General features: G+C 34.3%; 4 protein-coding genes and 1 long non-coding RNA gene across 33 annotated transcripts; 4 read left to right on the forward strand and 1 right to left on the reverse strand.

The window, feature by feature from the left end:
- The first annotated feature begins 1,074 nt into the window (after positions 1-1,074).
- Positions 1,075-3,839, forward strand: LOC135148276 (uncharacterized). Of its 2 annotated transcripts, XR_010286257.1 has the most exons (4): positions 1,075-1,885; positions 2,011-2,054; positions 3,458-3,532; positions 3,600-3,839. It is a non-coding gene; the product is annotated as an uncharacterized LOC135148276 (long non-coding RNA). The 2 variants fall into 2 exon arrangements; XR_010286256.1 differs by having other exon boundaries at positions 1,075-2,054.
- A 2,931-nt stretch (positions 3,840-6,770) lies between these two features.
- On the reverse strand, positions 6,771-14,793 carry LOC108197648 (ferric reduction oxidase 7, chloroplastic). Of its 28 annotated transcripts, XR_010286625.1 has the most exons (12): positions 14,299-14,786; positions 13,894-14,018; positions 13,440-13,672; positions 12,406-13,315; positions 12,227-12,315; positions 10,838-11,670; positions 10,144-10,378; positions 8,153-8,324; positions 7,974-8,069; positions 7,680-7,910; positions 7,535-7,588; positions 6,772-7,456 (listed from the first exon to the last, which is right to left on the reverse strand). XR_010286625.1 is itself a non-coding variant. In XM_064083887.1 (10 exons), exons 7-10 carry the CDS (start codon positions 10,453-10,455, stop codon positions 7,307-7,309), a joined length of 546 nt encoding a protein of 181 aa, XP_063939957.1. In that variant the 5' UTR covers positions 10,456-11,670; positions 12,227-12,315; positions 12,406-12,590; positions 13,241-13,303; positions 13,444-13,672; positions 13,894-14,018; positions 14,299-14,789; the 3' UTR covers positions 6,771-7,306. The 28 variants fall into 28 exon arrangements, 21 of the variants coding, with proteins under 21 accessions (XP_063939957.1, XP_063939956.1, XP_063939952.1 ...); XM_064083887.1 differs by lacking the exons at positions 7,974-8,069; positions 8,153-8,324 and having other exon boundaries at positions 6,771-7,456; positions 7,535-7,591; positions 7,680-7,706; ... (3 more) ...; positions 13,444-13,672; positions 14,299-14,789; XM_064083886.1 differs by lacking the exons at positions 7,974-8,069; positions 8,153-8,324 and having other exon boundaries at positions 6,771-7,456; positions 7,535-7,591; positions 7,680-7,706; ... (3 more) ...; positions 13,444-13,672; positions 14,299-14,789.
- A 1,600-nt stretch (positions 14,794-16,393) lies between these two features.
- Positions 16,394-17,579, forward strand: LOC108199073 (peroxidase 41). The gene has a single exon (XM_017366829.2). The coding sequence runs from the start codon at positions 16,496-16,498 to the stop codon at positions 17,480-17,482; it is 987 nt and encodes a 328-aa protein (XP_017222318.1). The 5' UTR covers positions 16,394-16,495; the 3' UTR covers positions 17,483-17,579.
- A 6,074-nt stretch (positions 17,580-23,653) lies between these two features.
- LOC108197317 (auxin-responsive protein IAA27) lies at positions 23,654-26,449 on the forward strand. Its single transcript, XM_017364901.2, has 5 exons — positions 23,654-24,138; positions 24,680-24,909; positions 25,397-25,538; positions 25,784-25,845; positions 26,142-26,449. The coding sequence occupies exons 1-5, from the start codon at positions 23,810-23,812 to the stop codon at positions 26,177-26,179; spliced, it is 801 nt and encodes a 266-aa protein (XP_017220390.1). The 5' UTR covers positions 23,654-23,809; the 3' UTR covers positions 26,180-26,449.
- A 1,355-nt stretch (positions 26,450-27,804) lies between these two features.
- On the forward strand, positions 27,805-31,321 carry LOC108198919 (DNA-directed RNA polymerases II and IV subunit 5A). The gene is made up of 5 exons (XM_017366688.2): positions 27,805-27,917; positions 28,014-28,221; positions 29,337-29,516; positions 29,957-30,070; positions 30,840-31,321. Exons 2-5 carry the CDS (start codon positions 28,021-28,023, stop codon positions 30,963-30,965), a joined length of 621 nt encoding a protein of 206 aa, XP_017222177.1. The 5' UTR covers positions 27,805-27,917; positions 28,014-28,020; the 3' UTR covers positions 30,966-31,321.
- The last annotated feature ends 40,768 nt before the right edge of the window (positions 31,322-72,089 follow it).

Genomic DNA, 72,089 nt, shown 5'->3' on the forward strand with positions numbered 1-72,089 from the left:
AAGGAGGGGGATAAAGGGAGTAATATTTGACGGGATTCATTAAGAGGTTGTAAAATGATTAAACTTTTTATGTTGGGGATGCATTCTGGCGATATATAAAAATATGAGACCGAATCAAAAAATGACAAAAGTTGATGGGAGCAAAGTTGACAGTTAGTTTTTGACGGAAATGAGTCAAACGGGTGCAATCTGATTGAAATTCATAAGTTATGGGATGCACTTTGCTATAATTCAAAGTGGAAGACCAAATTGCAAAAACGACCAAAGTTAATGGGTGCAAAGTGCTATTTACTTTTATGTTTTTATATACAAAATTAACTAAGCAATTATTTATTAAATAATTTCATACAAAATTATTAACATACTTTGCTAATACAAACAACAAAATAAAATCTGTTAACGATTAGTTAATCGTTATTTAAAACATGATCCAAATACTTGATATAACTTTTATTCGGTGTGTAAGTATAGTTTTAGATCTTTAGATTAGAGTTGGTTCAAAGTATTTTTAAATTGTTAGATCATAATGGACCAGATTTGAGATGGCAAATAAGTTGAGTTTGCAAATCATTATTCGAATATGTTATTGGACATATTGATAGATATATTGGCCTTTTTTAGTATTATTTTTATAATATTTTATTAAATTTATATATATAGGTCTCAAGGTCCCTGTCCTTCCTCGGCAGAGTAAAAGTACTGGACAACTTAATTATGAGATTTTTATGTATATACATGAGATGTTACAGTATCATTCAATCAAAATTGTGTAATCTTAAGTTATTTACGTTCTACACTTTTATTACGCTGCATAAATACTTATATGATTCGTATGTTCTAAACCACAATATTTGTGTATAAAACATGTTTATTTAGAAAATTAACAATGAATATATAATTTATCATATTAATTACATGTGTACGATAATTTCGGGATAAAAAAAAGAAAATGAGGAGTAGAAAATATGAACGAATAGGTTGTCAACTTTTAATAACATAATTTTTATTGATAAGCAAACAATCTTTATATTTATATAAAGGAGGATCTTCATAGGCTGACGTGGCGGCTTCCACTCTCTTTTTTATCAGTGCTCTGAAATTTTGAAATTGAACTTCTCCGCTGAAATTGAAAGGTCCCCAACTTAATTACTAAGCTTTATTACTTCGGTTGGGAATTCATAAAATCGGAACTCAAAGTTTTAAGCTCCAGTTCACTTCAAAACTAACATGGCAGTGGCGCCCGGATCTTCTTGGGATTTGAAGAATTCTGACCCTAAAGCTGCGATCACAACGGTGTCCGCTGGCGTTCACTACCCCCATCCATGTCGGTGACAGTTCTCTCACCCTACTTCAACCCTCCCAGATTCCAAATCTTTTATAAAATCTTGGGCAGCTACAGATTTTATTTTTGGAAGTTCTGATCGCGCAAGCAAGTCATGGGGCACCAATGGCTACGGCCAATCGGTGTCCACTAGCGGCAGTGTTGGCTCTCCTACAACCGGGAGTGAGGCGATTCACAACACTCCCCCACTGATAAGACTTCTATTAGGCTTAATCATATAGATGCTCATGCTGATAATGTTGCATCTCAAGCTACTGACATGTGAGTGCTTAATTTGTTGTATTTTTGAGTGTTTTGCTTTTGCAATTGAGACCGGATTATACGGTGATTTGATTTTTTTCATTAGAATTTGGAGCAATTTTGTCATCATTGGATGGTAATTGTTGAATTTGGAAAAGTGGGTGATTTTTCTTTTGGGTTTTTAGACTAATTACTAGCGTTTGAGCATAAATTTTGCTGATTGTGTGTATTAAGCTTTTTACTATATTCTGAGCTGTGTTGTGAGGAGACAGTGCATTGGACTCCGCCAATCGAGCATGAAAGGTTTGTGCATTTGTCATTCTATGTTGCGATAGTAATTTTCTACATATGTTGTTTGATATATAGTTGATGTTTAACCAAGAGCGCTTGTACTGATCAATGGGTGCATTATTTTGTATTGTCGATAGTTTATGAGAAAGTGCAAAGCAAGGGAAGAACTACTTATAACGAGGTCAGTTCATTTTACAGATTGCTTCCTTCTCTTGCAATTATGTTCCATACTTAACTTGTACCTAATACATGACTGAATCCTATCAACTGGTCTATGTCACAACAATGTTATATTTTGGCCTCTAAAGTTCGAGCTGCCTATCGGGAAAATTGTTAGTCTCTACTCAAAAATGAAATTTGATTATATTGTCATGTGATTATGGTTCTTTAGCTACAATGGTTGGTTGTTTGGCGTCAAACTTATTCTCTTTTCCTGATTGTGTTGGTCAATTTTGTTTATTAGTTTTAGGGTTCTGATTATTTTATTGTGTTTGCTTTATAATATGATTTGGGGGTGTGTAAAAATTAGCTTTCTTGAACGTGATGTCCGAGGGTTTTGTTCAATATGATCAAATTGATTGAATTGCTTTGTGATAGGTTGAATTTTTAGCAGATGGGAGATTAGGAATTTGATGAAGTTTTTGTTAACTTTAGCGTGTTGACTTGATTGTTAGGAGCTTGCACGTTCAAGACTTGCAAGTTCAGACCTATTGTGTCCCTGGCCATCTCTAGGCTCTCTGTGGTCAGGAATCAGCGAATTTGATTTGTTGGATTTAGTCTTATAATTTTCTTAATTAAATCTTGAGTAGAAAATAAAATTATAATTTATAAAAAGCTCTGGAAGCCGCCATGTCAGCCTATGAAGACCCTCCTTTGTATAAATATAAAGATATAGAATTGTTGGAACAAGTCTTATAATTCTTAATTAAATTATAATCTAAACATCAGGTTCAAGGATTGTGAAAGGAATAGGATTTTTTTTCAAAGTTAGTCTTACAATCAATATTTTCTTAAATTTCAAATACAGAATATCATCATGAGGTGTTATTTATTTTAATCTTTTGATTTTGGCTATGAATTAATTGTATAAAGTATACTATAGCATATATTCATAAACAGGTCCCCGTGGCCAAATAAGTTAGTTCATATTTCTGTGTGTTTTTTTAGGTGTGCATACATATAGTTCTCGGATCTAGAAAGAAAGGTAAACGGCCATGCTAATAGTGACTGAGGAATTCAAAAGGGTGTTTGATTAATATTGTTTCAATGCGCCTCACTGAAAATTCGAATTGCATTGCTATTTAAATAGAAATACAAAAGGAGATGGGTACAAATATTGAAAAAATAGAGAAGAGATTAAAGTCTTTTCTTCAAAGCTTGAGTTCTTTGTTTCAGTTTATTTTGGAGAAATTGCAGCTATTTAAAAAGTTTGTTTCATGTCTGGTTTTATTATTCGATTATATTGGTGGTGTTAGAACTTAAACACCGGTTTCAAGTGCCACTTTACTTTTGGTTAAGCATAGCATTGTCCTCATTTCATATATTCAAAATTTGAAGTTATAGTAGGAAATTACTGTGCAACAGGTTAAAGAGGAAAAAGTGTGATAAAAAACATAATCTTTTGGAGTGGCTCCTAACAGCTACACGTCTCCTTCACAGGTATTTTTATCTTCTACTTCCTTTGTATATATATATACTCAATTTTTTTTTGGCATGTGTATTACAGGTGAAGATGGCTGAAGAGACTGTTGAGAGAGTTGTTGAGAGAGTTACTGGTTTAAACCCGATGTTCCAAGCTATGCTATCTGAGATATCCACAATAGGCATGCCATCATATTCCCGGAGCCCGTCTGACACATTAGCTGATACTATTCAGGATGTTCTAAAACAACACTTCTATTAGCCTACTCCTATGAGTCACTTGCCTGCTCAAGATCAGAGAGCCCAGAATGGTTTCCTACTGGTTCCACCAGTAGACAATTCACAACAGCATTCTGCATCAGGCCTGTTGAAGGAAACAAGATGGAAAGAACGTCTTCAATGCAGTGAGTGGCTAGCTTGGATCATCTTCAGAAGCGGATCCGTGGAGGTGTAAGCTCATCTGAGGCCCTGGCCAGTGGTAAATAGTAGAAGGTAGGCAAGAGACCTTGAAATGTGAGGATTAGCCAGAGGTGTTGGTGTGCTTCATTTTCAGCGACCTTTGTTGGTTCATAGTAATAGAAATCCTCTTATCTCATCATAAGTTAATGCTCGGTGGTACTGTGGATACAAACCCATTTCCCCAACTTAGACTATGTGGAGTTGCTAATAAGAAATCATCTTGCTCAGATTAATGATTTCAGCTCTTTCTTTGGTATTTCACTCTGTGTGTTACAACAAGCTTTTACCCGGTCCTTTTAATCTGCTTAGTTGGGCAGGCATGCATTTACATAAATTTTACGTTGCTAAAATGTTTTATATTTAGCGCGTTTTTTCCACTTCACAGAATAAAAAGATTTTCTTATATTTCAAGTTTTCAACTAACAATTACAGAATAAAAGGATTCGAAAACTATTGATCATAATTTTTTTAAATGTCTTACATTCTAATTTTTTCTCACTCGCGCGGAGCGCGTTTTTTTCACTAGTTTTATTAATAAACGAGCTCTCCAACAAGAGAGAAGGCATCATTAAAGAAGAAAAGAAAACATGCAAGCTCGACCCAACATTGCTGCTAGAACATCAGAGATAATACAAAAGGACCTAACAATACTAAGACCCGTACTAAGAAACTTAAATTTAGATTATTCCAACTATGGCTTTCAAACCGAAACATATAACTACATTTTCAAGCAAGACCTACTAAACCGGGGCAGACCAATGGAATTTAATCGATGTCTTCGAGAGGAAGGTCTCCGGTGAATAGAAAACCATTTTTTGGTATCATGACATCCATGAAATTCGAAAAATCTTAAAAATAAGTTATAAAATTATACTTTACGGGAGCATTACAGTCCGTGCCGCGTCCCCGTCCCCCAATGTATATACAACTCAGGGGGACGGAGGGAGTACCAATCTAGAAATTTAAGAAAATTTCCTTAGTTAATGGGTCATAAAAACGGATGAGCTCATTTTAGATAGGTGGGCACATTTTATATGCGAACAATTTTTTTTAAAAAAAAACTCAAGATGTTGTGGACTCAGGTGTGGGCTCAAGGTGTGAGAACTCGAACTCGAAATCATCTAAAGACGCTTGACATGCTCAAAACTCGCAATATATTCATAGAGTCTAAAGACATCCATGTATCACACAAGGGTCATAGAGTCTGTAGGCTGTAGTTTAGCTGTAGCATTTGAGGACGACAAAAAAACTGCTAGTAAAATATTCTGCCACTTGTAATTAAATTATACTTATATAATATTACTTAACAGTTCTTATTTAATTTTATATAATTATATATTATTTTCAAAAATAAAGTCATATTCCAAAAAATAAGCGGCTTTTATATGAAAGTTAAATTACATGTAGACATCAACATAATATGATTTCAAATACAAATGAATTTTAAATTTAAATTATTTTTATAATACAAATAATCTCAATTCGAATGTTTAGTTATAATATTTGCAGTACCCCCTTGCCACACAGACACAGTGCCATCCATGACTGGGTACGGGATAAGGAAGCATGATTACGTCACTTGTTTTAGAGGCCGTTTATCTTGGATGAAAGAAATTTTTTGTTTTCAATTTATCAAAATATGAAATATAATTTTTAATTTATGTTTTGTATTTATAATTTATCAGCTATAAAAATTAATATAAAAATAAATTATTATACATTATATTTTAATTTTACTTTTATATTTTTATAAAATCAAAATCTGAAATTAAAAACTAAATCACTAAAAAATGGTATAATTTTAAATTTCATGAATTCTGGCCCGTTTAAAATCGAAAACCCTTATTCCTGATTTCCGATAATATATCATAAAGTCATGTAAGAAAGATTAGTATAGACGGTTGTGTGTGACACGAAGATGAATTGATTTTATATATTCAAAGCTGTGCTGAGCTTCTCCTTTTTAATTGAGAAGCAGAATCAACAAGGAAATATTAAAACATGGTTAAGATTTTTACTTATTTTATGATGTGTCACTAACATTCTCCTTTCATAATTATTCTGTCTGTTGAAATACGAGTGATGATAAATTTTTACGACACCTGATAAATAAAATTTCAGTATCTCAATATTTTTATTTAAAAATTGGATGAATAATATTATGAATAGAAATTAATCAGCTTCATTGAAATTTTGAATATTTATAGTGTTTCATGATATTTTTGCACATTAAGCAGTTAAAAAATAATTATTCATTTAATTCAATTTTGAATATATCTAAATAATAATAGATAAAACGATTTTAACAACTAAATAAAGATAACATATATTTATATACTCCAATAAATGATGGATCGATATCCCTTATTCTCAGAATAATTACATGCTACCATCAATATTATCACTGGGCTTGTTGATGCACACCAATACCATTACACATAGCGCTACACAGGTGATTCTCTTGCTCCCCGTCATTTTGGTGAAATCTGCTTAGTAGTTTTGTTTAGCTAATGATATGATTATACAAATACGTTCTTGTGGTATTTATAATGGTTTGTGACATGATAATGATAGAATTTTAAACAAATTTTATGATAAACTTTCTATACCCAAATCTTGATGATGAAGTTTGTGATTACTAGGGAATTATGCCCGCGCTACGCGAGCTCCCATTAAAATTATTTAATAATTAATAATTAATAAAATAAAGCATTGTGAATTTGTTTAAAAAAAATGCGAATTTATAATATTACTATCAACAATTACATAAGCAAAGATGACCACGATTAGTCTCCTTACGATGAATAATTCACATATATCTATAATGATCTGCTGTAAAAATTGATTCAAAAGAATAAAGATTTATACTTATTCAGACTATTGACATTTCTTGCTCAAGTATCTAATCCAGCAAAAACCTTGTAATAAAAAAATGTTAAACATACTATCAGTTTTAAAGATGCTCCTGTAGTATCACATTAATGCTCCATATTGCATTTGACCTGATATAGCTTGCATCTCGGATTCCATTTAACTATTTGAAATAAGTTCATCTGCTCTAGAGGCAAAATCTCCTGCTCAAGCTCGGACATCAAATTAGTAGAAGTTGCAACTTCGAAGCAGATGGCAGGACCTGAACTTTCAGAAAATTTAGTTTGGAGCAATAAGGACCTTTGCCGTTGTTGATCTTCTTATCTATCTTACCACCGATAGATATGAACTGGAACATGGAGTTGTATGTTCTTATATTATTCAAAAAATGAGTTGTTTTCTCGCCTCCAGATAATAATGAAGCCAAATAAGGAGGAGGTTGCTTCTCAGTATGAAATCTACTTAACCATTTCTACAACAAATCGAAAAGGTAGGATCACTGTGTTGTGCGGCTTTATTATTGCGTTCCTCATTCCACATTACAGTCTCACATTTTGAACAGACTTTGGCGGGCGGAGTGCGGACCAAGATCCATATAACCTTTCCAGAAGTCTGGACAAAAAAAATAAAATTAGTCATGAACAAATAATGCTCTTTAACGGAAATTATTTAATGCAAAACTGTGAAAACCTGGCATCTCCGCTTTGCTATCAGTTTCATCATGTTCTGTATACTGACAGTGACCTGCTGCAATAAAAATTAAAAGGTGTTACATTGATGTTTTCTCATCAATGTTACTGTGATGCTCGATAAACCTTGGAAAAAGTCTACACACCTTCTTGGACTGTAGCAGCAACATCATCTGACGAAAATGTATTGTCAGATTCACCATTAAGCGAGAAAATTAGAGTACTATATGCTACTATGGGAGGTGACAGTGAAACTCATGGGTGTCAAATGTTTCAGAACAGGGAGTATCAAAAATGCCAGGAACATTTCTGTTCACATGTTGTTTTGGTAACATGATGCCGAAGAACTTGACTTCATTGACAATCCTGTGTACGACCTACAAATACAATGATTTAGGCAGATATACACAGTTCATTATGCAATAAAGCATAACAATTACCTGTTTCTTTATGTCCTAATGATCTGTCCTCCCCAACAAAATTGAATGACGCGATCAAGTTTTTCACGCCAGGAACTGATTTCTCCGCATACCAGGCTGTTTGGTAGGAGATTCTATCAAATCATGTTTAAACGGCTATTTCCTCCATAAAACATAATTTTGAAAGGAATAAAAGTTACCTAGACGTGGAACACCAATTTGTTCCAAACCGGCACCAGAATAGTAATGTCTAAATCCGGACCATTCCCTTTTGCACAAACATCCTCAGAATTAGTCCTATTATTGGGAGAAGCATGACTTCCATGATATGTGTGACGGTTTAGCAGACTAACAGTAGCAGCAGGCTTTATTCTGTATCATGTTAAGAAACAATATTGGTGTTGTCAATTGCATGTATATAAGTTTTTCAATCCATTAACTAAATTAGGAGGTGGTTATAATGTCACCAAAGGTTTAATTTTTTATCAGTGGTGTTATTGTCGAGGCTGGTAAATGGAATGGAGTTCCCTTAAATGGACATACCCAGGTCCAAAAAGAATTAAGATCCCCATAGCTTTTGATATTAACTTGAGTCCAACATAAACTTTTTACATTTAAAACTGCAATTGAAAAGGAATAAAATGTGACTTCCGATTCTCTGAATAAGAGGTTATGGTTTAGGCTTACTAAATATATTACATTTGCAGCCCTAAATTTTAAGAGTTTAGTGCCAGCGACAAATCTATGAACTTTATAATAGGAACATACCCAGGTCCACTGTGTCCACTGGCTGACCCTAGTTCATGAGATGAGGTACGGTGCTTATGCTGTAGTTTTAGTTTCTTATATTTAATTATATTATTGTTCAGTTATTTTTTTTGTATTTTTTAAATTTTCACGATAAAGTTAAGTAGTTCTCACGATAAAGTGGAAAAAATAAACCAACCTGCAGTTAACATAATTATACTATCAGAGCAACTTCAGCTGTAGCTTGGGTTTAATAATAGAAGTTAACAATAATATAGAATATAATTGGAGTGCTACAATACATTCACGATTCAAATAAAAAAATTTCCTACAAATAGGCAAGATGATTGATTACATCTGCCTTTGATATGCCTAAATTAAGATCAAATAGCCATTCTTGCCCGAAAGAGTTTAGTCATAAAGAAAAAGGAAAAAGGAAAAATATAAAAGAGGATAGGAGTTAGTCAAGAATAATGTCTAGCAGTCTAGCTCATGTCCATGCCAGCTCCAATTTGACCGGAGATGGGACCAATTTGAGAGAAGGATCTCTCAAAAGGAGAGGGATGAAATTGTGCGCTTCGCCTACGCTTAAAAGTGCAACTATCAGAGGGGGAACTCTCAGCATCAAGCTTTCTACACACACCTTTCACATCCTGTTCCTCAGAATTATGTTTATGAAAAAATATGCCTGCTAACTCTGCATAGGGAGTTATTGTTATCAAAATAAATTCTTTGGTTACAATTTTTGTCACAGATGTGAGTGGTTCCAGTGAGTTTGCAGCGATACATAGTATAAGCGATACATAGTATAATTATGTTAAGAATAAGAAGTTAACTTTGGTTGATGGGAAGATTAAAAATCTTTTGGCTAGTATGTCAGAATTAAAGGTGGGGATGTGCCTAAACACGGTTGTTCAATGCATGGTTTTTGTAATTTGTCGGTGCCAAAAGGTTTGACAAACTACAGGGCATATCGTACTTAATTAAAAATCATTATGAAGTTGTGATTCAGATCTCTGATGATCCCACACTTGAATATAGAAAAGAAGAGAGTGTTTGTGCCACTTGATTTGGTATTGTGAATCAGACTCGTGGTGAAGCTTGGTACCGAAATGATTATGCATGTCAGTCAAATGCATCCTGTACTAAATCAGGCTGGTCTTAGAGCATATATTTGTAGCTGTGCTGAGGTAAATTTTTTAAGTATACGAAATATATTAAATCGATAAAAATACTAATATAAGTATTTTACAAACTAAGCTGAATTTCGGATTTAAGAGCTTCTAGTCTAGTACCTTGGATCAAACTCAAGCTAATATATTAGTTCAAAGGATATTAGGGAATATGATGCTAATCCGTTTTGCTAGTTATTGAACTTTATAGGTATTTCACACATAAGCAGAGCTCTATATGCAAACGGAAATGAAATCTGAGCAAGACTTACTTCTTGTATGACAGTCCCCTTCATTGTCCAAGCAATCACATAAAATAGGCCATGAAGACTGAATATCACCATAGTTAAATGTCCCAACCATACATGGTACCGGTCTGCATGCTGAAAAGGGATGTCTATAAGTCTGAGAAGTATCGATCCTCTTGAAACTGGCAGAAACAAAAATGCCAGGCAGAATAATCCAATCAATCCAAAGCGGAGTCCTGTGATTTCCAGCATCAATACACTACAGAAATCAAATAACAACTTTATTAGTCGAGACACAAAAAGTCGCTTATATGAAAAAGAGAGTAGTACATTCATTCATAGGCATCTAGAGTTCCAGATTATAACTAAAAGAAATTAATAGAAACTGGTAAATCATGTTTGATGCAAATGCTCAACGTAGAGGAAAAAAAGAGTCATCTATAAAACAGGTTTATCGAACCAGTTTGAAGGAATGCTTCACCTAAATCATTGTATTAACAATAATATAAAAATATCTCAATTTCGAAATATTCAACAATCATACAAAAATCACAGATACTTGCTTCTAAACAACTCATATAGATAGCATGATGATTGCAGAGCATCAAGAGCAAACAAATGTTTAATATGATTGCAGATGATAGTTCCTCCTATATTTAATGGAAAATAACCATGCCATATGCTTCAAAGAGTCACAATATATAAGGTGTAAATTAACCTTTTCTCCCACAAAGACTGCATCGCAGATACTGCGCTGCTGTTGATGTCTTTTATGATAAAAACAGAAGCAATCCAGATAAAAAACACAGAAAATGCAAGAATTCCAATATAAACAAAGTTAGAAATTTAAAGTGCTTGAACTAAAAATACAACTTCCTGTGCTTTTTCTCCTCCCGCTTCCAGGATATCATGTTAAATGATCACTAAGAATGTTATGGTCAAAGAATTTTGAAGTTCCAACCTGTAGGTACCTACTACCTTGCCCACTTCCTACAGATTACAGACTTTAACGCCACAGGTCAAATGGACAATAAGGAGCCCGTCTCAACAATTACATCCTTAATTTGTAGAGAAGAAATCCAAGAAAATACCTCATTTATCCTGAATGTTATTTTGCTTCAAACACTGAGATTGTTTTCTTTTGAACTGTATGAATTTTTCCTCACATAAATGTTCCATCTTTATCTCTTAGTAGCATAACAACCAAAAAATAAAAAAACTTTAAGCATACGGAGGCGTCAACATTTATTCTTCTGAGCTTGCCATGTGGAAGTGCTTGCCACCTTTGGTTGTTAACTTGAGGATCAGAGTTGTGTCCCGAAATGTTTTTCGAAATCTTTGCTCTTGCCTTTTGGCATTTCTGAGTTAGATTTGGGCTTCAACTCATCACCACCCTTGTATTAACATTTCTTGAGTTCCAGTTCATCGCCACCCCTGAATTAACACTCCTGCAGTCTGTACTAACATGCCTCTAGTTATACCATTGAATTTGTCTAATAGCCAAGATGACGCGTCCTACACCATTCTCATGTCATAAGAAAGCCATGCAGCCTGCTTAAAAAAATTATAATTCAACTTAACAAAACAATACACTCTATAATTTATTTCTTATCTAAACACATGCTGAAGGGGTTTCTCAAGATTTTATAATATGCCCTAATTTTAAACACTAATAAATTTTATTAATAAAAAAGTACAAAGATTCGAACCAATTAAGCTTGGCAATCCACTTATAACTAAACAACCAAAAATTACTGGAAAACCGGATATGTTAATACAAAATCATCTTACTACTTAACTGTCATAACTAAAACATATTAGACCTAAAGAGCCAAATAGACAAAATACTTAGCCCATTCTGTTAAGAACTAAAATCAGTTGCCAGAGTATTTTACTTTCAATTTGAATCTCTATTTGAACACCTATATCAGATGACATAGTTATGTTAATTCTGTTGGATGATGATATAGTTTTGATATTTCTATTATATATGTCTAAGAAACTTGAGGAAAAAATTATATTTTTCAGACATAAATTATTGCACTCTTCAACCATAAATTACTGCATTCTTCTAGTTAGTATTATATATTAGAGAATATAACTTAACCTTCAAGTTGATAACTGCAAGAGGCTTCATAAGTTCATTTTCCTGACTCGCCGTGTCCCATGTCATGGTTTAAATCTGGGCAAAGTACTCTGTTATGAATCAAGATCAGGGTTTATCCAAACTCAGTGCATTGAGTACTTAAGGCTTGATAGAAATATTTTCAAAAGATCGCAACTTACCTGTACTTTCTTTCTGAATATCTTCCCGCCACTCACTGTGGAACTTTTGCAAAAGAAGTGTAATATTCTCATCAAATACATTTACTTTCTTCTTGCTAACTGCTTTAAAGAAGACATCTTTAGTGCTTCCTTTCTGATTATACCTTGCTTTTTCAGCTTCTTCCACGACTGATCCAAAGCCTCTCCTGACATATTTCTTAATAAAGTTCCCGTAAGCCATCAAGTTTTGCATTCATGAGCTCCGTTATCATATAAAATTGAAGTTTTCTCGGCATATTTAAACTGAGCTCCAAGCTCACACCCAAAATTCTTGGTTGTGTATAAGCAGCAGGCCTGCCTTGGACAGGCCTTAGCAATATCAACCATTTTAACAACATTAATTTGATGCATTTCCATGTCTGACAGCAACACATTGTACATTCCCATGTCCACATTATTAGGTACAAAATCTTGACCTATGACAGACTGAATATCATGAACTGCAATATAGAAATCGTTGAAATTGTGTAGATGTATTAAAAAAAAAAGACCATTTGCAGATAGCAATGGACCTTGATGCAATTCAAAATTTTGTAATAGCTTCCACTCATCTGATCTTTAATCTTTAACTGCAAGTTCAAAAATTTTATGGGCTACACTATAGAAATGGCTTGGTCTGGATATATTTTTTAACATAAAACCTGCTTGTAATGATGTAATATCAACAAAATTGGATAAAATAAACATGTGTTCTAGTGATGGACAGAAAGGCCAAAAAAGTGTTCGGGAATGCTGCAAAATAATATATATGTTTCCTATAGAAACATTTAAAACTAAAGGAGAGTTCAGTACTCACCAAGCCAGATCCATGCTTTTATGTCGACTTGGATGAAAGAAAATGCAGGCCAGCCTCGACAAACTGCAACCAAAGCTTAACACATACTTCAAGTCACCAAGAATGCATGCTGTATTTTTTGCCTTAAGTCCAATTTAATTACATGAACATACTTTCAAACGGTAAAAGAGTGTCTAATAAATAAATTAGAATATATTACCTACATTGGCCGTCCATATGTCTTTGCAAGACATGTGGTAGGTCGTTTTGGATTAGATCATGCCCATACTCCTGCTTTAGTAGACTTAGTAAAGCCACGTAGATGTATCAGAAGAATCATCCACGTAAAACCCTTTTCATTTAGGCCCCTCAGTATTGCCCATCATCATCATCATATAATAGGCTCTAAAAACTGGCCACGTCAAGGAATCAATCAAACTCCATTCAATTATACTGTACACAGCAAAGGGTGTTAGTTTTAAGATTTCAATCAGTAAAACTAAAATAAAAGTAAGACTCGGAAACAATGATATAATGGAATGTGTTCCTACTCTCAAATAAAACAATTAATGAAAGGCGTTACCCATCTTTCAAATATAAGCCACTCCTAGGACAAAAAATGTACAATCACCAAGTTTACAAATAAAAATAAGAAAGTGCCTATATTTCTCTACCTTTGAGGCAAACTTGCTTATCCAGTTGCAACTGCTTGAAGTTCCGGTTTCCCATCATTTAACACGGCACATTACAAAATTTACACTTTCACCAAATTTGAGTTTAGGAATCCACTTTGCAATATCTGCAATCTCACTGTCTTAAATTAGTCTTGCCAGGTAGTATAGATATAAAGCCAAATGAACGTAAATATAGATATCAACACTTATTGGACAACGAAACCACTTAGCACAATGAAGTACATCTGTTGTAAACATATATACATGGTAAAAGAGGGTGAAAATAATTAAACAAAATCACAGAGAATATAAATCAAACACCTTGAATGCATTCATCACAATCTAACTTATCAGCCTAACCTATACACAATACAGGAGCGTATATATGGGTACAGATTAACCTACTTGTCGACGGGGGAAGAATACGTGGTGGAGAGGGTGGCTTGTCCGTCGTTGGCCACGCAAAAACGAACACAGCCATAACTGATCCACTGCAACCTGTCTTCCCCGGTGACTAATCTCTGATATCCTGGAGATCGAAAGTGATTTTGGAATAATAAATGGAGGGGAGAGAATGTAACAGCCCGCGTGAGTGTAGGCAGATGGAGCACGGAGCAATTCAGAAAACACATGTGTTCAATTCTTAGCAGGGGACAGGCAGAGGAGATCGAAGCCATGAGAACACCAGAGAAATTCGAAGAGCGGATAAGGAAACAGGTATAAACTATGCCTACTACGAAGCACACATGCCTGAGGAATGATTGGTGAGATGATCCATCATAAAGCTTGAAGATGGTTTTGCAAGATCTGGAATTCAAAATTTTGAATTCAACGTGGGAGATAAAAGGTAACGGAAGCAGAAGAAAAAAACCGAAGTGGGCAGATGGGTTAACGGGCTTACGGGTCGGTGGATCAGGCAAAAAATATGGGTAAAATTTGGAGTATTTTTGGGGCCTTCACTAGCATGCATTAAGATTATATAGATAAGATGACACGTTATTTTTTGTATTCGGATAATTTTAAGGATGGTAATACTTTAGATATAATTAGCAAAGAAAATAAAGTAGAATATATAGTGTGATATAATTTGGATAATAAAAATCCATACACGCCTAAGATTCAAATTAGATTTAAAATTAATTTTGTACAGGGATAACGTTAGTTATAATACTTCTGCATTTTGTATTACTCATCTGTTTATTTAAATAATTTTAGTGATAATGTGATAATGTTGCCTTTTACACGGTTTAAAGAAGAAAAGGGAAAATAGAGGTCCCTAATATTTGAAGTAATTTCGTGAAATTATTTTTTAAGTATTTTCTATAATTAGTCATGAGCAGATTTAATGATCAATCATAACATAGTGTCAGTCTGACCAGTTTCAGCAAGTATGATTTAAGCTGCACTTTTTATGTCATATTCAGATTCTATTCTGTTTGAACTTTAAACATTTAGGGGCGTTTGGATTAAGGTTGGAATGAGAATCGGGAATGGGAATGGGGGTTAATGGGAATGGGAATGCTATGATAACCGAGGGACGGGAAGGGTATGATTTAACCACCTAAAAGGATTGGGATTCCCATTCCATAGCACCAAATAACTAATCTAAACACTTATCATGGGATTAAGGTTCCGATTCCTGTTAACCGGGCTCATTAACCATGAACCAAACAACCCCTAGACTTTGGAGTAAAAACTTTAACTTGTTTTATAATGCTGACATAGCTAAAAAGCATTATAGCTCATTTGTTAGGATTGCTTAACACTGCTGATATAAATTATATGAATTGGCACTCAATAGGTTAAAAAAAAGGAAGCGTTTGTATAGTATAGGACTATAGTCAATAGGTACATATAGTATTTGTAGGAAGTCTGATATGATATTATGGTGCTATTGCAGGTTCACTTTCAAATTTTTTTATTAACCGGATCGGATAGGGCTTCTCTCTTTTTGCAATGGATTTGCAGAAGACTTTTTCTCCAGGCCATTTAGTATAATCTGTTGTTTATGTTATTTTGTGAAAGACTATTTTGATTCTCATTTGTAGAAGTTTAAAAAGAATGCACTCTTGTTATTTGGTGCTAGACACTTCAAATTCACTTCTGTATTAATGTTTATCTCTTGATTACGCGCATAAAAATTTGTCTCATATATTAATTTTTAATTTTTAATTTTATAGTTGTTGGTTTCGTAATCGAAACCGAGCTGCCTATAATTGAACCGCGATTTTTAAACCGAAACCGATTACGAACCGACGGTTGCGATTTTCGATTTTAAAAACCGAAGATATTTGAGTGCGGTTCCGATTTTATTCCGAAACCGAGCCAAACCGGACATGCTCGGCCTTTGGAGTTGCTCTAACGTAAGTTATGCTGACAAATGACAGATATATCAACCCCATGTGTATGAATTCACCATCCTCGAATATAGGCTTCCCATAACTTTCCATAAAACTCTCCTAGCCACAAAGCCAATGTCTCCTCTTTACTTATTGTGCCTTTGTTCCACATTCAAAACTCACCTGCTTCCTCTCATTCTCTCCGCATCCTTACCGGAAGCCAACTTCCGAGTGAGGAAGTAGGGCAATCTAAAGGCCTAATCATGGCTCTCCCATTACTTTTCCTCCTGATGTTCTCCTCCATCTCCGTCTCGCAATCTCACCGCCACCTTTCCCTCGACCACTACGCGAAAACCTGCCCTGATTTCGACAGAATCATGCAAGAAGTCGTGACACCTAAACAAATCTCGAATCCCACCACGGCCGCAGCCACTCTCCGCGTCTTTTTCCACGATTGCATGGTGGATGGCTGTGACGGATCCATCCTCATTGACCCTGGCACCAGCAATAACACTGAAAGAAGCCAGGAGATCAACCATTCTCTCTCGGGGGATGCTTTCGATGTCGTTGTACGTGCCAAGACCGCGTTAGAGCTGGCCTGCCCTAACGTGGTCTCGTGCTCGGATATTCTAGCCACAGCCACAAGGAACCTCATTAAGCAAGTGGGAGGCCCCTACTACCCAGTCTTGTTAGGAAGAAAAGATAGCTTCGTTTCAATGTCGTCTCACGTCGAGCATGGCCTAACCAGAGCAAACTCTTCGATGGACAAAATAATTGCTATTTTCGCACAAAAAGGCTTTACAGTTCGAGAAATGGTGGCATTGCTTGGTGGAGGCCATACCATTGGTTTTGTTCATTGCAGTGAATTTGCAAGCCGGATATTCAACTTCAGCGCGACCTCTGAGGTCGATCCGAGCTTGAACCCTAACTTCGCTAATCGACTAAGGACATTGTGTGCTAATTACAAGACAAGTCCTGACATGGCTGCATTCATGGATCCAATTTCACCTGGCAAGTTCGATAACAACTTGTACCAGAACTTGATGAGGGGTTTGGATGTGTTGCCATCTGATCATTTGCTGATAACTGACCCGAGAACGAGGGCATTGGTTGCAGAATATGCAAGGGATCAGAACTTGTTCTTCACAGATTTCGCGAGAGCTATGGAGAAGGTGAGCGTGACTGGAGTCAAGACAGGCAGGCGCGGAGAAATCAGAACCAATTGTAACGCCTTCAACACCAAGGCATAAGTAAACGTGTATAGAGGTAGATCTTGCAGGGATGGGAGAATGTATCATTTGGTGATCGGAGGGAAATAATCAGGACAAAAAAGTAATGTTACTAGTATGACTTAATTCAATTGCACCAGCCATCGAAAAATGACTAATATATATGATATCTGAAAAATAAGATAAGCCAAACGGTTCCATATTGTCGATTAGCTGATCGCCTAACAAAACCAAAATAGGCCTGCATTTAATTCTAACAGGGCTTCCTAACCAAGGTACGATTTTCATATGTTTTGAAACAAGATGATCATTAGATTTGCATCCTAGTGTGTGCTGTTCTAGTCTTTGTAACAAAAAGTCGAGAGTTCGAACCTAGATCACGTTCCCTGCAATCTATGGTATACAGCAATCCTGACATAATTCGGTTGCAAAAGGTAGCCCTGTTTCTTGTAGTGTATATTTCTCCCACTTTTCTGGATCTCCCAAATTCCAGAAACTATAATTGAAGTTGAAAGGCCTCTTACCATAAACTTTTCCAGAGCAAATACGAACAGAAATTACGGAGTGATAATTTCAGGTACATATCATGTGTCAGTGGAGTAGCCGAAGTAACATGACTAGTGAAATAGAGTAGCCTCTTTCTTGAAATGTGCAAGTGCAGTTCCTCTATGCCAGAAACTAATTGCTTATTGTCAGGGACGGAACCAGAAATATTTTTCGGGGGGGCGAAATTTTACTAAAAAAATTTTAAAGACAAGATACTGCAAAATTATGAGTTTTGGGGGGACTAAATACTACAAATTTTGAGTTTTGGGGGACTAAATACTACAAATTATGAGTTTTGGGGGGACTATATGCTACAAATTATGAGTTTCAATCATATAAATTGATTATATATAAGGGCTTGGGGAAGGTTTTGGGGGGGCCAAGGCCACCCTTCCCTCCGTCCCTGCTTATTGTTGCCTCTACTTCTAACGCTTAAGTGCAACAAGTACCAGAGATATTAAAGTATCACTGTAAGTAATTTTTTCACAACCAACAAGGAAATCTAGTTTTATGGATTAGTCATTAGCGATCTACCTCGACGGGTCACAAAAGCCTAGTTCATACTTCTTCATCAAATCTCTGTGATCTTTTTTGCTTCTTTTTGTTGGGAAAGATAATCCCGCAAAGGAATTTATATCTTCTCAATATAGCCAATTGTGTGAACTATTTGCTGCAAAGGAAAGAGTTTAAATATTGATAATGAACTAAAAAAAGGGCTGGCAAGAGGATACACCTCCAAACGTTCTGGATTCGAATAAGATATCCCCTAAACTCTTTGTAAGCTCTCCCATCTTTGTTCCTGCGCCAATAGGTTAATGCGGCCTGAAATTTACAATGCATAAATACCAAAAGAACCTATCACGTAGCCAGTTCCATTGTCACACAGAGTCTCACCTTCAAACAAGAAAATGCCTTGACAAAACCGTTTTAGGTATATGTGGTCTGAGACTCTGAGGCATAAATCCACTAGCAGAACATATCTTTATACTGTAACAACTTCATTCTCAGGTAGATTATTGATGATATCAACCTGGTACAATAATGTGGACAATTTGAGAGAATCAAAAGCATGCATAAGAATATTATTAAGATATTGTAGATAATGTTACTGACCTTAAATTTATTTTCAATAAATATATCTAGCGCCTGCTTCCTTGAAACTTTGATTCGCTCAAAAGGTGGCTCATCCTGCGGGCAATAACAAGAAAAAGAGGAATATATCATAACAGAAAAAAAATCATCTTCCTCATAACAGGAAACCTGATCAACACGATGCATATCAAGCTAACACAAATATTCCTCAATCAAATTGAAAACATCCCACCTTAAACATAATATTCGACGAATTATGCAACATACCAACAGTAAACAAAATCTAAAGTTACAACAAACATAACTTTAGAGATGATAAAATGAAGTATACTGCTACAGCTTTCTTTAGAGCAAGTCCAATGGTGATGTTATAATAGATGTAGCTATTTTCATAATTTGAAACCAAAAAGTGATTTTTGATGCTAAAATAGAACTTAAGTAAATGTAAAATAGAACCAAACATATCCAAATAAAGCTATATTCTCATTACATAATCTTAAAGTACATAACTATATTTGTCACTATTACTTTATTAATGTATTTTGTTACTTGCATGCTTATGTGGCAATTATAGCATCATCTATACTTGGTTCTATATTTAGAACCAAGTATAGCATTTTGCTATTTTACATTCAAGTTTAGCATCTCATTGGAGTTGAGTTTTGTGCTTGGGTGCTATATTATAGCAATAACACCTACTTTAACACCTCCATTGGACTTGTTACTAAAAAGATGATTACCATATATTAAAAACTCGACTCAATCTGATCAAAACGATCTCCATTCAAGGTCACGTCTCCAGAATATGCATCATGATAGAAGCCCTTAGCCTGCAAAAAGCACAGATTCATCAAATTACCATAAAAATAACTAAAACTCTGCTCAAATTGCTAAATATTATCAGCGACTAATATGGCAAAATATTATAAGTTTATTGATTATACTTTTCAGCTCTTCTCTTTTAGTACATGGCCCAATGCTCAGTTTGCATTTTCTTATACCTGCCCTAAGATGTGAGCACTCAAATGCCAAAAAGTATCTCGGGTCATCTGTCTCTAAAATCAAATAGAATGAGCTCAAAGTTACCTTCAAGTGGCCTAGTAGACATATCCCGAAGTAATCCATTCACTTTAGCAACAAATGAATTCAAAACCAAGTCCTTAAATACCTCCTCTGCAATATTAAAGGGAGTAACCGTCAAGAGGTGGCCTGCCGATTGTGGAGATTGTTTGAAAAAGTTGTGATTAGGGGTTCAACCCGTGAGCGGCATACATTTCTTGGGGCACCTGCCATTACATAAACACTCGATTTACCTAGTGTTGGGTCTAGTAGGGTGGTCCGCACGAGAGTTGCCATCACTACCCCATCGCAAAAAACACCCTAGCAATCAAGTATTGGACTTTCCTTTTCAAGTACGAATAGTTTGTCTTGCCCAGATTTCTCCCCTTAAAATAGTCACTAGTATTCTTGAAGTACAAGCAAATTTTTTTTTTTAAACACAATCTTTTTCTTGATAAAAAAATATGAAAAAGGATTGGAAGCATTATTGGAATACCTAATTTGAAATCAACTAAATTAACTAATTTTAGCAAGGTTGTATCTAGGCCTGAACAAAGGTCTAAAACGCAGACTAGTACAAACCTCAATTCGTGGACTATGCTCAGGTTTTATTTAATGCCGTAAGGGGACTACCCTTTTATGGACTAATTATATGAATAAATTTATCTTCTTTTTATAATTTATTTGACTTTTGGATTCATAAAAATTGTAAATGTCTAAAAAATATATCGTCTAATTTACAGTTCACACAGGCCTAGTAAATTTTGAAAAAATATGATGGTTTTTCAAATTTCTACTCAGAAAGAAGCTCTAGACTCAATGATTTGGTTGCAGACTGGTTAAAGATTTGGAAGGCAATGCTTCTGCATGAGATCGGTGTGTCAAATCTGAATATGTGTTATCTGTGTTTTGCGCACTTGAAAGAGCTTCTCTCTAAGAAAAATGTGGAAATTGATTTGATGATCATGAAAGAATGCAAGATATGATGTTGAATCGGTGACCAAATATGTTTAACTATGAAAGAAGTTCATATCTGAAAAGATTAGTTGATGTGCCAAAAATTCAAGGACACCCAGCTAATATCAAGCCAGCTACATGTTGCAGTAAATATTTTCAAATATAATTTCAAGTTTTAGCATTTTTGCAAGATTTTCAATTCTGACAGTATTTAATCAGAACGAGAAAAACATCCAAATATTTTGAAAAACACTGGTACATCTAAAATGTAATAGGTCATTAATATAATATTACACCATCTACTACTGTGACAACACCCTTAACCACTTAGGTTATCCAATTGTTCTAGACGATTTTTTTTTTTGACGAACAATAAGATTTTATTGATTATAAAACATAAGAACACAGTCGGGACAAACCCCCAAACTGACAACTACCACCCGATTGTGAAACAAAAACCGAGCAAAACAAATATGCACTTTGTTTTCAGATTGCTTAACAGACAGAATATAAATATTCTTGATAGAGTAATAAAAATGATTACAAAAGTTTCTCGAGTAATCCAGTCGACACCAACCTGCACGCATAAAGATTCTATGTTCCGGAAGTATTCAAAACTTTCCAGATTTGAGAACATATTTGAAAAAAAAACTTAGTACCAAGAAACATTCGAGATGAGTGAAAACTGAATTCAGAACCTGAACAACAAAGCATAACTTTCGGCACGGGGATTATCCCATCTTGCTCCGAAATTTTTAACAAATCATTCCAGGACTAAAATGTCGGCAGTTTCACAATGTTTTAAAGGAAAAAAAAAAAACACAGAAGCTCCCAGTAAAAGTGGCGGAAAACATGTTAGCTACAGACACACATACAGTTGTAATTGTTCTGCAGTTTCATCTGATGAAGCTGCAGAGACAGCAATCGTCCAATCCCTTTCTTTGAATCCGTGCTCTTGTCCCACTCTGTCTCTTTCTTTATTTTTTTGATCCTGCTTCCCAATATCACTGTCCCTCTGCACTCTTTCTGTTCTTCAAACAAAAGCTCTTTTCCCTTTTTCATACTCCACTGTTTTTTATGGTGTGTCCCGAACAGACGTTAAATACTAAATTTTATATATTTAATTCCTTTTAATTGATTTTTTACTTCGACTCCGTACATATACAAAAATTACACCTATCAAAATGAGTCTATCAAAATGAGTCAGATACATAAAATTTAGTTTTTAGCATGTGACCAAGAACAAATATGAGATTGTGTGGATAGACGCATGTTATAAGGTTCAACCATCCACAAAAAAGATATATATTCAAATATATTGAAGTATCGATTATTTATAAATTTATAGTAAGGTTAGTGACTAAATATATTTCAATATTTACTGTTTTCAAGAACAATCAACAATGAACATTGTAGTTTGTGAGGCATATATTAGTGCAGACAAAAGGGTCCGTACTGTATTACTTCCATCGATCTCTTGCACTCAACTCTCAGTCAAACGTTCGGATTAAGTGTTAGAAGTGTTAACTAAAATCTTACAAGTTTAAGTTGCAATTAGAATTTTTAAAGTGCTGTGTACTATGTGCTCAGTGATAAGACTGAAACGAATCCTCTTTTAAGATAGCCCATTATTCTTTTTCTGAGCTGCATTTCACTTCTTTCGATTATTACAAAATGGATTAGCAAGATGTAAAATGTGATGTGCACAATTCATGAGTTCAGTAGCACTGCTATGGAGATATCAAATCTTGTGGTGCTCCCACCCAACCTCTTCTCCTTGTTTACCAACAGTGTCTCTGATGCATGCTCATTTTGTTACGGTGCGGTTCAAACATAGATATAGTCGTACATAATATATTAAAATGAGGGCCGATCCTAGAGATTTAAGTGCGTAGGCGAATTTGAAAATGGTATTACTATTTTTCAAGATTGTAAAGGAAAAATTAACATAAATTCATATTATACAATGACATGATCAAAAATATTGTTTTAAGATTAATAACACAATCAATTCAAATGCATATAGATATAAAATGCATAAAATTATCATTATATACTATATTTGTAAAATTTTTTGGTGTCGCTAAGATAGCGACGCCCTATGCGTTCGTCTTGGTCACCTTACCTAGGAGCCGGTCCTGATTAAGATCGAAAGTTGATAATTCAAATAATCTCTAGTAAACTATCCTCGTAATCATCTATCCAATGTTCGTTAAGTTTTTGAGTTTTTAAATATGATATTCTCATTTCTTCTTTGGTTTCAAGAACCAGAACCAAAATGTATATTTTAGTTACAATTTTTTGATTTATAAAATTGAACAATTCTGGTTCCGGTTACGATTTGATCTAAAATTCGTGTTAAAGAGATCCAGCCACTTGAAACAACCCAAAACATGCTCATAATTTCTTTCCCAAACATGTATATAAACCAAAACGGTACAGTCAAAATGGGCCCTTTTCCATATGTGACAGACTTGGGAACACAAGTGGCCAATGCCCCAACATTATATACTGGACTAGTTAAAACATGGTATAAAGAACACACAAAGTCCTAGTGAGCTTTCTACTGCTTTATGTACACATCTCAAGTGTGTTCACAAGTTAAATAATACACATAATTTCATTTCTTTAAGCTCTACAAAACCACCCTTTTAAATTCCACCAGTCTTTTTGTGCTGCATTTTGTGATTCTTGATGTCTTTGCCTTTACAAGAACATGATTACATAGGCTTATCAGAGGTTTCTCCAAAAGGAAACTCTGATATTAATGAAAGGAGCATAAGTAAAGGTCTTAACTTGAAGGCCACTGAGCTAAGACTTGGCTTACCTGGTTCTGAATCACCTGAGAGAGAAGATGTTAATTTGTATGGACTAAATAGCTTGGTTTCATCTGGAGCTAAAAGGGTGTTCTCTGATACTCTTAATGGTGGATCTGAGGTTGATTTGGTTAAAAATGGGGGATTGTTTTCTCCAAGAAGTGCTGAGAAAGTGGTGGAGAAGAAGCCTCAGAGTTCAGCTGCCAAGTAATTTTCTTGAATCTTTTTTTCTTTCAAGTAAAGTTTATAAGCTTATAAATGAGTATATGTGCTTTGTTAATTCTCGAGTGAGTGAGAATCGAACCTAGGACATTTGGAACTTGGAAGTGTTGTCATGGTTATTTACTTCTTTTCGGTGAATTTATGTGCTTATTTGTTAATTCAGCTTCCTGATGAAACTGCTATTTTGGTTACTTTCTTGAACTTCCTAGTGTTCATTTGTTGGAGGTAACTTAGGTAAGACTGCATTGTTGAAGTGGCAACAAAAAGTTAAGAATATTTAGAGAGAAAATTTGGGATACTCGTGTTTTGGTAGTCTTTTTCAGATGTAGCATGTCGCACAAGTATAATTTTGTACTCTATTGCAACGAAGCAAAGATGCAGAGCTTTTTGTTTATGTGGTTTACTGATCTTCGTGGTTATAAATTATCAGCTTATATTAATAAAAATCCCAAGCGAACTAATGATAGCAATATGTTACCATTGTGGAGAGTAAATCAGGAACAACTCTTAACTTTTGATTGAACAGGGCACAAGTTGTAGGATGGCCTCCAATTCGGTCATTCCGAAAGAATACTATGGCCATTAGCCCTCCTAAGAATGACAACAATGCGGATGCAAAGTCGGGATCATCTTGTATTTATGTGAAAGTCAGCATGGATGGTGCTCCCTACCTGAGAAAAATTGATCTCACAATGTATGACAGCTATTCGGAACTATCCTTGGGTCTGAAAAAGATGTTTAGTTGTTTCACCATTGGTAAATCTCTCTGTTTTTATCCTCAAGATCAATATAGGTTCAGTTGTTCAATTTCTTAGAAACTAACTTCAGGGGTTCCTCACTTCCTCTTCCTCTTGCATTTTGTGCTGTTTACTTTTCCTCATCACATGAAAAAGTAATAAATTTAGTTTTTATGTATAGTATTCTGCACTATCTTGTATAAGTTTAATATCTTACAACCTTAAATATATCTCCAATTATAAATATTGCTTCTATTGATGGACGGTGTAGTAGTAGATGTTATGCTTGCCATTCTTAAGTTGGAGCACGTACATTATTTCTTCAGCGTGCTACTCAGCAATTGTTTACTTTTCCGTGAATTACCATGTTCTTTATCCCTGAAACGCTATAAATCAAACATTCAAGATCATCAGCACACACATAAAGCTCAAATGTTCGTATACCTTGTCTTAAGTTATAAATCTACCTTCTGGAGCCAGCTTATCACTTGATGTCTCTTGTTCAGGCCAATGTGGTTCTCATGTGATTCCAGCCCGAGATAAGCAGAGTGAGGGTCTGTTAATGGATTTTCTTTCCGGTTCTGAATTTGTACTTACCTATGAAGACAAGGATGGTGACTGGATGCTTGTTGGTGATGTTCCATGGGAGTAAGTTATACTGTAACCCCTAGCTTTAGTAAGTTTTTTAGTAGCTCTACATATAGTCATGCTGATTTTAATCTGAAGTGCATAAGTGCCACACTTGTGTCAAATGCTGCTGCTTAGGAGGTCCAAATAGCTTGTTGTGGAGTCGTATTTTACAGTAGGTAGCCTTTGCTCGAATAAATGTAAGTGCTAGCTTCTGAAGATGAAATATTCCAACCTAATCTGGTACATTTATTTTGCTGATACAGTATGTTCATCGAGACTTGCAAGAGGATACGGATCATGAAAAGTTCAGATGCCGTTGGACTAGGTATGTAATCTATAAAAAAACATTCTAATTACTATATGATCTTCACAATTAAAGCTTACCCTCCTTACAAAAAAAAAAGAAAGAAAGAAAGAAAAAAAAACTTACCCTCATGTCCCAAGGCAGATTGTCCAACTGATTATGATTTCGTTTCCTATGTGTGCTGGTGATTTCTATATCATTAATGAAGTTCAGGAATTAACTTTAGTTTTAGACTACTTATTAGTCATCAGATGTTCTAGATCTTTATAAGAATTAGTCGAATCGCCTAGTAACCTTTTTCCTTTATTTTTTTGTAGCTCCGAAAGGCATAGAAAAGTGCAGAGACGGTAACTAATGCTGTTTTGCTCAGTAATTCTAAGAATCTAGAGAGCCTACCTCAATGCTCAAAGCCGTAATTTTGGATCAATGCACTTGATCTGCAATCTGCAGCACTGACAACTGTTTTGAGTAAGGAGGATCGTTTTCGATGTGTTAGTTAAGTAGCAAAACTCAAATAACCCGCCAAGTATTTTGAATGTCTTAAGATCATATTCCGTGATTGTCTATCCCCACCTGTACTCCGAATACTTGGATGCTAAAAATTGTATATGGCTTTGTTTGTTGAGTTCTCTGTTTTCATTTCTCTGAAACTAATGCTCCATTCCCGTACATTTCATACTGTTCGGTGACTAATTCTCCTAAAACGTTACGTTAAACCTCATTATTTACCAGGATCATATTGTATAATCTACTAGGGACTATTACTTTTTGTGGCATGTACATTATATCTTCGTGATCTATGGTACTTTTAGTGAAGATATACATAGCTGGTTTCTGAATATGATGGGATATTTGGATGGAACTAAACAGACAGTATCTTGGACATGGTTTGCTATTCCACTGCTCTACTCTCCCCACCACCACCACCATTATTTGCATTTTTACACGCAGAGAATCTTCTGCAAAATCACCACTTAAATCAACACTCTATACGCTGTTGTTGCTGAATCATATCATGTATGTATTGGAAAAATGTGATTATATATTAATCCCAAAGATAATAATAAAAATAATTTTTTTTAAAGAAGTGCTCATATATATTTTTTATTCAGAAAATTATAAAAAAAATATTAATTTTAATTATGAAACCAAAATTAGTGAAATTGAGTCAAAAAATTCAATAGATGGATTGGAAAAAGTATTTAATAGGTTTATAAGATGAACATTATCTTTTTCTTGTATAAATTAATTTTTAACATAATTCCGAGATAATAGGATTTCTCATTGAGGTTTAAATAATATATGTATGGAAAAATAGATTTTTTTGCCACTAAACTAATTGTATTTTTAGAAACTTACCACCCAACTAAATTGTTTTTCCTTTTACTCACCGATGTTAGATTTGGATTTCTTTTTAGCCACCAACTTAGGTTCGGATTTGATTACCAGCATTATGATAATTTTTGTAGCATCATTTATACATAGTGATAGTATGTAATATTTTGATGATGCGTCGTATGTTTATATCTTTATATATAGCAATAATAACATAAAATGAGCTGATGAAAAATTAAAATTACGCAAAATCAGAATTAGAATTCTTTTGTGTGAAAATTCAAACACTAAATTTTTATTCGGAAGAAAAAAAATAAAATTATTTATGAAGGCACATCTTCTAAAAAACCATAAAATGAAATTATTATCATAATGCTAGTAATCAAATCCGAAACTAAGTTGGTTGCTAAAAAAAAACCAAACCTAACCTTAGTCATTAAAAGAAAAATAAATTTAGTTTGATAGTAAATTTCTAAAAACATAATAAGTTGAGTGGTAAAAAAATCTATTTTTCCTATGTGTATTACTTGTAAAATAATACCTCCAGAAATATTTTCAAATATTTCTGTAAAACTAGTAAACGGGCCAATAAGAATAAAAATATAACACTCCCATTTATCAGCTAATTGGGCATTCCTGAACACGAGCCACAGGCTTTATTCAAACCAGCCCACTAGAAACACAAACAGAAGTAAAAGCCCCAATTAACTAACCCCTCTTTCTTCTCTTCTCAACTTGCAGTAGAATTCTAGGGCTCGGTAAGAAATGTTTCTCACTGTATCTCTACATAATACATACAACTATGCAAGCCTCTGAATTACATGCATACATGGTTTGATAAATTTGTGGTGCAGAGAGAAGATGACGATGACAGAGGAGGAAGTGGGAAGGTTGTATAGGATTCGAAGGACGGTGATGCAAATGTTGGAGGATAGGGGCTATTTGGTGGTCGAAGCTGAGAAAGAGATGAGTAAGACTCAGTTTTTGCAAAAGTTTGGGGAGAATTTCAAGAGAGAAGACCTTGTTATTTGTAAGTCTAAGAAGAATAATCCTTCTGATCAGGTTTGTTTCGTCTCTCTCTCTCTCTCTCTCTCTCTCTCTCTCTCTCTCTCTCTCTCTCTCTCTCTCTCTCTCTCTCTCTCTCTCTCCCCCTCCCCCTCCCTCTCCCTTCTCTCTCTCTCTCTCTCTCTCTCTCTCTCTCTCTCTCTCTCTCTCTCTCCCTCCCCCTCCTTCTCCCTCCCCCCCTCTCTCTCCCTCCCTCCCTCTCCCTTCTCTCTATCTCTATCTCCCTTCCTCTCTCTCTATCTCTATCTCTCCCTCCCCCCTCCCACTCTCTCTCTCTCTCTCTCCCCCCCCCCTCCCTCCCCCTCCCGGTATGCAGATTATTGGTTGCTCTGTAATGTATATGTGTATGTGTGTATTATGGCAGATAAGCACTTGTTTTGTTAAAGTTAAATTGTCATTGTGTATATGTAAATTATTGATCTTTATGTTATTAGCAAACTCCAATTTATTTATGTATATGTATCATGCGACTTTGGAAGAGAAGGTTTTGAAGGACATTAAGTACAAATAAATTTTCTGTACATCAGGGAAGTAGTAGGTGACTGTAATTCTGTAAAGAATACTCAGGCGAGGTGTAATACAAGAATGGTACTCTACTACTCTCAAATACAACCCGTTGTCTTCAGCCAGCAATTTTCTTTACCCTGTACTACGAACAGGGTTCAGTGGTATTAGCGCTAGACCGGGCAGTGCCCTATATTTGAAAAAGTATGTGTCGCATATGGAAAGTATTTCTTGGTGTCTAAATTAAAGTTACAACAAATTTGTTTTAGTACTTTATTTGGGCCATAGGACAACAAGGTCTTTGGTAAAATATATGGTAAAAAATGTGGATGACTTAATTTTTACTTGGACCTGGGTTATGAAGTTATTCCAAGGTTCTGTCTCTCTTTTTGTGGTTTTTTTGGCATTCAAATATATACTTACATGAATGGTGTCAATAAGATTGTTTATATGGGTTTAGTTACCTTGTTGCACATCTGGGTTTTCTTATCTAGGAGTCACATTATTTGTTGTTACCTTTTTCCTCATATTTGCTCGCATGCCAATCTATTCTCAAGGTTGTAGGACATCATCTATTTGCTAATAACAAGTGGTTTCATTTGGATCAGATTTATGTTTTCTATCCGGAAGAAGCAAAGGTTGGTGTAAAGACTATGAAGACGTACACCAACCGAATGAAATCAGAGAATGTTTTTCGAGCTATCTTGGTTGTCCAGCAAAGCCTGACTCCCTTTGCTCGTTCATGCCAAGCTGAAATATCATCAAAGTTCCAGTTAGAGGTTTTCCAGGTAATGACTATATATTCTGCTGGCGAACAAATAATCACTAGATCTCTGTGTATGCATGTGTTTTATATATCTCATACATGTCATTGCTGTTTAGCGTTGAGAGTTCTTTATTTATTTATTTAATTTATTTTTAAATGGATGCAATACAGAGTCTGTTTAAATGAAAATAAAAGGTAATTTTCTATAATATACCTTGTTTTTACTTTCTAGTATTTTATTAGGTGCAATAGAAGTGTTTATCTGCGAGTAGCTATCTGTTTTCAGTGTTACAGTACTGCTCAAGTTTATCTTGGGTGTTCTTGTTCGATAATTGAGTAACTTTTTATATATTTCTGACACTAATAAAGGGATGAAGTTTTTGCTGGCTAGGGTATTTTCTTCACTAAGTTATATATGGATTATGATAACTGGTGCCTGATCTGTTGACTTGATACACTCAGGAACATGAGTTGTTGGTCAATATCAAAGAGCATGTACTTGTTCCTGAGCACCAGGTGCTTACACCAGAAGAAAAGAAGGAATTACTGGATAGATATACTGTAAGAGAAACACAGGTTCGTTTTCATTTCTGTCGGTGCATAACCTCTGAAATTAGCTTATATCATGTGTTTTGAAACATAGATGTGGCATCTGGTGGGCATGTAGCTAGTGGGTCTAATCTAAACATGCGCTGGCCTGTCTAAACTTGAGCTCTTGTCTTTGTAAAATATTGATGAAGCTGATCATATATAATGAGAAACAATATGTTCAACTTTGTACAAGTATGAAGTTAAATTATTTGTTAATTAATTATTGATTAATTTGATTGGATTTCACAAGACAAGCTTAGGATATTGAGAATTACTGTGGATTATAGTCAGTGACTCAGCCTAGTTGCGCTTGATATATTTGCCTTGTGGATGCTATGTATTATTTCTTTTAAAAAGTCAGTTGAGGTTTATTTTCCTTCTTTATGGTATCAACTAGGACATATGACTCGGGATAACCTTTGTCGAAGAAGAATGTAGCTTGGCGAGCTTCTATCCAATGTGTTTGTTCCACATAATCAGCAAAAAACTACTTTTGCACCTGCATTTTAAAATCCACTTTCTGCACTTGGGGAATTAAAATCATTGTACTTGTGAAATTTCTTTTGAATTACTTTGGCATCTATTTGATTATCTGAACCCCCAATGTTATTGTTATAGAGTCTTTGAGCGATTTACTATATTTTTTTTGGCGTTACTAAAATATTGGTACATTTTTCTTGTGTTATTCCACTTAGTTCTTGTGTTATTCCACCTAGTATCTTGAATTTCATTTGTTTAATGAATGTCTTTTCAGCTTCCCCGTATCCAGCTTACTGATCCAGTTGCCAGATACTATGGGCTTACACGAGGGCAAGTTGTAAAAATCATCCGTCCAAGTGAAACTGCTGGACGCTATGTCACTTATAGATATGTTGTTTGAACTTTCATATTTTCAAGTATTCCGGCATATTTGTTTTAAAAATTGAGCCTGGAACTGTAACTGGGATGAATCTGCTTTATTAATCTATAAAACTAGTAAATGGGGTGAATTGTTCTCGACATTTGGTATGGAAAAGGATTCCCTGCTTTCAAGTGACCGGAAAGGGAGAAGAACATTTTATTCTCCTATCTGTCAGGAATGGTTGCCTCATAGTTATTATGCAGCAATTTTTCTTGTATGCTTTTGAGAAAATTCCCTAAAGCACTGTTTGAAAACATATCATTTTTACTTCTCCCTTTGTTTGATGGAATATGGTACAGTTTTGAAGTCAAAGTGATTAAATTTTGGGCAGTATTACTATGATTTTATATGTTAGAGATATAATTCCTCTGAATTCCCATGCAAATATAACTCAGCGAAAAAAGTTGTGCACAATGTACTGCCATATCTTCTTCTTCCCTTTTCTTTTGTACTGCAATTTGATAGAACTGGTTTTTGTGTGCATTTTCTGGATGTGTGATGTCTGCTGCCTTCCTCTCTTAGCTTCTGTGTTGGTGCTATCGTCTCGCCTCATGTATCGTGTATATTAGTTTATAACCCGTGCAAATGTACGGGTTTTTTAAAATTATTTTATAAATTTTTATATTTAATATGATTAAAAGATTTATTCCTCAAAATTAAATTATAATTTTTAATAAAATAAAATATGAAAATATATTTTGTTTACAAGTTAAAACTATTAGAAAAAATAATTTTAATTTTAATTTAAAAAATATCAACTCTTATTAGCAATTGATGTTGATGTTACGGTATTTATCATCTTTTTTTGTATTTTTTTTGTTGATATGTTTATATATATGTGATGCAAAATTTTGTTAGACTATTAGATTAATTTATGAATGTGATTCATATTAGAATTATGATATGTAATGTAATTTGCATTTTTAAAATTGAGGGTGTATAATATAATTTTCATTTTCATATATTCCCTTTCAAACATTTGATGAAAATAATTATGTGATATTACGTACATATTGCGATATAATTGTTCTATGAATGTGATTCATACTAGAATTATGATATGTAATGTAATTTGCATTTCTAAAATTGAGGGTGTATAATATAATTTTCATTTTCATATATTTCCTTTCAAACATTTGATGAAAATAATTATGTGATATTACGTACATATTGTGATATAATTGTCTAGTTTTTTTCAACATGTTATTTTTGATTTTTTTAGTACAATACTTTTAAACAGCAACCGTGGTCTATATGATAAGATTGATCATAACACAATCTCAAGTGGAGATATATTACCATCAGAGTCAATTTTATCAGTTGCGATTTCACCCATTCTTTCTATGCACGCTAGTCAACAACATCAGCAACAACAATGTTTACATGCAGACAGATCTTGTAGCTTTTCAAGAACATACACGACTCAAACAAATCTTTCCACTATGATTTATTAAGCTCAATTTCCTGAACATTGACATAACATAAGTAAAGCGTAGTACAAGTATGCTACAATACCCAAACATGTAAAAGAAAGCGGCAGCCCCGACTATAGAGGAGTGCAAACAACCCAACTGAACAGAGTCTCATTATTTTTAGGCCCCCAAATATTCCTGACCCATTTATAGATATATAATATATCAACCAAAATTAAAAACAAAGCTCATATCAAAATTAAAATATATCATCTGCGTGTATGTATGTATTGCATTTTATACTTTTATTACTTGAATCAATTTAATATTATTATTAAAAAAATTGAGTTTTCAATATTATATTATGGGTCCAATTTTTTTATATAACACAGAGCCCCTAAAATATTTAGGGAAATTCCAAATAGTACCATTGTACTATTGGCTTTTCCAGTTGATACCACAAGACATTTTGGTCTTCCATGCGGCACCACTGAGCTATTGACAACAAAGCTAACATAACACTCTGTTAACACAAACGTTAGTTGCACTGTTAAATAGCAGAAAAAGGCATCTCCCTCCAAAAAATATCCAACAACAAATGTTTCAGAAGTAAATGTTTCAGCAACAAAAAATATCCAAAAGTAATCAGTCATACATACATTTCAGCAGCAAATGTTTCAAAACAAATTCAACAAAGACAAATATCCAAAATAATTTAGTAACATAGGAACTTAGGCTTGAGATTGTGATTGAGACATTGGGAACTGGGAATCAGTAAATTCAGCTGGCTGAGATGTCGTAGCTGCTGCCTTGGCAGCTTTGGCAGCATTGGATTGATCCCTAACTCTGGGATGCCTAACCAGCACTGGCTCACCTCCTGCAGCTCTCTTTTCCTTCTCAGTCAGACCTCCCTTGCAAGTCCTTGAATTGTGGCCAAGACATCCACATTTTTTGCATTTCACAGTCTGAGTTCTTTTGCCCTTTTTGTCTTCTCCTTCTTCCCTTAGAAGGTCTTGCTACTCCCCTCTTTAGTGTTGGTGGCATGATGGTAGGCAAATCAGCATATGCAGGCCACTGCTCCTTGTCTGGTATAGGGTTAATGTGGAAGCTATAGGCCTGTTTGTATGTCCTTACAGAATACTAGGCTGAAACCACAGTGTGAGGGTCAATTTTTGCATGCACCATAGCTCTTATGGCATGCCTGCAAGGTATACCTGAAATCTGCCAAGCACCACATGAGCATATTTTATTATTGAGAGATAAGGGAAAATGGGATTTTCCCTCATGAATTTCATACTCTCCAGGCTTTGACATATAGGCCTTGCTCACCAGCCTCCCCCACCACTTGATCATCACCATGCACACTATTATTTTGTTCCTTCAACCTCCTAAAATTCAAAACCAACTTATATAATTCTGTTGGTTTTAAAACAGTCCCAACAGTAATGGGTATAATCTCCCTATCACTCAGCCTACTAAACATCCTGATCAAATGTGCATCATTCAGTAATGGTTGAGTTTCCATTTTAAAAGGGTAGTAAAAAGTCGGGAAATGGTAATCCAATTTCAGCCCTTGTTTCTTGCCCTCTTCCTCATAATCTAATACAATATCCAACATTGATGTCTTATCTGGATCAACCCTAATGTCAACACGTGTAGCCCTCCAGACAAACCTCAACACTTTCTCAACTTCACCCATCTGTAAATACACACACACACACATACATTGAAGCACACATACATTGAAGCACACAAACACACCAATATATACACAGTCACACCAATATATACACAATCACACCAATACACAAACATAACACAGATATTGATATTTACACTGATCATCGCATTCTTATATCAAACAGTTACCATGCATACACTTAATACATTATTGGACTGTTTCGAATGGATTAAAAAACGTACCTTGAGTATGTCGAGATTGCTAGATGAGATGATTCCAGCTGATTGTAGTGGATTGAGCAGATTCCCAAATCACCGTGCTTAAACCCTAGTCGCTTTCTCCTCGCCGCTGCGTTCTTATGTTTTATATGTTTTTAACGGCTAAGTAACGTTTCAACTAACAGAGGGGCATTTACGGTACATTTAAATAGCTCAGTGGTGCCGCATGGAAGACCAAAATGTCTTGTGGTATCAACTGGAAAAGCCAATAGTACAATGGTACTATTTGGAATTTCCCAAATATTTAAGACGGGCCTGGAAAGAGGTTACTACTCGCAAATCTTGTTGCCAGATTGAAATTGCTCCCTCATCGTCTAAATAGTACTGGTTGAGGCATTGAAGCTGGAATTCATGACCGTGGAGCTATCAAAGTTCAAAATAGTATTAACGCAAAACTGAGAATCTTACAAACTGATCTAAGCAATACAAAACGTCAAGAGAAACATATTCCAGAGAAATGTTAAGATTAACGAACGAAAACCCATATAACCAGAAAAAGATGTAAGCAAAGGAGAGTTTGTGTTAGTTACATATATGATCATATGGAAAGCAAAAGGTCATGTACAATGAAAAATAACAAGTCTTTAACTGTAACTAGTGCTCGCCAAATAAGCGGTTTAAACTGCTCGTTCGGAACTGGACGGCCAAATTATTCGCTAATATTCGAGTCGAAGCGGGTTTGGATCGAACCAGCAAGAACCGCTAAGAACAACGAATCGAATACGAGTTGCTTTTTAGAAATTGGGACTCGATCGGACCGGCCCGGCGAATCAACAAATAAAACACTTTGTGATTCGGCTCGAACTGACTGGTGCGGTTCGAACCGGCCACTTGTTTCTTTAGTTTGAAATATGTTTAGATACTGTAGGTGAAAAAAAGCTCTGTTTATTTTTAATATGAAAAAAAATGGTTCTTGTTGTCATATGATAATGTCAAACACCATTGCTCGACGAATGAATGAACGAATTAGATTAATTTACTTTTGTAATTTTAAAACTTGTTTTATTTATATTTTTTAATGTATCGATGCGGTTTGTTTCATTTTCTTACAAAGGAGTCCTCTCAAATTATTTGTAAAATATTCTTTTAATTAATAAAATTTATATGAGGTACCGTCTTTTTTTATTTAGAAAATAAAAAATTAAGTCACCTACGTTAAATCTAAAGAGTATTATTAATTTTCTTTTGACTTCTTTTACTTGCAAAATAAAAAATTTATTTAGAGAATGAAATATTTTATTAAATTGAATTGAAACATAAAATTAAAGTTAAAAATAAATTTTAAAAAAAACCCACCCCAACCCGCGAACCCGCGAATCGGTCTCGGGCTCACTTGCTGAGGACCATCCCGGAACCGGACTGGTCCGTCTAAACAGACCGGCCGATTACGAATCATTTTCCAGCTATTCGAACCATTGCCAACTCGATCGGTCCGGATCGATTCCGACCGCCACCAGTACTAATTGTAATAGATAACAATTAATAGGCTCGAAAAATAAATAGCTAATTAACTTTAACCAAAATAAATTCAACAAAATATGAAAATGCTAGAAAAATAAGAAGATTAGTAGCAACTTTGAGAGATGCCATGTCATCCTCTCATGAACCTCTTTTCCGGCAAAAACAGTAACACAAAACTGGCCATTCAGGGAGGAATCAAAAAGTTAGTGTTAAATTGAAAATTTCATGTCATCTACAGCAGTACCATATATAATATCAATCGATCACATGAAATTAGGAAGAATGATATAGTAGAAGAATGAAATTAATCTCAATACCATATATAGTATCAATCGATCACATGAAATTAGGAAGAATGATATAGCAGAAGAATGAAATTAGGAAGAATGATATAGTAGAAGAGTGAAATTAGTAAATTCTGCTACGAGAACGGAGACTTATCACCTAATAGTCTGAAATTCAAATAAAGAAGCAAACAAAATTAGATCTACATAGTAATTCATAGTAAAAGGACACGTGAAATAAAAAGCAAAAATGTCGTAACTCATAGTAATTAATAAGCTATAAAAATAGAGAATTAATTAATTTTAAATAAATATAAAAAAACAAAAAAACAAACAATTGCTAGAAAAACAGGAATATCAGATGAAGGATTTTGGGAGATGCCACGTCATCCTTCTAGAATCCTCTTTTATATAGATACTAGGGAAAAAAACGCGCTCCGCACGAGTGAGAAATTGTAGGATATAATTTTTTTTAAAGACATGTATGATTTATAATTTCTGAGACCTTTTATTTTGCATTTGTTATTAGAATATAAGAGAATTTTTTTTTATAAAGAGTGCAAGGTTGAATCAAACATTTAATTATATTTCAATTTAGTTATTCTTTTAGTATAATAGTGCAACATCTCGTATAATTTTAAGAGGGGGGAAAATTTACACAAATGTTAGAGAGCACATCCCATAAATCGAAACAAATCAAACACGCTGGTACTTCCAAAAAGCACCAGAGCACGTTGCATTAGTTGAATATGAAAATTTGTGACCTCAGAACCTTTACCAAGGCAACAAAGAGTTCTTCAATGTTTAATAGCTAACACAGTACATATACTATCAAGGTTATGTAATAAGAGAATAAACTTCCACTAAATAACCCCTCAAAAGCATAATAAGAATCTTAGCCATATCATACGCATGTAGCTTGATTTATGTTTGTGCTTGTTTATTCATTGCAGATTAATCCCGAGATGCATTCTACTAAACTCAGGGATTTATAACGCTTTTTAACTAAGGGCAATGGCTTAGCTTTAAGAGGAGAGCAAAATCAGTTTTCGTGATTTAGTCGATGATTACCCTTAATATCCTTATAATCATAGTCTAAAGAAGAATCAATCACCGAATCCAATTTTTGGATATCTATACATTAGATTTGCGATAACATTTGGTTTTCTTAAAGCTAAAACTCTTCAAATATTTTTTTACAACTGAGCTCAATGTCACTTTATAAAAGCATCAATGCTCCGAAATGTTTGGGTTTTTGGGTATGTGAACTGTGAAGTAAACCCAAACATGGCCAACGTACACTCGCTATACAGAACATATTTGGATCCCTAAGTGTCGGGCCAAAAATATTTGCTATGCTACTCTTAAAACTGCTGCTATTAAAGCTACAGTAGACATGAGAATTTAAACACGCAAGTAAAAAAGAGTAGACACAAGGAGACCACTTAAAACCACAACTACACAAATCATTAAGTTACAATCAATAAAACAGAGCAGGAAATCATATAAAAATCCTACACACAAACAACCTCGATTGCCTCAAAAATTTTCTTTGAACCACAGTAGAAACATTCTTGTTATCCCCGAAACACGCAGACAGGAAAAATATAATCTTTCCACTAACAAAAGCATCATTAGCTCGTAATCATCAAGCATCAATTCCAATCAGCTTAATTAACAAAACTCACGGACAACTAATCACCAAACTGACAATTACACGTACAGCTCCAAAACAAACCCAGATCCAAAAAATTCACCACAAATAAACTACTTGGTACTTACCACATCTCTCCCCACAAAAGCAGTAAGACAATTGCTATTTGCTAGAATGAAATTACTTGTGACAATCTTCCCAATTTTACCGAACATAATTAAATATATTCAAACTGGATTCATATACTGGATTTAAGTTTTAAAATAATACTTAAAGGTATCTAAGCATATGTACCACGCAACACAGACTAAGCACTAAATTATACAGTCATGAACTAACACTAACATTGTAGTAACAAAGTCAATATGTTTTTTCCACCATCTTTTGATCAAATCCACTAACACCAATACACAAATAGGCATATCAAGATATACATGTACAGAGATATAAAGACATAAAGACATGTACCTCCCTGACATTGCCTCGTCGAGCACCAATATGAAGCATAGTTCACCCCTATCATCCCTATTACCACCTCCACCCCTCGAAGCTCGTCTACTCCCACATCTCGGAATCAAACCCCTAGAACCACTCAAAACACATAACCAACAAACCCTTTTCAAATCTTTTTTCTTTAACCGAGATAAATCACTACAAACACTAAAGATGCAACCTTTAAGCTAAATAGCAACAAACAAAATTGCTTTTCAAATTAAACATACCTTCTTCGAATTCTTCCTTCTTTAACCTAAAAAAATTAACATAAGCAATAAAGATGCAATCTTTAATCTAGAACACAATCAAGAGAGCACACTGAACAATATAAAGACACAATTTTTATAGCAAAATTAGCGAGAAAAAGAGTGGTGACAAGTGGGATTCAAGCCAGGGCCAAGAACACGAAGATTTGCGAGGTGATTTGAGCCCGCTGCTGATCAAATTGTGGGAAAAGAAGAGATATTATAATAATATATACTGGGTTTCTCCATTCATCAAGAAACTTACACAGCCATCAAAATCAGATATAAAGATATAGATGTATTTGATACTCTTGTTATATACTTGTTATATATATTGATGATCACACTAACAGAAAGGTGATAACATAAAACTAAACTGTGTTAGCTAGTTGCAGTGGCGGAACCAGAGAGGGGCTAGAGGATGCTAGAGCCCCCCCAACCTCGAAAAAACTGTATATATTTTTTTTTTCAGCCCCCGCTGAATTATCCATGTCAATATAATTTAGGGTACTCATAGCTAGAGATGTCTTATAACATGTCCTAAGTCATAATTTAGGACATTTGATAAAAAATGTTGATCCAACAATGTCCTAGTGATGCCTTATGATATTAGGACAACCTCTTGAAGTCTTATTTATAACCTAGTGATGCCTTATGATATTAGGACAACCTCTTGAAGTCTTATTTATAAGCCACCTCCCTCTTCTTGCTGTATCCTATACATTATAATAAATTCTTATACATACTCTTTTTCTCTCTTTACTTTGGACTTGCTCTTAATCTGCAAAGAGTCTGATTAACAAATACATTCAAACATATACATTCATAAGTCATACGCACACACTTGACACTACCTGTAACTTGGCTTCTCACTGCGATAAATTCATTTAGCCGCGAATTCGCGACAACCTGCTCAGTGGCGCTCTCCCTCCTGGAAGCCGGCTCCCGGTGCCCACAACCCACAACCCACAACCCACAGGCCTGCAACCTGCTCTCTCCGACTCTTTCTGCCTTTAACAGGCTTAATATTTTCGGCAATGGGGTTCTTGCGGGAAGAAGGACAAACCGGCCCCTTAGTGGTACTTATCTTATCACGCCACACATGGAGATGGAGACATCTTCGAAAGGAATAGTGAATAGCCATGTCACTTGAAACTGGTTGTTTACGCTTTTTCGGAGATCTACAACCATTATGTGGCGTAAATCGCTATTTTATAAGTCAACTTTTTTTTTGACGTCGTTGTATTTATGCTAATGCACTCTGAACAACAACGTTTTCTTTAAGGGTTTTTAACCAGTCAATACCTGCAACCTAGAAAGATGGCCGTCTCTCTTTTATGAATGTGGTATCGAGGTTTGGTATTCAAATTTCAATCGGTCCTTTACAATCTCACTTTCAAATTTGAGCCCCCCCTAAATCTCAGTCCTGGTTCCGCCCCTGGCTAGTTGTGAACATATTTACATCCTGTGCTAACAGCTAATACGATTTGAGTTTAACATCACTCTCTCCACGAGCTTACAGGGATATTAAGAGGCTTATAGAACACATAGTGATCTTAAGGTAACAATCAAGAAGAAAACCTCATCAAACATTGCCTGGTGTTCACAACTTGTTCAAGCACGCAAAAGAAGTTTATCATCTCTAGTATATTTGCAACTTGTGTTGCAGACTTTAGGTTAGCTATGAAGCTTAGGTTATTATTGGAGAGCCTATGTTCAGGAAGAGAGATTTATGTAAGTAGTGATGTGAGCATGCATCAAATGTCTGTAACACAGAAATTAATTTCATACGATTCAATTCTTTTTGCAACATACTCCCTCCGTTCCATTTTATGTGACCTCATTTCCTTTTTGGGACGTTCCAAAAAGAATGAACCCATAATACTTACTATTTTTGAACACTACTTTTCACTATTACACCCACTACCTCTATATTTGATACTCTCTTTTTATTAAATAAACACTATTACACTCACTACTTCCCTCCACTATCTCAAATCTATTATTAAATATTGATAGGTCCCACCAGTTTAACCACTTTTCAACTACATTTACTACTTTTTTCTTAATCTCCATGTAAGTCAAACCATCTCACATAAAATGGGACGGAGGTAGTAGTATATAGTCAAACATACTTTTATGAGATCTACAAAGAAGTACCTTAAAGGGTAAATGTATAACTAAATAGGTGTATGAACCTACATAGTGTCTATTCAATTTTAATGCTTTTGCTAGTGTAAAGTTGACAACTAGCATATTATGACAAGAAGATAAATTGTAATTTTAAATCAAAATTAATTACGTACCCAATGTTCAAATATCTATATGAACTAGCATAAAAGCCCGTGCGAGGCACGGAACTCTAGTTTTTGTTGTGTTTTAAATAATATTCGCGTGTCATCATATTATTTCGAGCATAACTATTACATCTTATTTTTTAACAGAATATGTAAATATGAAATGTAACATTTGCAATCTAATAGCATTGATAGTAATATGTACTATATTTTAAAAAAAAATATGGATCAAAAACAACATTTGAACCGATTTTTCTATATTCAAATTCGTTATGATATAGAGGCCACTACCATATTATCTACATGTTCAAAATTATATTCGAAATTAATACTGAAACTTTTAGAATTTAAATATATTACACCTCATTAAAAAGATCTGTAATTTATTGTTGAAAATTATTAAATTATTTCATCAAATATGAAAACTTGTTCTTAATATGTGAATTGCAATATCCTTAATCATGATTAATGAAGATGTGTGGTCCGCGTTGTTTTATATTTATTTTTCTTTTTTTTAGCGTACGTTTGTATAATAGTTGACTGATATATGATGGACAGACCATCAACACATTCTTTTTTATCATATGTTGCACACACCTTGTATAAATAATAATTAAAACATATATTGTATGTAAAAGACCCTACCTTACTTTATTATAAAAGCATCAATTGAACTACTAACCTTATAATTGTACCCGAAAAATTCCGACACGTTTGATGTGGCTTACCCTTTTAATTTTCATATCAATTATATAGTACTTCAATGTCTTATTTTTTTTTTGTTAATTTCAAATATTAGATGATTATTACTTTGGTACCGCGTGTTATAATATTGTCTTTGTTAAAAAATATTAAATTTTTATCATTAGTTTTCTGAGCTTGTTGATTAAGACTTTTAATGATTTTTCATGTAATTGTTATAAACCAGATCTCAAATAGCAAAAATAGAGTAGATGTCAGTTAGGCACCATGAGGTTCATAAAAATAAGAAATATTTAGTTTAATTAGTCGTATAGTTATGCAAACTCACATTTTTAAATATTCTGATACTCTTATTTCATAGGGGTGAGCAATGTAGCATATCATGTTCAACTATTAAAGATCAAATCAGGTGTTCGATATTCTGAATTATGGAAAACTATTCTTGTTCTATTCCTATTTAATCAGATATTAGTTTTCACCTTATCGCGTCGGTTTATCCATTTCAGAATTAATTATATTTTATTAGCTTAATTTGTAAATGATTAATTAATTTAATTATAGTTTGAATCATTTTATTTAACTCGTATGTTATACATTGATGGATGGCATATTATAATTATAGTTTTAAGACTTTAATACATATATATATATATATATATAACTTATTTCTCTGTGTTATTTTATTTTAAGCAAGTAAAATTTATAACTCAATTCTTTTTAGTAGGTCTCGTAAACACGTTTTATTATTATTTGGTTGACTTTTGATTAACAACATAAAATTTTCCTAAATTCACCTTTGTATCACATATTATAATATTTTAAATTCATATACCACCAAACTCACATCATTAAGACATATTTTCTAACACCAAATTTGATGTCTTTGTCACTATTCTTATATCTATAATTTTTTTTTTGAAAAGATTTGGTTACACTTTGAATTCTGAATTCATAAGTTTAAAATAAAAAGTAATGTAAATAAAAATATTCTTTCAGTTATCTTATTTCATGTTCTCCAAAATATTGTAATCTTTTTATAAGTTACCTTTTATAATTAAAAAAAATATTATGACAAAGTTCATGTTGAAAGTTCATCAATTTAAATTTATTACGTAAGTAATTAATTTATGGATATTAATCTATCATGTAAAAAACATATGAAACTTACCTGAAATAATAAGTTATCTCAAATAAATAAGATATTGAAAAGAATATAAATACAACAGTTTTAATGTATGAGTTTAATGCTTTTGAATAAAAAAATTAATTGCATGTGTAGTTCAAGTGGTTTGAGTGGTGTAATTGTAATGAAGATGACTTGGGTTCGAGTCCGGAGAGGAGGAGTTAGGTTCGGAGTATAAGTAGATTTAGATTTGCACTAAAATTAAAAATTCTAACAAATTACTCTATCTACTACCGTGGAAAATTTTGTATAATATTGATTGCACTTTGGTGAGAGGAATGTTCCTCATACTTTATTCCCAAACACAATGTATATTACTCATTGTATTGACTTGCTTGCTTCTTCATTTCAGTTGTCACTTCTTCTTACAGTTCCCTTTTATACTACCCTAGTGGCAGTAGGGGACTTCATCACAATTATCATGGTACAAAGAGCTAGCCTCTTTCCACTGACATTAAGATTCTCTACCCTAGCACTTATTTTTTTCTCCTTTTTGTTGCTCCCTAACACCATCCTTTTACCCTACACAAAGAGTGAGTAATAGTATGACCTTTACTCTTCATGTCCAAAGAGTCCATTTTCTTACAACAACATGGATCATAGTGAAGATCCCAAGACATACCCTCCTGACACTGCCAAACGGAAACACTTAGATATAGTTGTTCAGATATATTGGACAATTTTTTAAGACCACATGCTTACCATTATATAACGCCGAGCAACCTCTCAGATGCATGCCTTCATACAAAACTCTCTTCCATTTAATGAGTGTTTAGCCTTCGAATTTTAAATCAATTCAATTACACAAATCTCAAGAATTATCCTATTGTGACTGCATATTTCAAGAAACTTAAAGATCTCATCTCACGTTTGACGGTCATAAGCATGTAGGCATGAGAAGATGTGTTGTACTCGCTCTTCAGGGTTTAGGGTTTACCGTGTTTATGAAGATGGCATGGGAAGATGGGTTGTAATCGCTCTTGAGGGTCCACTATGTTGAGTGTATTTTATAAACTCCCTTGCTGCTATTACCCAATATTCACTTAAATTCAAAGGTAAGAGTGGGGGATGAAACTCACGTGGAAAGAATAATATTAAACTACACCGCAACCCAAATAAATAGTGGCGGTCAACAACAACAAATTAAAAGGCTTCCTCCTAGCCTATTCAGACTGGGAACTTTCTAGCCCTCCTCTCTATCTATGCTCTCCAGCAGTGGCGGAACCAGGACTGAGTTAGGGGGGGCTGAACTATTTCCACTACACCAAATATAGGCTTTTCTGACAGCCATTTTCTGACAGAGCGCTCTTTGGTGTTTAATATCTGACGGGGGCTAGCATCTGACGGACAAGTGAGCTAACATCTGACAGAGCTCTGTTTGGTCGTCGGAAATTGAATATTTTATTTATATAATTTGGTGGCAAAAAAAATTTTTCCCGCTAAATGGACCTTCTGACAGCCGAACCCAGTTCTGTTAGAAGATGTCATAAAATATATCAATTTTCCTTATAAAAAAATAAAAAACATTTTTTTTATTAAAAGAAAATTAAATTCTGAAATGTTTTCTTGCCATTAGATACTTCTGACCGATAACCAGTCAGAGGTACTTGGACAAAAGAAACATTTTTAACACATAGCTACTTCTGACGGACAACCGGTCAGAAGTATTCAAAACAATTATTTTTATCAATTAGATACTTCTGACGGATATCCCGTCAGAAGTACCTCTGTTCCTACTGTCCACACACTTTCTTATCACTTCTCATCTAACTTTTTTCATTCCAAGCCACATTCACTCTTCACTCTTCACTCTTTAAACATAGATGTATATTGACTAATGAATCAAGGCCAACATTTTGAGTTCATATCTTCCTTTCATCGATGTGAGTATTTAAAATTCTTGATAAATAACTTGTTGATGTTTTTATGTTTAAATTAAATTTATGTTGTGTGCATATGTGATTCATATACTTGTGTGCAAGTGTAGGTATATATGATATGTTTAAACTTTCATGAGCATTCATTAAAATTGAATAATAAACATAAACATTATTTTGAATATTTATAATTCAATATTGGTGTAAATTTTATCTTTGATTTATATGTCATTTTTTGCATTGTTTAGATGTCTATGGATCGTACTTGGATTGGTAGAAGATCCAATCCGAATGGTTATGGTTTTACAGACGAGTATTTTGCCGGAGTGGATGAATTTCTAGTATTTGCGCAAAGAAATTGTAGAGAGCCAAATGGTCTTATCTTATGTCCATGTAAGGTGTGCAAAAATCAGCACTTAAAGAGTGTAATGGAAGTCAAGTACGAGGGTGGTGGCGATAGTGATGACAATGACAATGATGGCGATGGCGATGTTGGTTCCTGTAAGAGATCTGATGGTGCAATTAGAATCACAGGGTAGCTTACTTGGTTTTCATTTTAAGTAAGAGATATTTTGGTATTCTCTACAAGCTTTTGTACTCTTCAAATGTAGTGGACAAGTAGCTAGCTCTTTATGTTGTATGATATCCACGAAACTTTGCTACTGTTGGTTTTGCTTTGTATCTAAGTTTAACTTAAACTCGTGACTTTATGGTATTGTAAATTAGTAGCTTTTCTTTCAATTTCGGTTGTGTTGATGGTTTAATGCTATAGCGGCTAGTTTATTATACAGAGGATATGTTTTAATGTTTGGAAGTCTATTTGGTATTGCTGTTGTTTGTTGTTGATTAGAGCCAATTTGGCTGGGAAATGAAAAAACAGGGTAAAGATCTCTTTGGCAGGGCAAACTTCCAACAACATGTCTGTCAAAAATTCGCAAAAGAAGCTGTCAAAAGTTTATACATGTGACAGCCATAATCGTCGGAATAACATACTTTTGACCGCAGGGAGGTTACACAACATTTGTTGGAAATTAATTCTTCTTACATACGAATTTTGTAAGGAGATAATATTTCTGACAAACAATTACAGTCAGTAGGAAGTTCACAACTTATGACAAGTTTTATCTGTCAAAAGGTTGGTGTTATTTTTTAATGTAAAATTATTTTTATTTAATTTTCTTTTTTATTTAATTGTGAACTTCCGACAGATAGGTTGTAAGAATTTTGTTTTTGATTTCTATTATTATTTAATTGAAATTCATTTAAATATGAATAAATTATATTTCTGACAATGATGTCCGTCAGATGTTAAGTTTAATACTATAATATGCATGAAGTAGGCCCCACATTTATCTTCCGACAAAACTGAAATTTCCAACGAGTTTCAGAACTTTTGACTACAAGTTTTCCGACAAACGTATCCTGTCGGAAGAAAGCATTCTTCTGACAGAATGCAGGCTAAAATGGCTGTCGGAAATACCTGTATTTGGTGTAGTGTTTGTTACCCACACTTTGATAAATAGCTTTCTCGACATATATCATCATACTATCATTCAGTCATGCATCTCTCATCATACTTTGAAGTCCATATTAATCTTTATCCGCTTCTTATCATTTGAAATAGAGTGCCAAATCATTCTGATTCTTTGTTGTAAAGCTTATGACAAATCATTAGTAATTGTCAAGATAACTTTCATCAAAAGAACTCCATTGAGTTAGGGTACGTAGTGTTGTGCGTATGACTTATGAGAGTATGTCCAAAAGCTTTTTCATATGAGATCTTTAGCCAAAATTTGAAGAATACGGAGATGAAATGAACTCCAACAAGCTCCTAGCACCTCTTCAAAAACTTAAGAGCTCTATTTGCTTCCTCAACAATTAGGAGCACACTCTCCCTGTTAACTATATTTTATATTATTTTAACTATGTTCAAAGTACTCAGAATGTATTTGTTAATAAGATTTTCTTTAGACTAAGAGCCTTCTTTTTTCTTTTTTTACAATAAGTCCCTCTTTATGACATTTATAATTCAGCAGGGGCTAAAAAACATTATATTGACATCATTAATTCAGCGGGGGCTGGAAAAAAAATTTACACTATTTTTTCGAGGTAGAGGGGCTATAGAATCCCCTAGCCCCCTCTGGTTCCACCACTGCTCTCCAGCCTGTTGTGATTGAATACAATACTTAGGCTGACACTAAAAGATGAAACTCCCCTCAAACAAAACAATTGGATCAGATAATTAATAATCCACTCAATTACTAGTATAAAGAAAAAAATAATATATACTATATCTAGACAGATCTACAAAACAAACATTAAAATCGAGGAAACTAAGTGGAAAAATAACACCTCAATTACCTTTAGTTTTGGGATGCCTAGTAAGGGATGTAAGAATTCGTTGCGCCTCAAAGTTTATGCTGCCCCTTCATGTCTAAATCGCTGGTCTCCACACTAAGGGAGCGTTGGGATTGAGGTTGGGAATGGGAATGGAGGGTATGGGAATGGGGGTTAACGGGAATGGAAATGGTATGGTAAACCAAGAGGTGGGAATGGTATGATTTAACCACCTAAAAAGATTGGGGTTCCATTCCATAACACCAAATAACTAATCCAAACACCTGTTATGGGATTAAAGTTCCCATTCCCGTTAACCGGGCTGATTAACCATGAACCAAACACCCGCTATGTTGTGCCTGATTTCTTTCAACCCTGCAGAAGATGGTGGCAGTCTCCTAATAACTGGTCTAGGGATTTGGGTTTTCTTATCTATAAACTTCTACTTCATGAAAATGTCATTAATATCCTCCACAAGTTACAAACTCAAATATAAAATTACTCTATTACATAAAACTTCTTATATGTATAAATTAAACATTCTTTTTTTATTAAATATATGAAACTTTAATTTATTTAAAATTAAAAATATAATATTAGTATTGTTCTTCAGATTTGTTATTTGCAAACAAAAGTGATTTTTCAATTATTTTATATGTGACTAATATATTAATTTGATTCCCATCATTAAAAAGTGATCAGAATCAAACCATACTATAAGATATATTGGGTCTCATTATTTTTCTGAAAAGTATTATAAATAAATACTAAAAAATTTGTGTACGAAAAATAAAAAAATATTTACACAACTGTATCAAAAAAACTAAATTTTTAGGTCCTGAAATAACGTAGCAAGGAATTAATAATGTTATTAGCAGATCTAGTGATAAAACTTGAGAGTGGGGGTACAATATCTAGTCAATGGATTGGCTACAAATGATTTCCTTTGTAACTTTCTATTACAAAATAAAATAATAAAAGCAATGTATATAACACTAATCGTATTTTTTTTTCCACCTGAGGATTTTCTATTCAATAACCTCCCAATGCTTACAAAAAATTGGAAGAGCAAACTTTAAAAATCTTACTTTTTATTCTATCTAAGTTGTTCTTTAGTTCTTGATGTTTTTGCTACAATGAAATGAAACAATAAATTTTCTTTATATACCAATACAAACAAGACATATCTATGAAAAACATACATTTACTCCATTCTTTGCAAATAAAGAAATTCAATTTCTTGATATTTGACAGAAGATATGGCAGATGAACTTCTTGTTACTTTGCTTCAAATGAAAAAATTGGAGGTTGTCAAAATTTGACTAAACCTTTTATAGTTTAGCTTCTAAAACTGGTGCAACACCATTCATATCAACCCATGTGACTTTTTTTCTTTTTCTTGACTTGTAGTTGTCACTTTCTAATTTGTAGAACCATCAACCCATACCTGAGATGTAGTTATTCTTCATCCATTGATGTTTCTAAATAGATTATTCAATTCACTTGTAGTTTACATGACTTTGAATATTTACAATTAATCACCTTAGGTATACATCCATTAACAGAACAATTGCTACATCAATTGATCAAATAAAACCTATCTCATCATTGGATATTGCAATTAAGTATGCCATCGGTTGATCAGCTACAATTTTGATGACAAAATACAAGATTTAAATGAATTCAATATTTCTACATCATCAAGTATTACATATTCCTAACAATGTTCTTTTTAAACAAAATATACCTAACGTCAAACTATGTTTATTCATATTTTATTTTATATTGAACAAGACAAAAATATAAAATTGGAAATATGCAAGTAAATACGCGTTAGACTTATTCAAGAGTTTATTTCACGCTCAAGCATCACCTCGTGTAAAGCTTCCAATAAGCTGCTTAAATTAGTAAATAAGTTTTCCAAAAGATATTGAGATGTATTTTCTTATATACATGTAATCCCCCAAAACAATGGAAAATATAAAGGCTAGGTACCAAACCACAACATAAATTAGAAAAAATGGTAAGGTAAGTGTAACTCTTTTGGATTAACTGCCGCAATTACTTGTAAGATACCCTCTTGCTTCATACTTTGCATTGTTTTCTCTTTACAATAGAAGATGCATGATACGAACTTGTCAGAATATTCATAAATTTCACGGAAACAAAGTCTTATCCAATATCTTACTTAGCCAAAGATTATTGCAGACGAGCGATCTTTTATTTTAACACGTGCATCTCCTCTTCCAGATCATGAGTATAAGCCTAGCCACCAAAAAAGTTTAAAAGTAAACAAACTTTAAACCATGGTATTAATCTGAAATATTTACGTAGGCATACTTTGTTCTCTTGGGGAACATTTCTTTTTCAATAGATTTAAACTAAATTAAATCGCCCTCTGATTTAATTTGTAGTCTCATTAGACACATACCTGCCTCCTCGCCTTAGAACTAGCAGCGGATTTTCTTTTTTTTTTTTTTTTTTTAACATAGGGGCTGTTTTTTTATATGTATAAATTTAACATTCTTTTTTTTATTAAATATATGAATTTTTAATTTATTTAAGATTAAAAATATACTATTAGTATTGTTCTTGAGATTTGTGATTGGCAAACAAAAGTGATTTTTCAATTATTTTATAAGTGACTAATATATTAATTAGATTCCCATCATTAAAAAGTGAGAATCAAACCATACTATAAGATATCTTGGGTCTCATTATTTTTCTGAAAAGTATTATAAATAAATACTAAACAATTTGTGTACTAAAAATAAAAAATATTTACACAACTGTATCAAAATAAAGTTATTAGCAGATTTAGTGATAAAACTTGAGAGCGGGGATACAATATTAGTTCAATGGATTAGGTACAAATGATTTCCTTTGTAACTTTCTATTTATATAGAAAATATAAATATATACTTGGGAACATCTGTTTAAATCTCAATCCATTTCTCAACTTAAATCCGAATTCAAATAATAAAATGAATATAACTTCGGACAACACTTACCTTGAAATAGAGTAATCCTAATATTCTAACAACCAACTCAATTTCTATTTACAATAATCAAATTCTCGCGTCTAGTCCGCCAAGCTTTATAACTAAGCACGTTACCAACATTAATAAACCGATACAATGATTAAGGACAATAGATTACAATTATTAATCACGTCATACTATATAATAATAATACACCTTGCAATTAAATATAACAATCAAAATTATACATTAATTTTATTAATATTATTAATATTATTGTTATCATTTATTAACAATAACAATAATAAAAATAATAAAAACAAAATTAATATTTTTGTTTTTCTTCTGGAAAACTCTCACCTGGCAGCCTGGGGACTGCTGCCAGGCTTCGCCGGATTCCAGACAACCTCACAGCCACAGCCAGCCCCCCTCTCTCTCTCTCTCTCATTGCCCACTCTTATTTCTTTGCTTTGTTGTGTGATTAAGCATTTTATGTGAGATGTATGAAAATATTTAGTGATAAAAGATTTTCTTTGAGGGGCAGTCTCCAATACTGGCAAAAGGAGAGGTAGTTCTGAATTGCATCCTTCTTGTTGAATCTTACTACTAGTTACTACTCTTCACAGTAATACTTTTAGGACTCTCTGTGAGAAGTGATGGGATCACTTATAAAAAATAGAGAGACTTAGGATAATTGGTTCTTTAGTGTGGTATAGGCACTCAGGCTACAACTTCTAAATCTCATGTTGATTCAAAGCAAAAAGCCACAATTTTTGATATTGATTGTGTCAACACACATCATATCCTTCTCCTGAGGCAGATCCTGATTTGGCTGAAGTTCTAGTCATTCCATGGAGGATCGCATGTCATTTGACAATCCTATGCGCAAGGAAGGAATGGAATTCTGACTAGGATAGTCACTACGATTCCATCAGTTTTCTCAACTCTCTTTCTCATGCCACAAAAGCATTCAGAAGCATTCACAATCCAGATCTTCAGACCGCTCAAAAATCAAATACCATTCTTCAAAAGGGACTGCAATCTGAGATCACAAAGGTTAGGGAAGATGTCTTCAAACTGAAGACAACTGTTGATTGTGCAACTTCTTATTTTCCTGCTACAGCTGTGAACAAAAGAATGGATGTCCTGGAAGAAAAAGTGTCTTCTTGAGTTCAAGCTTGACTTTCTACTTGCTCTCTTAGGGGCTGATGTCAAAAAGGGGGAGAAAGTTCTAAGGCACAAGCTGCAAGGTTCCTGAGTCAGTTACCTCAACACCAAAATAGGGATGTCATCATTGATAATCTTGATGAAGCTTCCAAGTACTTCATGAATTTTATAACAGGTTTTGGAACATTTGTTGATTGATATATAAACAGTGAGGAAGTTGTTGAGGTGTTTGCTAGAAGAGTAGTTAAAAATGCTCTGGAAATAGAAGTTCCAGATCTCAGTAAGAAAGAATTGATCAAGCTTCAAGAAGAAAGATTGAATGAGTTGTCAAAGCAAAAGTAAACTGATCAATCTGTTCCTAAAAGGAAAAGTAATAGAAAATAATCAAAGACCCAACAAATGAAGAAAGCTGAAGTTGAAATGTCTGCAACTCAAAGCTCAGTTGTTCATATTCAGGAAACTGATGTGCGTGAAATTGAGAAAGTGGGTGAAGAAGAAGAAGCCAACTTGATACCGGAAACAACAAATAAATGGAGAATTGGATTAACACTCGCCACTCTAAGGAATCCACCTTAGAGATAAGAGTAAACTCGCCACCCAAGGGAATCCAACCAAGGGATAAGAGTATGAGATCAATATTCTTTCTACTCAAAGAAATATTGGATTTTGTATTTTCAACTTCAGAATGTCAGTTACATAATTGGAACAGTCTTTATATACTTGGCCAGAAACATCCCTTCTGCCATAGGTAGATGCATTGTACTTGAAATAAATACCAATCTTTTGACATTCTAGACTTGGAATACTAAAAGATATAACTGATATCATTTTCTAGGGACTTGCCAATACATGAACTAGTCTTGGAAATAATTAGGAACACAAGAAACTAACCTGAATGCAAATACTTTAACTCAGAATGAGATAACTTCTTGTAGGAAATGTATTTTTTAGATCCGTAAAATTTTCTGAAAACTAGACTCTTATACCTTTTCAACGGTATATCACAATGCATCCAGAACTTCCTAGATTAAATCACTTTATATATTCATCAAAGCGGACTCAAAATATTCTCAGAATTCTGATTTTTCTGCGTCATTCTCCCCGGGTTGAAAAGGACTCGTCCTCGAGTCTTTATTGTTCTCATCTATGTAACGTGAGAGATCAGACACATTAAACGTAGCAGACACACCATAGTTACCAGGAAGTTCAATCTTGTAAGCATTTTCACCAATTCTTTGAAGTACTTTGAATGGTCCATCAGCTCTAGGACTTAACTTTCCGGATCTTCCTCTAGGAAAACGTTCCTTACGCAAATGAATCCATACCAGATCACCCTCTTTGTAGACAGCTGGCTTTCTAAACTTGTTTGCTTGCTTCTTGTATTTCTCATTTTGCTTTACTATTTTTAATCTGACCTGCTCATATAGTTTCTTGATATGATCAGCTCTATCAGCTGCATCTCCGCTGAAATTATTAGTAGCTGGTAGGGGAGCCAAGTCTAATGGACTAGAAGGATTCTGACCATATACAACTTCAAAAGGACTTTTCCCCGTTGTCTGGCTTGTTGATCGATTGTATGCAAACTCAGCTTGAGCTAATGTCAGATCCCATTGGCGAAGATTGTTACCAACTAAACTTCTCAATAGATTTCCGAGGCTTCCATTAACAACTTCAGTTTGTCCGTCAGTTTGTGGATGATGCGACGAACTAAATTGCAGATGAGTTCCCAACTTCTTCCATAATGTACGCCAAAAGTGACCTGTAAATTTTGTGTCACGATCTGAAGTTATTGTCTTTGGAACACCATGGAGTTTCACAGTCTCTCTGAAATATAAATCAGCCACATGAGAAGCATCTAGTGTTTTAGAACATGGCGCAAAGTGAGCCATTTTTGAAAATCGATCAACTACTACCATTATAGCATCTTTGCTTCATTGGGTTCTTGGTAATCCCACAACAAAATCTAAACTCACGTCTTCCCAAGGCGCAAGAGGAACATGAAGTGGGGTGTATAATCCAGTATTTTGAGAATGGCTTTTTGCAATATGGCAAGTTCGACATCGTTCAACATGGCGTTTTACATCACGTTCCATCCTTGGCCAATAAAATTTTTTTTGCACAAGGGCAAAAGTTTTATCTCTACCAAAATGTCCAGCAAGTCCTCCTTCACGAGCTTCAAAGATTACAGCTTCCCTCAAAGAACAAGTCGGAATGCAAAGACGGTTATTTTTGAAAAGAAAACCATTTTGAATAACAAAGTCACGAATTGGCCTATTGGCAGGATGTTCCCAAATATGACCAAAACTAGAATCATCTTTGTACAACTCCTTTAGAATATCGAATCCCAGCACCTTTACTTGCATGATGGATAGCAATGATCTTCTTCGACTTAAAGCATCAGCTACTTTGTTCTGAACACCAGATTTGTGTTTAATAGCAAAGGTAAATGACTGAAGAAATTCAACCCATTTGGCATGTCGAGCACTTAGCTTCTGCTGGGAGTTGATATACTTCAGGGCCTCATGATCAGAAAAGAGAATGAACTCTTTATGCAAAAGATAATGTTGCCAATGATCCAATGCTCTAACAATAGCATAGAATTCTTTGTCATAAGTTGAATAATTTTTACGATCATTATTCAACTTTTCACTAAAGTAGGCAATATGTTGTCCTTCTTGGCTAAGAACAGCACCAATTCCCATATTCGAGGCATCACAATCCACTTCAAAAAACTTATTAAAATCTGGTAGTATAAGAATAGGAGCTGCGGATACCTTTTTCTTTAGAAGTTCAAAGCTCTTTTGTGCTTCTTCGGTCCAATTAAAACTCCCACCTTTCATACATTCAGTGATAGGTGCCATAATAGTGCTGAAATTTTTTATGAATCGTCGATAAAAAGATGCTAGGCCATGAAAACTTCGGATGTCATGAAGAGAGGCTGGTGTAGGCCAACTAGTTATTGCTTCAACCTTGTTATTATCCATTTTCAATCCATCAGCTGATATGACAAATCCAAGGAACACAAGGCTTTTTGCAAAGAAGTGGCACTTCTTTAGATTTGCATATAATTTTTGCTCTCTTAGTACCTGGAAAATGGCACGAAGATGTTCCAAATATTGTTTTTCATCACGGCTATAGATCAAAATGTCGTCAAAATAAACTACCACAAATTTCCCAATGAATGGTTTAAATATGTCGTTCATGAGTCTCATGAATGTTGAAGGAGCATTAGACATTCCAAAAGGCATAACCATCCATTCATACAACCCATCTCTTGTCTTGAAAGCCGTCTTCCATTCATCTCCTGGCCTTATACGAATTTGGTGATAACCGCTGCGTAACTCGATTTTGCTATGCACTTTAGAACCAGAAAGTTGGTCAATCAGATCATCAAAACGTGGAGTGGGAAAATGATATTTGATAGTAATTTTATTGACTGCTCTACTAGCAACACACATTCGCCACGAGCCATCTTTATTGGGCACCAGGAGGGCAGGGACTGCACAAGGACTCTTACTTTCTTTCACGACTCCTTTATTCAAAAGATCTTCAACTTGCCTATGTAATTCTTCATGTTGTTGTGGACTCATTCTATAGGCTGCCTTGTTAGGCAATGAAGCTCCAGGAACCAGATCAATGCAATGTTGTATATCTCTCATCGGAGGCAGCTCAGGTGGTATTTCTTCAAGAACTACATCTGAAAATTCAAGAAGCAGAGGTTGCACTGGTGTTGGAATATCATATACCTCTTCATTTTCTTCTAAGACAACCAAGGCATAAGGTTCCTCAGACTCATGAATAGCCCTGCAAATTTCTGCTCTTGACAGTAGATTGTTTCCTTCCCCTTTACAAGGTTTAGGAATGTTCATTTTTGAAGGGCCCAAAATAACCTTAACACCATCTTTAACAAAAGTATAGGTATTTTTAAATCCATCATGTTGAGTCCTTCTATCATACTGCCAAGGTCTACCAAGAAGTAAATGACATGCATCCATAGGAACAACATCACATAATACTTCATCTTTATACTTACTACCAATAGAGAATTGTACCAAACATTGTTTATCAACTTTTACCTCATTGCCTTTGCGAAACCATGATACCTTATACGGACATGGATGCTTTTCCGTCTTCAAATTTAATTTTTGAACCATATCATTGGACACCACATTTTCACAGCTTCCTCCATCTATGATGACATTACACACCTTTCCTTGTGAAGTGCATCTCGTGTGGAAAATGTTACTACGAAGCCAAGAATCGTCTTGAGCTTGCATACTATTCAAACTTCTTCGAATTACCAAAGATTCTCCCTGATCTTCATAAGTAATGTCCTCATCCTCTGGGCCACTTTCTTCAGCTTTCCATGGAGTCTTTTCTTCCATTTCTTCCTCAAAAATGGTGATGACTTTACGGTTTGGACATTCAGAGGCTATGTGTCCATAACCCTGACATTTAAAACACTTTATTGAAGCTTTGGTGCTACTTCCTCGACTAGTATTGGCTGTGCTTTCATTCTTTTTGGATGCTGACCCCTTATCAGTAGGAGGAGATTTTCTTGTGACACTTGAATGAGTAGTACCAGAAGCTTGATTCGAGAACCGATTATTGCGTCCCTTTGTCTTTTGTTGTTTCTCCACTTTAAGAGCAAGTTTGCAAACATCTTGATAAGTCCAGAAAGGTTGCAGATTGACGACATCACTGATTTCCTCCTTTAGTCCACCAAGAAAACGAGCAATGGTTTGTTCCTCTAGTTCTACCACCTCGCAACGCATCATGAGATTTTCAAATTCTGTCATATAATCTTCCACGGGCAGACTTCCTTGTTTAAAATTATGGAATTTGAGAAAAACATCTTGCTTATAATTGTCTGGTAAAAATTTTCTTCGGAGCTCTTTCTTCATCTTTTCCCAAGTGCAGATCTTAGTTTTTCCATCACGGACTCGTTGCTTCTTAAGATGTTCCCACCATAAAGAGGCATATTTCTTCAACTTCACAGCCACTAGCTTAACTTTTTGTTGATCATGCACATCATTGTATTCAAAAACTCTTTCCACCGTATTAAGCCAATCAATGAATTCATCTGGATGGTTTCTTCCTTCAAAATCCGGAATTGTGATTTTAACATTGTAAGCACCGTGAAAATTGTTGAATTCCCTACGACGTCGTCTAGGAGCAGATGCATGACTTGAGTGATCATCTGATTCTTCATGGAATGAATTTTCGTCCTCATCATCTGGTGTTGATGAGCCATTTTCTAAGTTATGGTTGTCTGCGTTATGCCTTCTTCCTTCTCTCTGGGCAAGTTGCTCCTGTAGTTGCTCTACCTGTCTTCTTAACTCTTCCAAATCAATATCACGCACATTCCTTCGACGTGGAGGCATGGCTCTGATACCAACTTGATACCGGAAACAACAAATAAATGGAGAATTGGATTAACACTCGCCACTCTAAGGAATCCACCTTAGAGATAAGAGTAAACTCGCCACCCAAGGGAATCCAACCAAGGGATAAGAGTATGAGATCAATATTCTTTCTACTCAAAGAAATATTGGATTTTGTATTTTCAACTTCAGAATGTCAGTTACATAATTGGAACAGTCTTTATATACTTGGCCAGAAACATCCCTTCTGCCATAGGTAGATGCATTGTACTTGAAATAAATACCAATCTTTTGACATTCTAGACTTGGAATACTAAAAGATATAACTGATATCATTTTATAGGGACTTGACAATACATGAACTAGTCTTGGAAATAATTAAGAGCACAAGAAACTAACCTGAATGCAAATACTTTAACTCAGAATGTACCATTCTGGGCAGTCTGACCACCTCTGACTAAAAATGGGATAACTTCTTGTAGGAAATATATTTTTTAGATCCGTAAAATTTTCTGAAAACTAGACTCTTATACCTTTCCAACGGTATATCACAATGCATCCAGAACTTCCTAGATTAAATCACTTTATTCATCAAAGCGGACTCAAAATATTCTCAGAATTCTGATTTTTCTGCGTCACAACTTAATTCCAAGGAAAAGAGCAAGAGAGTTAGTTCAAGGAAATCGTGACAAATCAATTTCAAGTGTGCCATCAGTAACTGAGAATGTGTTGTCTGATAAGTTGACAATTTCAGACAAAATTTAGTATTCCTGGCTTTGTAATAGCAGGAAATATTACTTCATTGCAATCAGAAGGAGTGACCAATTCGAAAGAGAAGCTCAAACTGGATGATTTGAGATTGATTGAACATCACAACAAGGGAGGCATTGGATCAAGGCAAATTCGATTTGGAAAATTGGCTTTCATAGATCCATGTCCTTTAACTGAGAATCTTGAAGAAGTTCTTACATCAGTCCATCTTAACAAAGTTGAGTTTGTGGAAGTTGTTAATGACACCCAAGATGGAGATGAAAAGAAGCAAAATATAATTTGTTTTCTTGATGATGCATGGAACCACCAGAGTTTTATCTATGGAGGTTTTGTTGATCAAAACTACAAAGGAATTGAAATACATTCATTATCTTCTCAAGTTTACTAACAAAGTAACATAGATATGGTCAAACATAATTCTCCCAAACATTAGAAAGAGAATAAGGATGGGAAAGCTCTTATTCGGGTGAGTACATTCCTACATATATTAATGCTGATGGTAAAGAAATTCAAATGAAGAAAAAGTCTGCCAAGATCTTTGAGTTTAGGGGAATTAGATATACATCATTTTAAAAGAATTAGAAAAAAAAAGTGATTATTTTATGTAATTTTCATTATTTTTGATTTATGTCATTCTAAAGGTTAATGAAACTCTTATTTAATCATAGAACTATAATTTGTGTATATACAATATTACTTATTTAATTCATTGACCGAATTGGATCAGAAGTAAATATAAAGTCACATTAGTAATTGAAAAAAAAACAGTAAACATTTATATGGATATGGGTAGAATTTCCAATCAACCAAAAGACAGTAACAATTTGGCAAATAAAAAAAACAAGCAGAAATAACGGTACAAGTAAAGACTCTTCCCCTAGAGCTTAAGATCCAAATCCACACCATTCTCTTCTTCATGCCCTATAGCAGGACCGCTGCTTGCTCCACCGGGTAGAGGAGCAACAGATGGCCTGCTTGCTCCCTCACATGTAGGAGCAGTCGGTTCAACAGATGGCCCCAATAGATCACGCACTTCAAAAAACCTGGAACTTCTGATGGCATGACCCTGTTGAGAGGCTGGTGGAGAAAGATTCAGGGAGGATCTTGCAGCAGGTCTAAGAGGTGTCAGAGCAGCTGATGCGGTAGATGCCTGAGTGGTATACTCCTCTCTTCTCCTCTTCTTCTGAGGATTGATGCCCGGGTAGTGGGTCTCAGCCTGCCGCTTTTCAGTTTGACACTGCTCCTTGTGGGCCTTTTGGTGCAACCATAAGTTGTTGCACTGGCCGGTGCTATGTTGCTGGTGATATTCAGTGACGTTGAAGAATCGTGTTGTGTCCTTCTAATGGAGGAAGAGGACCAGAAGATAGAGAAGGAATTAGACATTTTTTGGTGCAGCTAGAGATGTGTTCGGCTGAAATAATGTTTGTGTTTGTAAGAATACCTTTTTTTTAAAGTCTACATACTCGTAGATGAATTGTATCAAAATATAATAAACCGCGTCCGGGATTTCTTTCTTTCAACAAAATTTATTATCTAACCGAAAGCCATGCAAGCATAACTCCGGACGTTTAGACAATAAAGCTTTAATGAATAAGAAAAGAATACCCATAAGTCACGAACCAGCTCGCTTCCAAATTATCCTGAAAATATCAAATCAAACAAAACATAAATCAATATACAAGAAAATCACACACACACATATGTGGTAGCACTCTATAGCATACCCTCTTATATGCAGTTACGTAGCACGCCATTATAAATATACACATAATATATATTCTATTATATTTTTTATGAAATATAATTGCAAATTTTGATTATTAAATTGAAAATGAAGTTATACAATTTTTTTATTCCAAAGATCATCTAAAATTATGCAATATCTCAACACGATTCTATAACAGAATAATAATTGTCCAAAATTATTCTGTTGTAGAATCAGTTTCGAAAATATACTTTTTTTACTCAAATTTTAAGTGTTAAATTACTTAAAATAGATATATTTTATAGTATTCTATATTAGAATCACATTTTATATGTATTCTATAACAGAATTTATAATAAAATTGATGATTTATAGTGGCGCACTATGTAACTCCATATAAGGTGTCCCTCTCTGAAATGTTGGCCTATATATATAAACAAAACATATATTAATATACAAGAAAATTACAGATATATATATAATGATATATATATATAATAATTTAAATAATGTAAAAATATAGAAAATCTAATAAAAAGCAAAACGAAAAATATAATATAAAAAATAAATAGAAATGAAAATAATATAAAAAAAATTAATTAATTTCTAACCAAAGGAAAATCCTTTGATTAGACACATTTAATTAAAATATAAGTAAGTAACAAAAACAAAGTTTAAAACATAATTAAATATATTATGTATAATGATCATCAAAATGGTAAATAAGCCATAAAAATGGCATCCAAACCGGAACAATAAGCCATTAAAGGCACAATAAAGCCATTAAAGGCACAATCAAGGAATTATTTATGACTACAATAAATGGTACTAAATATTCATAAAGAATATTTATCATCAATAAAAGATATCACATAATTAAAGCCAATCTAATCTAAAAATCAAACAACTAATAATTATGGATTCAAAAACGTAACAGATTCTCAACATATCAGAATCCCCTAATTTAGCTACAATTAAAAATCTTTAGGGGGCGTTTGTTTGGGGTAACTGACAAAGAGAAAAGAAAACAACTCACTTCATTCCCTTTGTTGGTGTTTGTTTTATAAATTTTTTGATTTCCTTTCTTTTTTTTAGTTGTAAGTTTACCCAACTTTCTTCCTTATCCATTCCCCACCCCCACTAGGTATTTGATTTCCCTTTCCTCATTCTTTTTCCATTTTCATTTATAAATTTATTTCACAAATCATTAAAAATAAAAAGCAATATGTAAATGCTTTTTGAAAATCAAAATTAAATTTTAATTTAACTTTTATAAATTAAAAGTAATTTTGATATAATTTATAAGTCAAGTCATTCAAATAATAATAATATTTTTAAATAATAAAATATATTAATTTATAAAATAAAAATAATTATATCGTTATAAACATAAATATCATTAACTTTTTTTCAAGTTATGTGATATTTGAAAATTAGATACAAAAATAATCATATAACTTTTCATTCCGTTTCCGAATCAAAACCAAACAGTTAATACAATTCAGCATCATTAATTTCCTTTCTCTTCGTTTCCCTTTAATAATTCCATTCCGTTTCTTCTAGTCGAACCAAACGGCCCCTTAATAGTTGTGCAGTTATCACCTTAATTTGACATATCAATTATCCTGAATATCCTCCTTTCTATTAATAGTTGATATCTATTAACCACAGTAACTCAAAAATTTGAAAAACTCTGAGCGGATACAAGTATATTTTAAGTCTGTAAGAATACATGCTAAAAGTCTTTAACAGTCCCAGAGTCAACTTTTAATGCTATTACTCGGGTTAACATTTTGTTAAACTTTGGCCTTCACCAAGTTTTGATATTTAGGATTTTGCCGGAACATTTCTATCACCAATTACCTTGCATCATTCATCGGATTTTAAGTTAGTACACTTAAAAAAGCGAAGCCTTGTCTTGAATTCAACTTTTAAACAATGTCAGACCGACATGACTTTTACTTGGATCATCCAAGACCGAGAGCCATCAATGGCATCAAAAAGCCTCTTTAAGGTACCAATCTAACCACCACCTTGACGTGAAATCTTAGCCATCTCCAAAGATTCCACGATTAGTCTATCTTCATAGTACTATACAGTCTGCCTGCCTGTAAATATATCCTTAAGCATTCTACATAATTCCAGTTAATAGCCAAACAAAGCCAACCTAATATATGGTATAATCAAACCTAAAATAGTCGACGGGACCTTCGAAAAGGTGGGGAATGTACCAATAAAAACAAGGGTTACTAATACCCCCTTTTATCATCTATCAATCTTTTAGCGAATTTCATTAAAACTAACCAATCCAATTCAAAATATTCTGATCTTAACCACCCTAATAATCTATGTAGCCCAACCGTAACAATTAAGCTAGAATAGTAATACCCAATCGATGATAGACATGATTTCAAAGCAAAGATCTTAGTAAACTATACAATTTAAGGGAGCATTTTATGTTGATTATTCAACTATTAATCCAAACTACTAGAGCTACTTGGACTAAAAAATGGTCACTTGAACAGACATGGTTGATATGCATAAAACAGCAAAAGTAACTAAAAAACACAGGAATATGCTATTTGATATACAGGAATTCATAGTACCATTGGTCGAAAGTGTGAAAGTAGAAGATGGACATGATGATGAGGAAGAAACAAATGGTCAAGAGACAAGCAGCAACAATAGAATTTAAGCAACTCGGCAAAGAGAACACCACATTAGGATGAGCGTAAACACACACACACAAGCATGACATATAAACATAGTCAAAAGAATTATATACCAGCCTTCTATTGAAGAAAGCTCGTGAAATAAAATACATGCCACCTTGCATGCCACCTCACTTTATTCCCTCAACAATCAGGACCACCTCTCTTGTCCTCGTCCTATCTTAGATGTCTCTGATAGTATAAGGCTACTCTTGTCTTTTAATTCCTAGTTTGTTATTTTCCCGTTTTGGCACATTCTTATATATGAGCTGCATGTACTGAATATGGTTTCATGAATGAATGTTTACATTGGCATCTGTAGTTGATTTCTTCCCAGATCTGTATATTGCTCTATTTGTCTTTATGGTATCAGAGCCTTTTACATACATTTTTGGTGTTTTTCTGGATAAATCAATCTAGTGTCAGTTGTCTCATTCATCCTTTCTCTATTTGTTTTTCTTTTCTTCAGATCTGAGAAAGCATACACTATATTTTACCAGATATGGCGAATGGTGGGAGATTCTCTTTTGCTGATATGCAAAACCCTTTATTTAAACACCCATCTGATGGCCCTTTGTCTGTGAGTGTTGCAAAGCTTCAAGGAGCTTCAGACTACAGATCCTGGAAACGAACTTTTGAAATCCAGCTCTCTGCCAAACACAAGCTAGGGTTCTTAACTTGTTCTGTTCCCAAAGATCTTACTGATGATGTTCAAGCTACTCAACGGGACACCTGCAATGACCTTGTAATTTCTTGGCTACACGCTAATGTCTCGGACAGCATCAAACAATCCATTCTCTTCATCAGCACTGCATCTGAGGTATGGACTCAACTGGAGAATCGTTTCTTGTTAAGTAATGGTTCTAAGAAATACAAACTTTCTAAAGATCTGTTTGCTCTTAAACAAAACACCATGAAATTGAACGATTACTTTACCACCTTAAGTAGCTTATGGGAGGAGATTGAGTCTATGAACACCTTACCAGTAGTCACCACTGTTGCTGCTGATTTTACAACCTTTGTTGATGCTATTAACAAACAAAAAGCCGAGTCTCGTTTGTTTCAATTTTTAAATGGACCTGATGATGTTTATGCCGCCCTTCGTTCTCAACTGTTGATGCAAAATCCACTTCCTACTGTGGTGGTTGCTTTCTCTACTCTTCAACAGGAAGAATCACATAAAGATTTGTTTAATATTGCTATTGCCGATGTCACTGCTATGAATAGCAGGTCACAAACAACCTTCCCCTAGAAGAGCAATTTCACTGTCACTCTGCCACCTTGACAGCCAATCCTGACCCTACCTGCTTAAAACATGCTGTACAATATGAGAAATGGAGAGATGCAATGAATCGTGAATTGACAGCTTTAGAAGAGAACAACATACAACCCTGATGGTTCGATTAAGAGGTACAAAGCAAGGCTTGTGGTCTTGGGTTGCAGACAAGTATATGGGATCGATTATGCAGAAACTTTCGCACCAGTTGCGAAGTTAACAACTGTGCGTACTCTTCTGGCTATAGCTGCAATCCAAGGTTGGCAAACGGTTCAAATGGACGTTTCCAACGCATTTTTGAATGGAGATATAGATGAAACTGTGTACATGCGTTTTCCTCAAGGTTACAGTGGCATGGGTTCTCGTATCACTCCTGAGTCAGCCTTGTCTGCTGTCCTGTCTATTGGTGAATGGGTCTATCAACTTTTGAAATCATTGTATGGGCTTAAGCAAGCACCTCGTCGATGGTTCAGCAAACTATCTGCTACCTTGATCAATATTGGCTATGAGCAATCAAAAACTGATTACAGTTTATTTACAAAAAGCATTCTGGCTCAAACATCACACTAGTTCTTGTTTATGTCGATGACTTGCTTATCTCAGGAAATAGTGATGCTGAAATTAAGTACATCAAAGTCATGTTAGCCAAACAATTTCACATGAAAGATCTTGATGCAGCGAGTTATTTCTTGGGTTTGGAGATTACTCGATCATCAGCTGGCATTTTCATTTCACAGAAGAAATATGCACTGGATCTGCTGAAAGAATTTGATGTGGTGACCTCGACTCCACTCAAACTTCCAATGGACTCACATCTGAAACTAACACCAACATCTGGTGTGCCTCTCACAGACTCTCACCCGTATCAACGGTTGGTAGGAAAGCATATATACTTGACAGTGACTCGTCCTGACATTGTCTTTGCTGTGCATATCTTGAGCCAATTCATGCACCACCCAACTGATGCCCACATGCTAGCTGCTAAAAAGCTACTTCGTTACTTACTGAGCAATCCATCTCAAGGTATTTTGCTGGCTTCTTCCTCGAATTTAATCATTCGAGCATACTCAGACAGTGATTGGGCAAACTGTTCGGTGACACGCCGTTCAACTTCTGGTTTTTGTCTCCTGTTGGGTGCATCTCTTATTAGCTGGCAGACAAAGAAACAAAAGGTCATGGCACGCTCCACTGCTGAAGCGGAATATCGCTCCATGGCTGTGACGGCTTGTGAAATCACTTGGTTAACAGCCATCCTCAAGGATATGGGCTTCACTTCTCTACCTCCTGCACTGTGATAATATGGCAGCCCTTTCTATTGCAGCGAACCCCGTGTTACACGCTCGGACAAAACATATTGAAGTTGACTGTCACTTCATTCGTGACAAAGTGACAGCTGGTGAAATTCAAACGTCCCATGTTCCCTCCAAATCTCAGTTGGCTGATATTCTAACCAAGCCCCTGTCTGTGCAACAACACTATCACCTACTTGACAAGCTTGGAGCTTCCACTGCAGCTCCAGCTCAGCTTGAAGGGGAGTATTGAAGAAAGCTCGTGAAATAAAATACATGCCACCTTGCATGCCACCTCACTTTATTCCCTCAACAACTAGGACCACCTCTCTTGCATTAATGTCTCTCTTGTCCTCGTCCTATCTTAGATGTCTCTGATAGTATAAGGCTACTCTTGTCTTTTAATTCCTAGTTTGTTATTTTCCCGTTTTGGGACATTCTTATATATGAGCTGCATGTACTGAATATGGTTTCATGAATGAATGTTTACATTGGCATCTGTAGTTGATTTCTTCCCAGATCTGTATATTGCTCTATTTGTCTTTACCTTCCTTGTAGACAAACCGTGCTTCCAGAGCAGTTGATTGAATTTGAAACGAGAGAGGTGTTGATCGGGCAGTACAATCGCGTATGTCGGATCGGCGCCGGAGACCGGCTGATCGGAGTAGAGAGAAGAGAGACAGTGGGCGAGGAAGAGAGAAGGGTAGTAGAGGGCGGCGAGTCACCAGAGTAACGCTCTTTTGCGAATGTGCTTAATAAACTAGTTTAACTTACGTCAGCAATGGTACTATCTTTTTTTAAGAATACCTTTAAATACATGACTATTTCATATTAAGTATTTCTTCAATATTTATTACTAATGTAATTTATTACAAGATACTGGATTTACAAATCTTGTATCTAAAATCTCTTTACTCGAATTTTATATCAAAAAACTATCTACATTAATTTTATATAAAAAAATCTATCTGATACGATTTTTTTTTTCATTCTAACTAATTAATTTTATGCATTCACTTAATTTTTCTAAATATCTTAATGATGAGTTTGCTTGAGACTAGTTGGATGAATTTGTCAAACAAACAAATAAGAGCATACCTCTTTAAATATATGATTTTCTGGTAATATGAAATATTTTTCACAATTTTCATTATTAATGTAATTTCATACAAGATATCGTATAAAATCCAAGTATATTGCATGCAATTATTTATTATCGATTTAAAAATTTATACATAAACGAATTGAAATATATAAGGAAATCTATCACATACGCGAGATTTTTTTATAAAACTAATTTATTTTTTCCGGTCATTCAAGTTTCCTCGTATATATGGTGGTCAACTATGCAAATTTATCATATGCTATATATGTAGATTTTGGAGTTGGGCTCTTTGGACTACACATATATTGGAGTCTTAACTTGAAGACCCAATCCTACACCGTGAGATTATAAAAAAATAAACCGCTGCATATTTGAAGATAGATGAATATACTTTCTTAATTTAAAAATCTACATTAACTACCGTATACATGTCCCGATTTTATAATAGTACATATCAGTTTTAGTCCCACTTTTTCCACCCATCTAAACTCCGTTACCGGTCAACTATTGTCCTGCAGTTTTTATCCTAAATCAAATTAAGAAGCTATGAATATAAACACGGCACAAAAGAATGTGGGACTGAGAAAGTGGACATATGGGGATTAACTTCTTGGATCTTTGTGGAGTACTACAAAAATGAGTTCACGTACAGCGCTTCATCATCTTCTTAATTCATCATGTGCAGAACAAGCGGAAAACTATAATCTCAAAAAAAAAATGATTGTGGAAAAACTCTGAAATTGATTCACCATTTGCCGAACACCTGAAAAAGTATAATCTCGAAAGAAAATCACTGTGGAACAACTCAGGAATAAAGCTAAGGACAACTACAAGAAGCAGAAGAGGAAACAGTAGAAAAAGATGACCTTTATGCCTCCTTCACTAGCCATATGACCTCCGCATCCCATAATTAGCCCAAAAATCCATTCTCGTAAATTCTAGATAATTGTCACGAACTGGATTTCTGCACACCCATCCCATTGAGTTTAGGCATTCTGAGCTAGCGCTTTTAGGTATGTTAGTCTGGGGAAGCAGTTTCTCCTCTTTAGTAGGATTTTCATCTGTTGCAATAGGAATCTAGATTTGCAGGACCTCGGACACTGATGTTCCTCTGGCTTCATTTGCCAAGAGATCCTAAGATGCTAAACTCTTTCCGAACCGAAAAAACACCATCCAGATCTGACCCATGACTCACAAATGATTGCTATAATTTTTTTATAACGTATAATAATAAAGATTGTATACAGATAAGTAAGAATAATATACACCGCTTTTAGAAAAAAGAAATAAAAGGACAACGGTTAGATTTGTAGGAAATGGACGGACGAGATAGAGTAATCCAATACTTCAAATAATACTAACTTATAACCCGTGCAATGCACGGGCGGTTATAATATTTGTTATTTTATTATATATATTTTAAATTTAATTAATTATATAGTGAAAAAAAATTATGATAGAATAATGTAGTTAAATAATTTTTTATTTAACAGCCGAATAAATTCTCAGTAGTTAAATCCATTAAATGACCCATTAAAAATTAGGTCGAACACATATATTCTAATGAGAATGTGAAAATATATTTTTTACATTTTATAATTTAAAAAGACTTATAAATCCATATAAACTAAGTAATCAACCTTTTAATATTTCTTGATCAATAATTAATAACATAGTATATAAGTAAACCTAAATACCAACTCATCGTACTAACCTAATTTTTAATATTTTGTTTAATTGATAACAAAAAATATATTATAACATGTCATGTTATAAATTAAGGAGGTCCGTAGGTCGAATACCAACCGACTCACCAAACTCGACTGATCGACCAACTAACTAATCAATTGAACTTTTTATGTTTCGGTTTTAATAATATAATAATATATAGTATATGATAGATTTATAATATTACTTTTAATGCGAGACCATTAAAGTATTTAAAAATAATATTAATATATCTTGGTTAAAAAATATCATCGATTATTTATTAATATTTATATATAATAATATTATATTTTTATATATACGTCGCCCATGTTAATTGTAGTAGATCGGTTTTTTTCGTTAGAAAATCTAAAGACGATAATGTATTTTAGTTAAAAAGGTAGTTACTATGTTATTCGATGTTATTTTAGAAGATTGAGTTTTTTCGGTTAAAAAATATAAAAAATATTATATTTTAGTTAAAAAGAATTATTGGTTATGTAAATAGGCCCATATTTGGGCCCAAGTACCGACCGACCAATCAAATTTTCAATGTTTTGGGTTCGTTCATACTGACCGAATTTTTAAATATTTTGGCTTAATTGATAATAAAAAAATTTCTTAGAACACGTTATATATTAAGGAGACCCGTAGAATAATGTCGGCCGACTCATAAAACTCCACCGACCAATAAAATTATTAATATTCCAGGTTTAATATAATAATAATAATTATTATATATAACATAGTATAGTATAAATAAATATTACAGATCTATCATGTTACTTTAATAGTATAGATCTATCATGTTACTTTTAAAGTGATAACATGGAGAAATTAAAAATAACATTACTATATTTGGTTAAAACAAATCACCGGTTGTATATTAATAATTATATATAACAACATTATCTTTTTTATATGTATGTTGCATGTGTTATTTTAATTAGAAATTCGGTTTTTTAGTTAGGAATGTGAAAAAGATAATGTGTTTTAGTTAAAAAAGGTAGTTGATGTGTTGTCCAATATTATTTTTAGAAAATTGTGCTTTTTTAGTTAGAAAACAAATAAAAGATAATAGTATTCGTTAAAAAGGATAATTGATTATATAAGTAGGCTCATAATTCGGTCCAAGTACCAACTGACCAAATTACTTTTAATGTTTCGGCTTTAATAGTATAGTATAGATTGGTCTCCACAGAACTTGAGCCGGAGATTTTATGATTGGATCAACTTATGTCGATTAAAATTAGAGTGATTGACACTTTGCATCCCTTATGTTTAGGCGCTTTTTAGATTTAGTCTCAAACAATTTTTTTTGGCAATATGCACCCTAAAGTTTGAAAAGCGCTTACCATTCTCCGTTTAATTGACCGTTAAAGTTAACAGATGTAACCTTTTCACTTCGCACCCCACAATTTTAACTTTTTGTTTCATGAGTATTTTGAGTATTTTTTTTTCCCTTTTCCCTCTCCACTGTTTCTACTGCTGCTTGTCCATCTTACCTGGTCAAGTGCAATTGTTTACATTGATGACCAGACAACCAAAGAGCTAGGAAGACCGTATTGAAGGGTTAACAAGAAGCAACTTAAATAAAAAATGATGCAGAAGTGCATATCAAATGGAGTTAAATTTCATCAGGCTAAGGTTGTAAAAGTTGTACACGAGGAAGCCAAATCTTTATTGATATGTAATGATGGTGTGACCATTCAAGCTGCTGTAGTTCTTGATGCAACCCGTTTCTTAAGATGTCTTGTTCAATATGACAAGCCATATAATCCAGGATACCAAGTAGCTTATGGAATAGTGACAGAAGTAGAAGAACACCCTTTTGACGTGAATAAGATGATTTTCACGGATTGGAGAGATTCCCATCTTAATGGCAATACAGATTTTAAAAAAAAAGAAACAGTAAAATCCCTACATTTCTTTATGCTATGCCTTTTTCATCTGACAGAATATTTCTTGAAAAAACATCCCTTGTAGCTCGTCCAGGTTTAGCCATGGGAGATATTCAGGAGAGAATTAATGGTGGCATATTTTTCAATATATATTAAGGTTGTGTTCGTGAGATGGATCGGAATGGATGAAGAATGAAATGAATTTTATACTTGGTTAGGAAAAATGTCTATAATTTTTATTTCTTGAATCATTTCATTACTGTTATTTTACCTGGAATTATAATCCAAATGTTTTGGAAGAAATGATCATTATATTTTTACATCATATTTCCTTATAATTCTTATCCAAATGGTTAGGAGAAGTGAAAAAAATAATACTCAAAATACTGATGGAAAAGAATTAAAATTGTGGGGTGCAAAGTGAAAAAGATACATCTGTTAACTTTAACGGTGGTCAATTAAACAGAGAGTGGTCAAAGCGATACAAAACGAAGCGCTTTTCGAACTTTAAGGTGCATACTGCCAAAAAAAATTGTTTGAGACCAAATCAAAAAAGCGCCTAAACATAAGGGGTGCAAAGTGTCAGTCACTCTTAAAATCAATACATAGTTCTTTATTCTTTTACAAAAACATCATATATTTATAGTTAAATTTAATATTTGAAAGAATTCAAAGGTGATCGACCTAACAAAATCAAATCACCGATGTTCATTAAAAATAATAATATTTCCAAGTGTTATACCTTCTTTCAAATTGATAAAAAAAATGCTCATAATTAGTCGCACAATTTTTAATTAATAACGGCGGCACAATCATAATCGGCTTTAAATCAAGTTCTCTAGATGCATGGATGTTAATTATTATATCATACCACTTATAGCATGTAAAATAGGGTTTTATTAATGTGCTAAAGCTTTAGAGTGTGTACTTTTAAGTGAGCGTTAGGGTTGTTCTAGTTGAGTAGGCTACATTCAGCCTTATGCAAGATTCCAACGTATGTCAAGTTTGTGTGACATAGTTTTGAGATAGGTGACACACACACACAGATATAATATATATATATATATATATATATATATATATATATATATATATATATATATATATATATATATAGTCATGCTCCAGTGAGAACCAATGTTATTGTGAGATATGAGATCCAATCCTAACCACTAATTTTATATCTCATTTTATACCTTATATCAATCTCTCACTATACATTAATTTTTAATATTTAAATATTTTATCATCATTTTCATCCTAATCTCACCACCTGCCACCTCCAACCCCCACCGACCATCATTTTCGGCCACCATCACTTCCGGCGACCACTGGAAAATCGCCACCGGCAAACATAAAATCACCACCGTCAGACCAAAAATCATCACCGGACAACTAAAAATCACCACTGGAAAATTGAAAATCACCGCCGGAAAATGAAAATCACCACACCCAGCCACTATTCTTGCCCGCCAAATCCGGCCACCAGCTCCGTTCATCAACTCCAATTGCCAACATCATAACAATAATCACTAGATTTTACTGTAAATCATATAACAATAATCACTAATTAGCACCACATCACCACCATCACCATCTACAAACCCCCCAAATCTAAAAAATCACCATTTACAAATCAAAATCATCACCATCGTCAAACAAAAAATCACCACTGAAAAACAAAAAATCACCATATCTAGACTATGATTCTAACTACCAGATCCGACCACCAACTCTGTAACTCACCTCCGACCACCGATGCCATAACAAAAATCACTGAATTTAAAAATAAATCACTCCAATTAAACTACAACCAGAACGACATCAGTAATCACCACTACCACCACACTGTTACTATCACCAAACCACCAACAACACCATCTCTAGGTCCGTCATCACCACACCTTACCGTCGACATAATTACATATCGTGACAACGAAATCAGGAGTTTGGATGTGTGCTTTAAAGATGGACTCGACGACGGGGAGCAACGCCGGATCGACGACGACGAACAGCGAGAGTGAAAGGAGGGCGACGAAGGAGAAGGGGCAGGAAAGAGAACGATGCGATTTTGTGTATGTTTGTGGCAGAGCTACCGCCATGGTGGTGGTGTTGACAATAAAACGGGAGATGGGAAGAGATCGAAGGAGAAGGGGAAGGAGAGAGAATGGCTTCGGAGAACGGGGTCGGTGGTGAACGTGGGGAAATGATGGGCTGGAAAGAGATGTGCTGAGTTGGTCGGGGATAGAAGAATGAAAGGGAAGAGATGGGTGAGAGGCAGATAAGGTTGTGTGGTAGAGATTAAAGAAATTTTAAAAAATGAATGGCTGAGATTAGATCTCATATCTCACATTATTTGGGGTTCTCATTTGAGCACTTGCCTATATATATAGTCACGCTCCAGTGAGAAACAATGTTATTGTGAGATATAAGATCCAATCCTAACCACTCATTTTATACCTTATATCAATTTCCTACCATACATTAATTTTTAATTTTTAAACAATTTAATCACCATCTTCACTCTTGTTCCACCACCTGCTACCTCCAACCACCACCTGCCACCATATCCGGCCACCACCACCGGAAAATCACCACCGGAAAATGAAAAATCACTGCTGGAAAAATGAAAATCACCATCAGAAAACAAAAATCACCACATCCAACCATAATTCATCCCCACCAGATCCGGCCACCAGCTCCGTTCATCAACTCCGGTCACCGAAATCATAAAAATAATCACCAGATTTTGTTGTAAATCATAATAATAATCACTAATTACCACCACATCACCACCATCACCATGTATAAACAACCACCACCATCTACAAAATCCCCAAATCTGAAAAATCACCGATTACAAAACAAAATTATTAGAATTGAACTCTGATCACCAACATAATAACAATAATCACCAAAAACGCCATCATTAATCATTATTTACAGACCGCCACCATTTACAACTCCCCAAATCTGAAAAATTACCGATTACAAAATAAAATCACCATGAACAAAAATGAATAACCTGCTACATGATAATGCTTGAGGTGTCGGGAATTGGTTAATTGTAATCACCAGATGAAGGTTGGAGAGCCGTCGGAATGCTCCGTCGATGGACTCTCGCTGGTGAGAACGTGGAAGAGCAGAGGGGAGGCCGAGAGTGACGAGGAGATATGAATTAGGAGACAAAAGGAGGTTAT

This window comes from Daucus carota, chromosome 8 (genome assembly GCF_001625215.2).
Source record: "Daucus carota subsp. sativus chromosome 8, DH1 v3.0, whole genome shotgun sequence".
NCBI classification, from domain to species: domain Eukaryota; kingdom Viridiplantae; phylum Streptophyta; class Magnoliopsida; order Apiales; family Apiaceae; genus Daucus; species Daucus carota.

Coding starts and splice junctions, on each gene's coding strand:
- LOC108197648 (XM_064083872.1), bottom strand. CDS start 10,455: ATGAATGTACTACTCTCTTTTTCATATAAGCGACTTTTTGTGTCTCGA. Junction 7,707..10,143: donor AGGGGACTGTCATACAAGAA/GTAAGTCTTGCT, acceptor CATTTTCGTCAG/ATGATGTTGCTGCTACAGTC. Junction 7,457..7,534: donor TAGCAAAGCGGAGATGCCAG/GTTTTCACAGTT, acceptor TTTTTTGTCCAG/ACTTCTGGAAAGGTTATATG.
- LOC108199073 (XM_017366829.2), top strand. CDS start 16,496: ATGGCTCTCCCATTACTTTTCCTCCTGATGTTCTCCTCCATCTCCGTC.
- LOC108197317 (XM_017364901.2), top strand. CDS start 23,810: ATGTCTTTGCCTTTACAAGAACATGATTACATAGGCTTATCAGAGGTT. Junction 24,139..24,679: donor CCTCAGAGTTCAGCTGCCAA/GTAATTTTCTTG, acceptor TTGATTGAACAG/GGCACAAGTTGTAGGATGGC. Junction 25,539..25,783: donor GTTGGTGATGTTCCATGGGA/GTAAGTTATACT, acceptor TTGCTGATACAG/TATGTTCATCGAGACTTGCA.
- LOC108198919 (XM_017366688.2), top strand. CDS start 28,021: ATGACGATGACAGAGGAGGAAGTGGGAAGGTTGTATAGGATTCGAAGG. Junction 29,517..29,956: donor TCCAGTTAGAGGTTTTCCAG/GTAATGACTATA, acceptor TGATACACTCAG/GAACATGAGTTGTTGGTCAA. Junction 30,071..30,839: donor ATACTGTAAGAGAAACACAG/GTTCGTTTTCAT, acceptor ATGTCTTTTCAG/CTTCCCCGTATCCAGCTTAC.